This window comes from Vanessa cardui, chromosome 3 (genome assembly GCF_905220365.1).
Source record: "Vanessa cardui chromosome 3, ilVanCard2.1, whole genome shotgun sequence".
Classification (NCBI taxonomy): domain Eukaryota; kingdom Metazoa; phylum Arthropoda; class Insecta; order Lepidoptera; family Nymphalidae; genus Vanessa; species Vanessa cardui.
In genome coordinates, this window is record NC_061125.1 from 2665553 (window position 1) to 2737641 (window position 72089).

Below are 72089 nucleotides of genomic sequence, written 5' to 3' on the forward strand. Positions count from 1 at the left end.
AATGTTCATTTTTTATCTGATCATATTTAAATGTCCTGAAAATCTAGCGCCAAAAACTGGTAAGCGCCATCTAGCGTATACACGCAATAATACAAAGACAAGGCGGTACAAAATAAGTCAGGAGTTGCGTGAAGAACCTTATTGCTTGAAGATTATAGATTTCATACAAAGATGCCTCTTTGGAGCAAATGAAAAGAAACTGCTTGCATAGACCTAATGATTACCATACAACACAATACTTATATCTTGACATGTATTTGATATTGATAGAATCATCTGTCTCGGCAAAAAGATTAATTGAATACTGTAATATAAAAAAAAACAAAGGTAATTTAAATACTAACTCAACCTTATTTTAAAAATAATTACAAAAACTGTGTAGTGTATTATTTGTGAACGTGCATGAAAAGACAGGACATAATAATAAATAAAATTTTAACAAAAAGAAAAACCGACTTCAAACAAAACACTATTTTAAAACAAATGAATATGCACGAAAAAGTAATAAAAATAATTGCGTATTCAACATATTTTTTAGAGTCTTCCTAAGTTAAATGAAATGAAAAATATTAGACTACTTAAAAGTCGATTAACGATTATATCATGTAGTTATAGTTATTGGTATATTTGGAGCCGGTGTCAGCCACGGTGCCCTTGCCCCAACAATCAAAAGAAAGAAGCGATACGAGCCCCTTGATTGATCCAGTATATTATTGTGTAAAAGGTAATTTGTAAAAAACATATTTGTTAAAGTATTCTCGTATTGTTTTTTGATAGATATACTGTAGGGTTTTATTGGCTGACACCGACTCCAAATATAACAATAATTATAACTACATGATATAATCGTTAATCGACTTTTAAGTAGTCTAATATTTTTCATTTCATTTAACTTAGGAAGACTCTAAAAAATATGTTGAATACGCAATTATTTTTATTACTTTTTCGTGCATATTCATTTGTTTTAAAATAGTGTTTTGTTTGAAGTCGGTTTTTCTTTTTGTTAAAATTTTATTTATTTTTTGATTTTAAGTGAAGCTGATGTTGACTAACTAATTTTTTTTAATATGGATAGATTAAGCGTTCCGTTTATATGAGTCAGAAACTACTTCGAGGACAATTTCAAAGGAAACTTGCGAATAAAGCAAAAATAGACTTTCGAAAATGCGGATTTAATACGTCACGCGGCGTGAACTACAAGGATCCCTCGAAAGAGCTGTAATCGAACTCAGCAAAAAAACTTTGAAAAAGACCAACTATATGTCATACATCATATGACATCACATCACATACACAAAATTTGATTAAAGATAGTAAGAAATTCTGCCCCATATCGCACCCTAACTGCGAGCCGTATAGGAGTTCCAACACTACATAGTATAAAACAAAGTCGCTTTCTCTGTCCCTATATCTTTAAATCTACGCAACGGATTTTGATGCGTTTTTTTTTAAAAGATAGTGTGATTCAAGGGGAACTTTTGTGTATATAATACATGAACAATATAGTAAAGAAACACTGATAATTTTAGAAGTTTGCGATGTGATGTCGTATATAAACAAATTCTGTAGTATATTTAGTATCAGTATTGCACCCGTGCGAAGCCGGGGTGGGTAGCTAGTTGATTATAATATTCGACTATGATAATTACATAAACATAACCACATTACGGAAGGTGACTCAAATATCCAAATAACCTATAATTAAAAGATTCGACCGAGTATCACTAACGTGCTCCTCAGAATTGTTCCGTTCCCTTCCGTTCCGTCACTTTGTCATGGATCCTGTGCTCAGAACCTTACCAAACTTTCACCAAATTACCCTTGAAGTATATATTTTATAATAAAAAAAGAATTATCAAAATTGGTTAACGTTATTTTCAGTTATTCACCTATTTGTCGCGCATATACATAACGCAAATTTAAGACTTATGTCGTTTTCACATGGATACCATCATCGGAAAAAAAAAAAAAAAAATGGGACCCCACGGGAAGCACTACCTTTCAAACAAAAAAAAAATTATCAAAATCGGTCCACCCAGTGAAAAGTTATGAGGTAACAAACATAAAAAAAAAAAAAAAAAAAAAAAAAAAAAATACAGACGAATTGATAACCTCCTCCTTTTGGAAGTCGGTTGAAAACATATTAACATATTATTTTGTAGGAGATAATTCAAAATCATTTTTATTGGTACATTTAATTATAGACATTAAAATAATTAAACAAAATGTATGTTAGCAACTTAATATTTTTTTTCTGTTACTCAAGTATGCAGAAGAGAGATAGAAAATAGATAAATTGTGTAAGAAGGAAGAAGATTAGACATTGAGAGACAATCTTAATAATGCAACCCCAACTTCAAAACAATTAAAAAAAGGCGGTCTAGATGGACAATAATATGTACATATATTGTATAGATGTGTGTAATGTATATTAACGATTGTGATCTTTGTATGTGTGTTTTATTTAATAAACCAAGTTGTAAAACGAATACAATAATCATTTCTTTAAATACCTAAATTGTATGAATTATATTAATAGCTTGTGTTATATATTAGTGTAAAATACGACAATGCAATGTTCAAATAACAGTAACTACTAATAAATAGTTACTATTTAATTCGTTTAATAAGATTGATAGTAAATATATGTATATAAATATATGAATGCTGCGGTGCTAACTTCGAATCTCACTGGTAATGTGATTCCAGACTTACGGAGACATGCGTGTCTCCTTGTGTTATAATTATTACAGTCAATATCGCGTGTCTTTATTTAATGTCGTGATCGTGTTCTGTGGTGAGTTTCGAGTTCGTACGTTCGAATAGCTCCACTGCAGTAAATAATGTAACAGTTTTTCCGTTCTAGAATATTTTAATTCTATTGCTGTATCAGCTGGCGATACTCAAGCTGAACTATGCAGAATTTTCGTAATTCGTATGTATTAGACGGAGTATTGTACGGTAAGCTCTGCAATATTTTCCTGAAAAACTTTCATTCTTTTATTTGTGTACAATTTCGAATATATTAATAATAAAAAGAACTGAGATCCTTTACAATGAATTGTTTTTAATTATTAGTTTATATCAGTGTTACGTAATTACTGAGCAACACATATTTTAGTCGTAAAATTTAAACTAACAGCAGTTGCAGTGCTGTGCTATGACACTACGAATGCACAAATGTAATAGGTGGTTTGGCTATTTCGAGCCAACGCTGCAATCGCCAACTAACTAGAAATGTGACACAATTAGGTGTACGTTACAAACTGTAGAATAGGTCCAAAAATAATCAGCCTATATAATATAACGGTCTGGTAAATTAATTCGAGATGGCCAACGTGCTTTTATCACCTATATGAAAAATCGACACAGTTAAAACTCAGTTACATTTTAGATTAAATGAACGTGACTAAGAATGTATGAGAAATTTAAATGGTTCATATACTTAATTATAGTAAATTGTTCGTTCTATGTGCAAGGAGAAAGAAGTTTAGGTAAGTTTTGCATGATTGTTTTACTTGTGTATAGGGATATTATCTTTTCTAAAAAGTTTTAGCTTATTATTAACAATAACACTAAAAAATTATTATTTTTATACAAATAATATTTCTGACGGATATGTTTGTATATATGTAGAAAGAGGTCTTGGATATGTTTGTATCTAGAAAGAGGTCTTGTCCTTGACTTTGGAGTATCTTATATTTTTGTTTTTATTGTTATAATAGTGAGTCTGTATGTTATTTTTCACCAGGTAGCATCATAATTGAAGTTTTAATATATGCAAAGTAATCATGTGCCTTAAACAGTATTAAAAAAATAATAAAAATAAAGATTGTCTGGAAGAAATGGCTTATAAGCCATAAGACCCCCTTTTGCTTGGCCAATTTTGTTTAAAAAAATATATTTTGTGTGCAATAAAGAGTTAAATAATAATAATAAAAATAAAAATTTTAGGTGCAATATTTGACGATGGAAGTTTTTTCTTCGAAGCAGCATTTAACGTTGCCATCGATGCAGTATCTGAGAATGAAGAGAATCCATTTGTTGGCAATGTTATAAAAACTTCACCTGGTGATTTACTTGAAGCTGAAAATGCCATGTGCTCGCTTATGGAGGTTACAACAATATGTGTTACATTTGACTCGAGAGAGGCTAGATGGCCCAGTGGTTAGAACGCGTGCAACTTAACCAATGATTGTGGGTTGAAATCCAGGCACCACTGAATACTCATGTACTTAATTATAATAAAGTACATGAGTTATAATTCATCTCGTGCTCGGCGGTGAATGAAAACGTCATGAGGAAACCTGCATGTCTAATTTCATAGAAATTCAGCCTCATGTGTATTCCACCAACCGCATTGAAACAGCGTGTTGGAATATGTTCCAAACCTTCTCATCAAAAGGGAGAGGAGGCCTTAGCCCAGCGTTGGGTAATTTACAGTTTATTGTTGACCTTAAAAATTCAATTATAATTTTTAAATGTTATTCTTTCTTGTAGAGTTCTACATTTGCGATATTTGGACCTACGACCAGGATAACAGTACAACATATTCAGGGGATTGCAGACTTTGTAGAAATTCCACAAATTATTGTCGAACCGATTGAAACACAAAATCGAAACTGGTCTGCAATTAATTTATACCCTCATTATGTTTCTTATTCGAAGGTAATTGCAAGTAATATACCATGTTTTTCCTTTCGTTTTTTTCTTTAGTATATGATGGCGGACGAGCATATGGGCCACCTGATGGTAAGTGGTCACTATCACCTATAGACAATGAAGCTGTAAGAAATATTGACTATTCCTTACATCGTCAATGTGCCAACAACCTTGGGAACTAAGATTTTATGTCCCTCGTGCCTGTAGTTACACTGGCTCACTCACCCTGCAAACCAGAACACAACAATACTGAGTACTGTTATTTGACGGTAGAATAACTGATGAGTAGGTGATACCTACCCAAACGGGCTTGCACAAAGCCCTACCACCAAGTAAAGTTTTAAATAGCAGTAACATACATTTAATTTCAATAAGAAGAATAAATAATAACTTCAATGAAATTTTAGATATTTGCTGATATAATTCGAATGAAAGGTTGGACAGACTTCACAATTATATACGAAGGTTCTGAACATTTAGCAGTTCTGGATGGTATAGTTACTATACAAGATTTAGATTCAGAGGAAGACATATTAATGACGATAGTACAACTTCCAGATGGTGATGATTACAGGTAAATGAGAACGTTACTAAAATTAACTAAACTGTTGACTTAATTATAGCGAATAAATTTATATATTCTAGATCGCAATTGAAAACAATTAAATCATCTGGTTCCGTTAATTATGTAGTCAGCTGTGGAAAAGATAAATTACCTCAGTTTTTAGAACAAGCTCAACAAGTTGGCATAATGTCTGATGTACACAGCTATATTATTATGGATCCTGATTTTCAAACAATTGACATCAATCCTTATAAACATGGCGGTTCTAATATTACAGGTATTTTATAAACTAAAATATCTCATTTAAAAAAGAAAGCAAATTGTGGATTTACTATTTTTACCTAAAACTTATTTCTGTAACATAAACAAATTAATTAATTATCGAACTAAAAATTTACAGGAATTAGATTTTTCGATCCAAATTTGAAAGACATCGAAAACTTCGTATCTGCTTTGAATGAGAAAGTAAAAGAGCTTTCAGAAGGTAAAATAGAAAATGATATACAAGCAAGTGATCTTAATTTTAAATTGGCTTTAGTTTACGATTCAGTTGTCTTGTATACTTCGGCTATCAAGGCGATGGGTCTGGAGGAAGGCGCAAATTTTACGTGCGACAGCGGCGATACTTGGGCATTCGGTTCCACTATTATTAATCACCTGAGAACTGTAAGCCAAATTTTGTTACATACAATATTTGTTGACAAACAATAAACACTTTTGATCAAAAATAAAAAAAAGTGTTAGAGCTAGTAATATCACATATTTAATAAAGTACCATAAAAAATACGATTTAATGGAAAATATTGCTTGCTCCATTTAATTATTTTGGACATATTTTTTTATATTGGTTACTTTTAGATGGAAGTTGATGGTTTGACAGGAACCATTAAATTTGATGACGACGGTTTCCGTTCTGATATAGAGGTTGATGTGCTTGAGGTCATGGCTCATGGTTTTGAAAAGGTAAATGAGATTGTTGAATGAGAAGGTACAGAAGAATAATTATTGCTTAATATATTTTTTATATTTCAACATCAAGTAATTTATATTTATATAAACAACAGATCGGTACTTGGACTACGGAAGACGGTTTTAGTGAAGCTAGAAAAATAATTCCAGGAGTAGAACAGGAAGGAAGTGAATCTATGAAAGGCAAACACTTCATTGTTCTAACTGCGTTGGTACGTAACACTTAAACAAAAGCTCATATCTAAACGAATTTCCCTTAAAATGTATATATTACAGAGTGCACCCTATGGAATGCTGAGGGAGTCTTCTAAAAAGCTAGAGGGCAACGAACGCTATGAAGGTTTTGGTATAGAAATCATTGAAGAACTGGCAAAGATGAATGAATTCAACTACACATTTGATATCCAAGCCGACGGCGTTTATGGGTCATATGACTCTAAAACTCGCAAATGGACTGGAATGATGGAAAAGATAATGGACGGTGTAAATAACATTCTTTATCTAAATATCTGAAATATAACTTATCCATGTTAATATTTTTAAGTCAGATATGGTAAATAATTGTTATTGCATTAAATTTTTCAACTTTCCTTTTTGATATATTTCATTTTCTTCTCTGTTACAGAGGGCAGATTTTGCAATAACTGATTTGACGATAACAGCAGCGCGTCAAAAAGTGGTAGATTTTACCAGTCCGTTTATGAATTTAGGCATAACTATCTTGTATAAAAAACCAACGAAGCAGCCACCTGACCTTTTCTCTTTCATATCCCCATTTTCATACCAGGTTAGTTATATACATAGACAGAGATTAAGGTTGAAAATGTAGCCTATCTTATAATAATGGCAACCAGTCCCTACTTCGTATGACTGCATTGCTGATACTAAAGATTGTATTTATATACAACTCGCTGACTTTTTTAAATACTTTTTATGGGATATTGTACAAATGCACAAAATAGCATCACAATAATGTACTACAACATTATTTTGATGCTATTTTGTGCATTTCTTTACATACTCACCTCTTGAATCACTCTGTATATAAAAAACTCATCAAAATTTGTTGTATATGTCTTTTCAAGATTTAAGCAATACTACTATGTATTGCTTAAATCACAAAGAGCGGTAAACGAACGGTTTGGTTTTATACTAAGCAGTGATCTTAGCATGTATACTCTTTTCGTTAATAGGTGATTCCAAAAAGGTTTGATTTTTTATGATTTAATAAAATAAATTGATCTTTAAGGTTTGGGGCTGGCTAGCTGGTGCATACGTTGGTGTATCTGTATTACTCTTCATACTTGGACGATTTGCTCCGGAAGAATGGCAGAATCCATATCCTTGTATAGCAGAGCCGGAAACTTTGGATAATCAATTTACATTAGCGAATTCATTTTGGTTCACCCTAGGAAGTGTGCTGACACAAGGATCCGAAATAGCGCCCATGTAATTACTTTTGTCAGTCAATTTAACGACAGGTACAAGGGATATAAAATCTTAGTTCCCAAGTTTGGTGGCGCATTTACGACGTAATTAATGGTTTATGTTTCTTACAGTACCATGTTTATTGGCGTTTGTGACCACTTAACGTCAGGTGGCCTAATTGAAAAGACTGCAATTATCAAAAATTTTTTAAAAGTATATGACACCAAGTCTGACGTTGTAGCTTTGCCGAATTTGCTTACATACTTTTGAAAGAAAGAAGAAGTATAGAAAGTTGTAATATGTTACGTTACCAGGCAACAATATTTCTTTTTTATAAGTTTATACGTTAATAATATGATATATATCACTTCTTTTCAGTGCAGTGTCGACAAGGATGGCAGGCAGTATGTGGTGGTTTTTTACTCTCATTATGGTATCATCATATACAGCTAACCTCGCTGCATTTTTGACCGTTGAGTCGAAGTTCTATGCCATCAAGAGTGTATCCGATCTATCAAACAATCCATATGGCATAACCTATGGGGCAAAGAAAGGAGGCGCTACTTTTAGTTTTTTCAAGGTTACTTATGGGTCTTATTACACATATTATGTGTAGCCGAATCTTTGATTGATATTTTACGAATAATTTTAGGAGTCAGATAACATTCTTTATCAAAAAATGTACCAGTATATGGACGCCCACCCTGAATTGATGACACAAACAAATGAAATCGGACTCGAGAGGTAAGTCACCTTTATAAATTTACATATTTTTTCGAAGAAATGTATTCTTTGACGACCGCTTGGTACGTGGTAGTGGCTATCAACTAGTGGCATTATAACTGCAAATTAAGACGACCCAGGTTCGAATAAAAAGTCATCTTCAAGTTCAGGTTTTCGGTTAACGAATTCTCTGTAACAGCTGATAGTTGGGAAGTCGAATGTGTAACACTTTCGTAACTTGGAAAACATCTTATAGTATTATATTAGGCTTAAGAGAGTTTTCCGGTCGTACCATATTACTGTCCAATAGGACTATGAGGGTAAAGAAATAGAAAATGTACCTCTAGTTACGTACACACGTACACGTAAATATCTAATACGAATATGTCTAGCTTTTGATATTTGCCACTGTGACTGAAATGTTGTCAATATGATTTAATTTACGTTAAAATTTATTTTTTAGAGTTAAATCTGAAGATGAAAACTACGCATTCTTAATGGAGTCCACATCGATCGAGTATATGGTGGAGAGAAACTGCGACGTTGCTCAAGTGGGGGGGCTTTTAGATAGCAAGGGTTATGGCATTGCAATGAAGAAAAGTATGTATAATAATACCAATTTTTTTTTTGAGTTCATTGAACTGTATAAATGTATATTATATAAATTAGTATGTAAATTACTAATTATTTTAGAGATGTGATTCCATTAATCTCATGTACATTTTAACTACTCCACTTTTGTTTTCAGATTCTCCATACAGGCAACCGATGAGCGAATCAATATTGCAGTTACAGGAACAAGGAAAGATCATGAGGATGAAGGATAAGTGGTGGAAGGAAAAAAGAGGGGGTGGCGCTTGTGCGGTAATATGATAAAAATACTTCAATCTTTATGTATGTATTTGGGACAAGATGGCCTCTAGGTTTTGTGATTTTTAATGATCACTGAGTTTTCTTATGATTAATTAAATATTATTTAATGCTCAGAGGTGACACCTGTTTGTCGGACAAAATTGAGGAACTTGTATGATAATTGTCGTATAAATAATCGTATCTATTAATTAATCACTCGATTCGCTGGGCATTAAAGATGAGGCTAGGATTAACAAAAGTAAACAAAAATCTATAGACGAATCATAGCTTTATATTTACTTGATTAAAGCACAAAAAAAGACATCTATGACAATCACTGTTTTCGTGTAAATCAATTATTTTGGTTCCCACGTGACATTGGCGAAATACTCTGTGCCTTTTTGGCACAAATAAAAGCCACAAAAATCCTTTTGGAAAAAACATTTTGAAATGTTATTTTCTATACTTTTAATGTATTTGACTCAACCTAAAATTGCTTAAAGATTGAAGGCGAATAATTAAAACTAAATTAAATTTCCCAGGATGATGACACAAGTAGCGGCGATGCCCAGCCACTGGTATTAGCAAATGTGGGTGGAGTGTTCATTGTACTGGCAGCTGGTTCTGGCTTAGCTATCGTTTGTGCCTTCATTGAAATGACTATCAATGTATGGATGATCTCCCACAAAGTCAAGGTGGGAGAATAATTATTTATTTGTTTCATGAAAACTTCCTTCTTCTATTAAGTATACTTGATTCCTATACATAATTTAGAGGTGCTAGATTTAAAGTCCATTCCATAATAATTAATTGTCGAAGCGATTTCGTAGTTCGCTTTTGTTCAAACTAATCGATTGCCAAGACAATGATGATAATTACTGAGATTGCGTTTTGTGATCGACAATTGTTCGTCAAATTAATAAAATCTTTAAAAAATTTCGAAAAAACTAAATATTCAAACGTCAGTTATGCCTAGTTCCACCGTAGTTCTGATGATGAATATATTTATTTACTGATCGTCAAAAAAATCAGAATTTTTATGAGTTTTCCGATGTTTTTAGGTTTCATTCAGAGATGAATTGATTGCGGAGTTGAAGTTCATATTCAGCTTCAGTGGAGACGTGAAGCCAGTTCGTCATCGAGAGTCAACAGGGAGTGGATCTAAGGGCTCCAAAAAAGACGATGACGATAAGGAAGAAGATGATGTCGAATCTACTAGAGACGATGATAGACATGGTGCCCAAACACCTCATTCTGAGAGATCCAGTCACTCGCATCACACAGCTCACAGTAGACGCCAGAGTAATGCAGTCCAAATGGCGAAAATGCGAAAATACAGCAGGCAATTTTCGAATATGACATAAGGATATTAACAAATCAATACATATGTATATGTTTATTTATTACACTTAGTTCCTTTTAAACATGTAACAATTTTGAAAGACATATAACGAATAAAAGACTTAGTGACTTAACACAACATAAGTTTTATTTACAAAATTCTCCTTTTAGAGACAGTAATACTAAGGTATACTCATGGCAGTATCAGGATGGCAGTATAAGGAAACATCTCTATATTTATGATTTCAGCGACTACCGCTATCGTATACTGCAACTAAAATATAATAGAATGTCAAAGTCATTCCTACTAGACTGATTAGTCCCTGCTATTATAGCTTATTTTAAGTCATTAGATATAAACACAACTCTCAGTATTTTGTTTTAAGTTAAGTTTTAAGTATTTAACCGTGACAGTGGACCGTTTACTATTGTATCAGTTTTTACGTTAAAACCACGAAGGTGTGAAACCGTGAGTAATCCATGATGTAGAAATAGTCTACTCATTGTCTACCTCATTGTTCTAGCGGATTGGTATATAGCCAAAAATCTTGATGATCTAGGTTCAAACCACAGATCAAGGTCGTGAAGTACTTGGTCCAGCTCTAGAAATCTGTCTGGTCGTTTCGGGTTTGCCGTCCTATCGGATTATGACTGTGACGAAACAGAGTGCATCTGCGGACCGAAATTCGCTGGATGATATTAGCATCATCGTAGTCTACATTAAGGTCATAAATATGTATGAATAACAAATCAGAATAGTTGCAGTACGTACAGCGTGGAAATGCGAACAAAATGTTTCTTTTGGCTTAAAATGAACGAGCCCTCTTGTTACCAGTGGTGGCAAGGCTTTTAATGAAGGTTTTTACTCTATTGCTCTAAGATCCAGGCCTTGCAGGTATTGTAAATGCAAATGAAACTATATCATTTGTTTTTGTTTACGGTTTCCTTTTAAGTTATCTCCACACATGTGCAGTTTGTGCGGTTGTGTATATATATTTAATTAGATTACTTTAATGTACTTTCATTTTATTGACATACAGCATCATAATGCAAATTTAATTTTGTAACTTTATTAATATTAATTCTAATATTTTAATTTCATACTGTAAAACGCTTTTCCAACAGGTGTTGACGTTGTTTGTAGTTAAATTCAATTGACAATCACTATAATATTTTTCGGAATATAACTTTAAACTCTAAACAGACTTTTCAAATACACTCATATTTTATTAGTAAAACTATCTCATATTGCTGGCAATTATTAAAAAAAAAAACTTTACAATACGTATATACATATATATGACCTTAATTGATTAATATTTGATGCGTTACGATTATCTATAAAAATTTTTTTTAAAAAAATAGCACCGACTTCAAAGTGATCACTAAAAAAGTAATAAAATAATTTGATTTAAACACGTATCATTGAAATCGGACGATTTTGAGTGAAAAACAAAATGTAGAAATATTTACATACGAATGGTCGATGTCGAAGTCGGTGTTATTTTTTTTTTATAAAATATTTTATTTTACTCTTTTAGTGTTATTTTCTCAAAATAGAGATTAAAAGTCCTTATGTAACAAATGGTTATTTGTTGATTTTTTCAAATAGCGCTGAACCTATTTCAATAAAACTTATATCTGGAGCATGATATACCAAACAATAACATAACAAAAGAAATGTTTAGTGAACCTGTACTTCTCTTCATAAAAGCTACAAAGAGGAGTATAAATCCATATATTAATCTTGAAAAAACTATTTCCTAACTCCTAGTAATTGAGGACTTACACCTTCCATCATCAGCTCAGCAGTGTAATATTATGATTGCCAGAAGCAATTGCCAATATAACTTCAGAAAATATCTAAAACACGGTACATGTGCCTATAAAATATGAGGGTTTCCCTCGATTTCTTCAGGATCACATCATCAGAACCTGTTTTAATTAATATTATATTATATAATTACGCGTCTTCGAGAAATCGGTGAACATACATTTAAAAAAATATATTATACATACAGACGAATTGAGAACCTCTTCCTTTTTTGAAGCCGGTTAAAAAGTCATAAATAAATATCATGTATTTTGTCTGCTGCTGCTGCTGGAGCTGGGATGGCCCAGTGGTTGGAACGCATGCATCTTAACCGATGATTGCGGGTTCAAACCCAGGCAAGCACCACTATATATATGTGCTTAATTTGTGCTTACAATTCATCTCGTGCAAGGCGGTGAAGGAAAACCTCGTGAGGAAACCTGCATGTCTAATTTCATAGCAATTCTGGCACATGTGAATTCCACCAACTCGCATTGAAACAGCATGTTGGAATATGTTCCAAACACTCTCTTTAATGGAAATGGAGGCCTTATCTCAGCAGTGGGAAATGTACAGGCTGTTACTTTACTACTTTTACTTCATCTATTTCGTGATTGTCATTTCTGTTGATGATCCTGTGAATAAATAAAAAATATGTCTACTGTAAGTGAAAACGGGGCGAAAAGAACAAATAACAGGAAAGTTGCAATAAAATTAATAAGCTTTATAAAAGGACACGAGATATAATGTAATAAGTTTGTGGAGCAATTTGTTCTGCTAATGGAAGCTCGGTGAAAGATCGTGGTCGTGGTCACCGAGGTCGGTGTCCATTTCGCGGCGACACTGAAATAATGACCGTATATATCATTCAATACTATGCAGATTTATAGAATGTTACTAAAGAAAGGCTATATCAGCTTACTGATATAAAAAATAATCTAAAATTTACTTATGTAAAAATATATATATATACATTTTTTAATAATGCCCTTTTTAAATCACTTATTTTAATTATCTTAGTATGTATTTTACTATTTATTGTCGAATCAAATCAAAATATACTTTATTCAAGTGGGCTTTTACAAGCACTTTTGAATCTTCACTTAACAATTAAATACCACCGGTTGCGAAAGTAGATTCTACCGAGAAGAACCGGCAAGAAATTCAGTTGTTACTCTTTTTCAGCATTAAAAAATTACCATTGCAGGTAAAAAAATTAAAAATATGAAAATTATGTGGTTTTGTTTGAATAAGAACATGCATTCATAGGTTAAGATTGACGCGTTCTAAACATTGAGCGATTAGCGTGTGAATAAAATAAAATAAAGATTTCTGTCAAAATTTAAACATATCCGAGGTTCTACAAATATTTTAATAGAATTATCTAGAGGTCGGTATATATTGATAATCAGCTCCAAATCATCTCCACAACAGAAGGGTAGGAGTAAATATAATATACAAAGTTATAAAAGCAAATAATTGTACAAAGATATTTTATGTGAGAATAATTAATTAAAAAAAAAACGTTCGTGATCACGCCCATTAATGATAGCATAATATTTTTCTTTTTGCCAATAAATTTATTATATTTATTTCGCTTGTATAAATATAAAGAAAACTATTATTCAGCTTTCTTAAAAAATCATTACGACTTCACAATGACAGCGATTTGTAGTCCCGCCAAAATGGCGCCCATTTTTTCGGTTCTCTAATGTATTTTTAACAGCAATAAATCACATAAAAAGGTAAAATAACAACCGAGGTGGGATAATCAAAGAGTATTTATTTAAAACAGAATTATAATTTAATAATAAATGTTTATCTAGGTTAAGTAACACTTCCTTCAAGGTATATTTATACGTGCAAATAGCCTTTCTACACTTTCATAACAAATTTCCATTAGCTGTAAAGATCAGGAGTATGTATTTCCATTAAAATATATTAGAAACGTATTTTGTTAATTTATACACTGTACGTATATACTTATATAAAGTGAAAGTAAATTTGTCTGTCATTTATATTTTTTTGAAATTTAGAGGCCACCTTTTTAAGCCTAAAATCTATCAACCCTTAAGACGTAAGCAAAGCCGCTGGCAACGGTCTGATTAATGAAAATAGTTTTACATTTTTAAGTGTTTATTATAAAGTTATTTATAGGAATGGATCTAATTTGAAATATACTGTCATGCCATACCGCGAGAACGACTTTACAGATTTCATTCATCTTTTTATTTTATGTTGATATGATATTTTATGTTGATATAAGTATATTATAGTAAAAAAAATATGCAGCAAAAATTTAAGCTCTTTATGACAGATGACAGACATACTTAAAACGGGTTTTGTAATAGTAGCTGTGATCGAAATACGCATTACTATTTTAATGTTATTTATACTTATCATATACTCACTGATATAAAATTTAATAAGTATATAAATATATGAAGGAAGCTAAATACATTAATGCCCCGAAATCAGATCAGATTGTCAGCTAAGGAATTAGTCACCCTCAAAGTCACGGATTAGCTAGTTTAGTTACCAACGTTTTCGTTTTCTATATAAAAAATATTTTTGATAATCATTTCATCATTGATAAAAAAAATTGTAATGAAACAAATCATTGGTTTAGAAATCAAACAAATATTTTATTTGTTAATTTGTGCATTAAGTAGGTATATACAAGCTGTGAATTTATCAAAAAGACATATAGTTAGGGAGGCGAATAGGGGAATTTTCGGTAATACTCGAGCGTAGCAGTTTAAGATATAGGAGATACCTTAGACCTAATAGCCTTGTAAGTATTAGCTCTATATGTAGTGACGCGCGCCTATGATAGACGATCAGATTAGTAAAAAAAAAAACGATAGTCTGAAATACTCGAGCGCGTCAGATTAAGATATTGGGGGTTGATTTTAGTGTTTTAAGACTAAATTTAACTAATCTGACGATACGTCCTTGACGCCGCCGAGTTATAGGGTCGCGAACTTGTAAAAAAAACACGTTAATCCGGCATTCTCGAGCGCGATTTTTATTTTTTTTATTTTGAAAATATAATCTAAAACTTACTAAAAATACAAAATCTGCCGGTTTCCGCATGACCGGAAGTGTGGAGGAGCCATTTCGTCTTCCGAAAAACGCGTTGCGGCATATAAGTCGCAATGAACGATACATTTTGCAAAGAAAAAAGTTTAAATAAACAAAAAAGGTAATTTTATTTTACACAAAAAAGCTCTCTTTACATTTTTGTCCAAAATTAAAACTTTTTGACTTGAAGCATCATAAAAACTCAAACTCCCGGTATTTTGAGTATATCTCGAAAACTGAGAGTGTGTTAAAAAAATCGATATGAAATAACGATGATTAAATTATGTGACTTTTATTATATCACAATTTTTTTTTTCTAATGCTTCTCGACAATTTTCGTGAACTCAGAAAAAGTTACGCGTATCTGTGTACAAAAGTATTATTAAAATGTCAATTTTCATGTATGTATATTATTCAATAGCCTGTTGATCCTTAAATTGTTTTTCGGACGTACCGTAAGCAAAACGAAGTGAAGAATTGAAGCAAAAAAGAGGGAATTAAGAGAAAAGAGGAGAAAGAAAGGAAAAAAAAGAAACCAAAAAACCTTTTTCGGTCAGATTTAGAGAACCCACCAACATTTTTGTCAGATTAAGATAATATGCTTTCAGGATACCGAGATAAACCTCCCTTATGAAAATCTGACGCGCTCGAGTATTTCATAAAAACTTTTTTTTTTGCATTTTCAAAAATTCATCGTAACTTATCGTCACGCCGAAATCGTCAGTTTTTTTAAAGGGAGCTTCCTTGGGGCCTACTTAACACCCCTTCCGAAAATCTGACGCGCTCGAGTAAATTTTTATTTTTTTGCATTTTTGACTACTTTATATGCCTACCCCCACCACGCAAACCGGCAGATTAGTGTACCGTTGTTATCAGAGGAACTTGGGGCATACGTAGTATGAATATCTGACGCGCTCGAGAATGCACAAGTAACTGTTTTTTTTAACATTTTTGAAAAACCGTACACGTTAAACCCACCGCTAAAATGGTTTTTACCATACGAGCTTTTCTATTCGAAATTATTTTATCTTTCGATTTTGATAGGCCTCGACGGCGCCGTTGAATTACGCCATTTAACTACCTCGCCTCCCTAACTAATAGGTACATTTAAATATTTGAATTTAATATGTGACACTTGGCATTGAAGCAAAAACATGTAATCCCTCTCTAATTGTATTCCTCCATTGGTGGAAAGCTGTTTTATTTCTCTGATAGAAAACCACAATTTCGAAAGTCAGAACTATGATCATTTTTATAATTATAAATTGTAAATATTTATATTTTTTTATTAAATAGCTTTGCACGGGACTTCGAACGCGTTTGAATTTAACAAAAACGTTATTGTTGTTTTTAATCCTTATACTACAGCTATCAGTGAAAATTCCACCAAAATTGGTCCAGCCGTTCCAGATATTAGCAGAAACGAACAAAGACATAGACAGACGAACTAAAATTGTAAAAAATGGTCATTTAGTAATATAGCGGTTATTCCAATATTACAAGCAGACTCTTCAATTTTATTATATATATCGATGTATAGAAGATATCTCTGGTAAACAATTATTATTATATTTTGTATGTTTTAAGAATATTCTCTGCGTCGAGCAAACGCTACACTCAGGCCCCCAGAGGAATGCTTCGAAGTATGAGAATGGTGAGTCCTATGCGAATCGCTGGACTTCGCTGAGCGAAGAGATCGCAGTGATGTTATTTCGTCCTTTCCTTCTAAGTCCGCTAGGGCTTCCGCGCTGCCGCTGTCAGTCTTGGGCGGCCGTTTGAGTGGTTTGATGTCTCCGTTGAACTTGAGAGCAAATTTCAACTCTTCTACCAGCTCATACTTGAACGTCGTCTGAAGAAAAAGGTCATAAGAATCTTTTAAAGAACATGATTATTAATACTTTATATATAATAGCAGAACGTCATTTTTGCATTTTTTTTTTAATTTCAATAAATTTTTAAATTTAGAATTCTGTAGGATTCTATATTATAAATTAAATAATAAAAGGAAAACATACGTTATATATACTACAATATTATTAAAGATATTTATTTATTGGATTAATTATGTACGAAGGGTAATTTAAAAAAAAACCAATGAAATGGTTAATATAATTCAAAATCACATATGTAAAGAAAAATATAAATTACGTAACCATCTGGTATATGAAAAGGAAATTTTTCTTCAACTTTAATAAAAAAAATACAAGAAATAAAACGTCAAATCAAATCAAATCAAATCAAAATAAACTTTATTCAAGTAGGCTTTTACAAGCACTTTTGAATCGTCATTTTACAATTAAGTGAAGCTACTTTCCGAACCGGTGGTTCGGAAAGTAGATTTTACCGAGAAGAACCAGCAAGAAACTCAGTAGTTACTCTTTTTTAACATTTAAAAAATACAAAGTCATGTTAATTAAATACAATTATTTAAATTAATATATCCTGCTTGGAAGTCATGTGTCGTTTGGAAACTCATGTCAAAGGTATTAAAAATCCTTGCATATATTTCCAACTTGACTCCGAAATCTCCAACTGTTACTCGTTACTGTGATAACCAAGTGTTAAAAATACACTTGGTTATCACAGTAACGCTGTCAAAAATATTGATCTAAATTAAAATATAAAGTGTAGTCAGTATTAAAACTTACATTATATTTAACAGATCTCTTGAAAACACCCCACAACATATCGAGTGTTGATATTAATATACCAATCAAGCAGCCCACGCCGAGGACTACGAAAGCTCCTAACATGTTCTTCATTCCCAATTGTTTCTGTTCTTCATCTCGTTTCTCCTGAAATTAAAAGAGAATAAGCGAAAAATAATATGTAATGATTTTATTTATTTATTTATTTATTTATTTTTTTTTTTTTATGGCATAGGTGGCTAACGAGCAGGAGGCTCACCTGATGGAAAGTGACTACCACCGCCCATGGACATCTGCAACACCAGGGGGCTTGCAGGTGCGTTGCCGGCCTTTAAGAAAGGAGTACGCTCTTTTCTTGAAGGTTCCCATGTCGTATCGGTTCGGAAAAACCGCCGGCGAAAGCTGGTTCCACAAAGTAGTTGTGCGAGGCAGAAAATGTCTGAGAAATCGCGCTGTTGTGGATTTTCGGACATCAAGGTGGTGCGGGTGAAACTTAGAGTTTTGGCGAGATGTCCGAAGGTGAAATTCAGCAGCCGGGATTAATCCGAACAATTCCTCGGAACATTCCCCGTGAAAAATTCGGTAGAAGATGCAGAGTGATCCAACATCTCTACGCAAAGCCAAAGGATCAAGGAGATCGGAAAGGGCTTGATCGTCGATAACTCGGGCCGCTCTACGTTGAATGCGGTCAAATGGAAGGAGCTGGTACTGGGGAGCACCCGCCCAGAGGTGAGAGCAGTACTCCATGTGAGGCCGAATTTGCGCCTTGTAAAGTTTTAGGCGAGGGGCCGACGTGAAATACTGTCTCGCCTTGCTGAGCACACCCAGCTTTTTTGAAGCCAATTTGGCTTTGCCTTCCAATTGACCGCGGAACTGAACGAGGCTCGAAATATCAACGCCAAGTATTCCGATACTACCTGTAGCGGCTATCGAAATGTTCTCAAATTGTGGAGATACGACAAATGGTATTTTTTTTGCGGTTAACGCGCAAACTTGCGTCTTTTTGGGGTTGAAATGGACTAAATTTAGTCGGCCCCAATTCGAGACTTCGTTTAACGAAGATTCGATTTCAGACACAAGTTTGATCCGGTTCTCTTCGACGTTTTCCCGAGAAATATTAGCGCGGCCGGTGTATAAGGTGTCAACGGTACTGTCGTCTGCATAGCAATGAATATTCCCGATTTGCAACAAATCATTGATATGCAGAAGAAACAGAGTGGGTGATAGGACGCAGCCTTGTGGAACACCAGCATTGACGAATTTTAAGTCAGAGCATGCACCGTCGACAACGACCTTGATGCTCCGATCTGCCAAAAAGCTGGTAATCCAATTGCATAATTTCCCGGGAAGCCCATAGGAAGGAAGCTTCGAAAGAAGCGCTTTGTGCCATACACGATCGAAGGACTTCGCTATGTCCAAGCTGGCTGCTAATGCCTCCCCTTTGCTCTCAACTGCTTCAGCCCACCTGTGAGTAAGGTAAACTAGAAGATCACCGGCTGAGCGACCCCGACGGAAACCGTACTGGCGGTCACTAATCAGCTGATTCTCCTCTAGGAACCGCAGGAGCTGGCAGTTAATAAGGGACTCCATTACCTTGGAGAGCAAGGAGGTGATGGCTATAGGCCTATAATTGGACGGATCTGAGCGGTTCCCTTTTTTAGGGATCGGGTGCACCAAAGCTGTCTTCCATGAGTTCGGGACGACGCCTAATGTGTAGGATTGCCGGAAAAGACGCGTTAAGACCGGTGCCAACTCGGGAGCACATGTCCGTAGCACGATTGGAGGGATGCCATCAGGTCCACTCGACTTATGAATATCCAAGGAAAGAAGTGCTTTGCGAACTGCACTTTGGCGGAATTTAACCTCCGGCATCGTGGTATCACACCGCGGAATTGTCGGTGGAGACTTTCCTTGGTCATCCAGAGTCGAGTTCGACGCGAAGAGAGAGCCTAAAAGATCAGCTTTCTCTTTCGCGGTATGGGCCAATGACTCACCGTCCCTGTGCAGAGAAGGAAACGAAGGCTGACAGAAATTCCCTAAGACAGCCTTAGCGAGAGACCAGAACGCACGGGTTCCTGAAGGGAGGCGTACCAGTCTTTCGCCAATTCTGCCAATGTACTCCGTCTTCGCCCTAGCAATCACGTTTTTGAGGGACCTAGAAGCAGAGTTATATTCCTTTTTGAATGCACTGGTATTTACATCACGAGACGCAGATGCATTAGCCCAGGTTTGATAGCGTTCCCACTTTCGGCGTGATGCCGTTTTGCAGAAGCGACCAAACCAAGGCTGGGACTTGCCACCGATGGGTACTGCAGAGTAAGGAATGAATAGTTCCATACCCTGAAGCACCACATCGGCAACAGAGTCAGCAGCAGCGTTCGGATCATCCGGCGAGAAACAAATCTGCCCCCATGGGTAAGATGCAAAAAAAGACCGCATCCCATCCCAATCTGCTGACTTGTAGTGCCACACTCGGCGGCACCCAACAAAGCGAGGCCTTGAGTACCGCATAACCGGCACTGTACTCCGGACGAGACAGTGGTCCGACGAGCCCAGAGGGGGATCGACGGTAACCTGAAAGCCATCCGGATGCGAAGTCAGCAGAAGGTCCAACAGGGAAGGTGTATGATCCTCCACATCCGGTATTCGCGTTGGCGAGTTGACCAGTTGTGTCAGATCATATGCTAGAGCGAAGTCCAGAACAGATCTACCCGCATGATCGGTGGTGCGTGAGCCGAGCCATTCAGCGTGATGGGCATTAAAGTCGCCCAGAATAATGATCTCTGCGGATGGAATCTGCTGCAGCACGGAATCTGTAGCCAATTGGACGTGCTCAACCAGTCGGTCGGTTTCGGCATTACCACTATGGGACCTATAAAGGCACGCATAGATTCGCGGATGGTCATCGCAGTCTACACGCAGCCAGATAATCGATAGGTCCTGTCCTTCAAGGCTGCCGAGGCGTCGAGAACAGATATCATCTCTGACGTAAACGCATACCCCAGCTCGTGGCACAAAGGAATGTTCCAATTTGTACCCAGGGTACGAAAGAAAAGTCGTATCGGCAGGAGAAGATATCTGGGTCTCGGTTAGAAAGAGCAAGGCCGGCTTCGCCGTTTCCAGATTGTAGTGAACGGCGTTAAGGTTAGAGTTGAGTCCCCTTATGTTGCAGAAGTCCACAGCGAGGGTGGTAGGGGTTGCCTTATGATGCCTGCTCCGCTTGCCTCGAACAGTGGCGAGCGCAAAATTGCCCCCCCCCAGAATTCGGAGGGCAGCCTGGGCATCCCTGCTCAGGTGGTGTATGTCCTGAGCATGGATGCCCAGAGAGGGATTCTCCACCGCTGTCGCTGGTGGTACCCTCCTGGGGTAATTTAACCATATTCTGCACAACCATCCAGTTTTGGGGGGGAGGGGGATTGGGCCTCCGGAACTCTCACTTACCGGGCGAAACGCGGTAGCATAGCTACCACTTTACGCCGATTTTAAGTGAGAGAGTGGTACTTCCCCGGGCGTGCCGGCCCATTCGGCTGTAACCCGAAGGTATACAGCGTGGCACTACCAGTGCCACGCTGTATACCTTCGGGTAAAATGATTTTATACCTACTGCTTATCTAGATAAGGTCTTATTTTGATTGACAATTCGATTTTACATGTGTGAATGCACATAATATTCGAGACGAAAATAACACTTTAAGAGTATGCGTACACACACATAAAATGTTTCTATAATACACTATCGAATGATACGCATACAAAGACATATTATACCTAAAAATAGGAGATTTTCGTTTCCTTCGTCGCGAGAAATACGACGCTACTATAATGTCTATTAATATTTATCATTTAAATACTTTAGAATGTGTTTCAATGAATTAATAATTAATTTCCACTTAATGATTACAACCCTTCTATTTTTATTTATGACACACCTATCTCAAATGATTTCTATTCATTTCAGGAGTAGCAACTTTGGCTTCATATATAAAAATACGTCAATTATGAAAAATAAAAGGAAATTTTTGCAAGACAAGACCAATAGAATATTATAAATCACATTGACAGCTTAAAATCAATTCTAAAATGAGCAAACATTTTTTTTAATCTACATTTTTAGGGTCCATGAACCCTTCACGGATCCCAATACTTTGCATTTGCGTGAACTAATATATGGTTTCATAGACTAATATATGATTCCCATAGACGTATTCTACAAAATATATCACAGACTAATTTATCATCATCCATTTTTATCAGCATTTAAATGGATATTGCAAAGTAATAAATCTTTTTATATGCAGAGAATTGTCATTAAATCCCATCTGCTTTCGACGCATCCAGGGATTAAATCTGTGTAATAAAAATAAATTACCTTCTAAACATGTAGTCACTGGTAGGGGTCTGTGCTTACGTCTGGGTGTTACCACGTAGTCATTACATATGGGACAACGTATGGGTTCCAAAGGCACATCAACGTGAATATGTTTCTTGATAAATGTAATACTTCTAACAGCACCAATGTTTATGGGCGATGATACCATACAGTAGCCTATTTATTCACCTATCAATTTGTAATACTGCCACCATCAATATTATTAGCCAATACCCGATATTCCGATTGTTTTTTTAATATTTTGTATACAATGTTCTGATCCAACTTGTATCTTTTGATCTATGTTAGAAATCTTAGAACATGTTCAAAAACACTATTAATAAAGATGCGTTAATATCACTAATTGGTATATACCCAAGCATAATCGATCTCTTCTCAGAGAAGGTAACACGTCAGGAAATGAGCGTTACACGTGGCACTCCTGAATACTCCTGCAGACGAGTCAAGATCGTTTCCGAGCGTATATATATAATATGGACTTACACTACATTTCCCTCCTCCCATCTTTTCTTTCCACCATAAATCCTTCAGCTTTTTTATCTCACCGCTCTCTTTAAGTTTCAACAAAGCTTCGTCTATGTATTTTTTATAAGGTGACCCTGAAAATAAAAAAGTGAATAAACTGATTATAATTTCATGGGTACGTCACTCTGAGGTCCTGGGTTCGATTCCCGGCCGAGTCGATGTAGATTACCATTAGTTTTCTATGTTGTCTTGGGTCTGGGTGTTTGTGGTACCGTCGTTAATTCTGATTTCCATAACACAAGTGCTTCAGCTACTTACATTGGGATCAGAGTAATGTATGTGATGTTGTCTCATATTTTAAAAAAAAATATTTATTGAGTTTTATAGAAGTATTTTTTCAAGAATGAGTACATAAGAGGAAGTTAAAAAGTGGCATATAGTCAAGAAGTTATATGGCGGCTATAACACGGTCATGTTATGTGGAGAAATGAAGAACTTGTTATGAGGAAGGTCTTGAGCATGATTGTGGATGGAAATAGAGGCAGGAGACGACCAATGAAACGATGGATGGATTGTGTGAAAGATGATATGACTGGAAAGAAAGTTACTTCAGATATGACGTTAGATAGGGAAGTATGGAATATGAAGACATGCTACACCGACCCAAAATAAATTGGGATAAGCCAGGACGATGATATATATAAAAGTATTTGTTGTTACCTTTTTTCATACCAATTCCGTAACTCTTGGAATCAAGCAATCCACCTACTTGGAGTAGATCACAGTGTCTCTGCGTGGTGTATTCAATGGAAGTGGATTCCATGAAAAATGCATATGTCTTTGTCTCTGCCCTGGAGAATAACAAAGTCAAATTGTTACATGCAATATTTAAACCTAACACTAATTAGCTAAGCGAAAATAACTTAAAAATCTATATATGTAATAAAATTGGAGTGTATTTTTGTAATATTAAAATAACCGTGTTTCATTAAATGGATATACGTATGAATGTATTCATGGTACATATACCAAAATGACGTCTTTTTCAATTTTTTTTCGTCTGTCTTTTTGTTTGTTCCGGCTTATCTCTGGGACGGCGGGACGGATTTTGAAGGGACTTTCTATGGCAAATAGCTGATGTCATAATTAAATACTTTTATTATGAAATTAATATAATAATAATAATAACACGCTGCGATGTCCAAATACTGTCCACTATGTTATCGTCGCCGTCACGTAAGGCGCGACCTACCAGTGATTTAATAACACAAAGCTGCCTAATACAGCATTAATAAGTTATAACAACATCGGCGTATTAAACAATCACGTTTTGCTATATTCAAACGAAAAGGAAGTCGCGAGCGCAGCCAGTTGGAAATAAAAATAACCAAGCAGTAAACAAAGAATGCCACATCTGTGTACATTCTACATTGAAATTATACATATAGATTTAAAGTTATTACAAAAATTACTTACAATTTCACTCCAATATCATTATCAGCCACGAGCCAACCATTTTTCTCCATTTTCTCGTACATTTTTTTATACTCAGGAACAGATGAGTTCTAAAAAATTTATGTCAAATAAGAAAGATTTATGTCCGAACTACATACAAAGATAAGGTGGTTACAACTCCTGAATCACAATCGATGATTGTTTGTTAACTTGCTTGTAGAATTTTATGCATTCGGACAGATTGGTCTTGGTATGTATCACCCTCTTATCATATACTATCACCAAGTAGCTATACTCAGTATTGTTGCGTAACGGCTTAAAGGGTGAGTCAGTCAGTGTAACTAAAAAAGACCAACCAAGGCTCCAAATTTGGGAACAAATTTATTGTGCCCTTTATCAGAATAAATTTGTTCCCAAAGTTGGTGTTAACCAACCAATTTTCATTTTAAGATCGTGAGGAAACCTTACAGGGTTGTTTGAAAATCTGCCTCTTTTAACCATTAAGCCGCATTTGTGTAGCGTTTATATTGACCTCAAACAGAGATCAGGCCTTAGACTTAAGATTAGCTTATTTGTTTTATTTTGTGACTTCAAGAAAAAACGATTTACCTATTTTGGTGGTAATAAAATGTTCTTTAGTGTTATTTCCAAGTCACATGTGAGGTAACAATTAAATTATTTACTTATGGGTGTTAGTAATAATATAAATGTAAGTAATAATAATGTAAATGATAAGAAAAATAAAATATACCGGACCCTGAAAAATGATATCGTTGACCCCTTGCTCTTGGCTCCGTAGGAAATAGATTTGTGTTCGTAAAGTTCTTTAACGTTTTCAAACGGCAAAACATTCTTTTCAACGGTAAGAAAGGCTACGAGTGTGCCCACGTAGGAAGCAACCATTACCATCGTGAAGAACCACCATACACTTGTAATTATACGGGGAGCCAATGCGCTGGAAAAATAATTCAATTATCCTGAAATCATTTACTGTGAAAGGCTGTAAAATAACTTTTTTTATATAAATATTGGATGACATCTCATACATTTCTTTGATCCTAATGTAAGTAGCTAAAGCACTTGTATTATGGAAAATTAGAAGTATCAATGGTACCACAAACACCCAGACCCAAGATAACACAGAAAATCTATTTTCTACATCGACTCGGCCGAGAATCGAATCCGGGACCTGTGTGGCGTAACCATGAAAACCGGTGTACACACTACTCGACCACGGAGTTCGTGGAATAACTTAATCGAAAAGAAAGTAATACACATATAATAATTTTTACAGAATATTCTTTATTATCCATATTAAATTGAATAATCTGAAACAAGTTCGAAATGAAGATTCGACTGAACAAAAAACTCAGTATTCACTATCAAGTTTCAAATCAAAAATCAATACTTACATGGGGGCAATTTCAGAACCCTGTTGCATAACGGATCCAATGATAAGCCAGACTGAGTTCGCAAAACTAAACTGATTGCTTAGCTCCTCGGGTTGTTCTATACAAGGGACAGGATTCTGCCATTCCTTATTAGAGATCCGACCAACGAATATCATAATGACTCCTAAGCCAATTTGTACAAACATCATATAATACCACACCTGAAATTATGAAAAAGTTACAAATTTGTTAAATTATATCAAATTAATTTCGATTTTCTCTAATAGTATTTATTTGTGTTCTAAACTATGCCTTTGATCTAATTAGGTCAAATAGGTCAGGTATCTAGCACGACAGGTAAGATCAGACAAATGGTCAACAGGTTTTGTGGGTGACGCACCGGAATGTGACTGAGCCAATATCAGAAAATCTGAAATCAAGTCCAGATTATTTTGCCGAGATTTACATATAATGATATGATATTATTTAGTTGGTGATAACTTTATTAGGTGATCTTTACAAAATGTCTCTGGTAGATTAGAAACGAGAAGACCAATAGGTAATCTTGTAGTTAATCTAAACTATTTCACTTTGAAAGAGGTCTTTCTGAATCTGTGTATCCAAACTAAATATTACATGAAAAAAGTTATGGAACTCATCAATAATAAAAAGAGTCTATAAGTCAAAATCTTTCACAAACTTATCTTTAGAAATTTGAACGATGAATCAGATAAATAGGTCTTTAAACGTAAAAGTTATTGACAAGTCCAAGACGAGAGAAATTGAGCCGAGTTGGCTCAGCATATAGAACATGTAGTCTTAATCGGAGATGGCATTTCTAAGTTTATATTCGCGAGCTTACATGTTCTAAATATCGTACTTCAAAAATAAGAAGATTCTCAAATTAGTGGTTATTTTTGTCAGTTATTGACGAATTTGGTCCCGATTTTTAACATTTATTCATTCATATATTCATACGAAATTAATAAAAACATCCACCCCCTAAGAATGAAAAATTTCGCCTTATATATTTTTTTAAATCACCTTTTTGAAAAAAATATATTACTAGCGTGCATGGATCGGAAATTGACAATAACCACGTACCCAATCATGCAACTCAAAATACAAGGTGACATAAAGTTCTATAACACTGGCTTCCTCCTGTTTACAGATTACTTTTAAAGATCACAGATATGGTTCAAGTACCTTACCTCCTTAGAAAACACGGCCATAAAAGAAAACATTTCAGGTGGCTGTTTACTTGGTTCCTTGTAAAGTATACCAATACCCAAAGTCATGAATGGCGTAGAAAAGTCAATAGCGCTCTGTCTCTCTGCTGTTATGGTAAAGTCACAAATAGCGAAATCGGCTTTCTGTAATAAAAAACTTAATAAATACCAACCTTGTTACATTAAAAAATTAGATATTAGCTAAGAGCTGAGATGGCCCATTGGTTAGAACACGTGCATATTAACCGATGATTGCTGGTTCAAATCCAGGCAAGCACCACTAAATATATATGATTAATTTGTGTTTATAATTCATCTCGTGCTCGGCGGTGAAGGAAAACATCGTGAGGAAACCTGTGTGTCTAATTTCAATGAAATTCTGCCACATGTGCATTCCACCAACCCGCATTGGAACAGCGTGGAACAGGTGGGGATATGTTCCAAACCCTCTCCTTAATGGAAGAGGAGGCCTTATCTTAGCAGTGGGAAATGTACAGGCTGTTACTTTACTTTGCTACTTACTTTACTACATTAAAAAATTATAATATCCGAAAAAATAATTTGTTTCAGACCCTATGCGGATCTTTGAGGCGTTAAGCGGTTAATAATATTGATGGACGCGTATAATACGTACAAAAAATATTATAATCGTCGGTCGGTCGTTCCAAGCTGAGACAATCAATTTTAAAAAGCTCTATAGACTTAATACTCTGTTTTCTGAATTAAATTAATGTGGGATACATTATACATCAAATATGCTCTGTACAAACTGTAAAATAGAAATTCCCGTATCTTTAACTTATTTGGTAGTAAATATTATTTGGTGGTAGGGTTTTATGCAAGCCTGTCTATTTACCGCCCACTCATCAGATATTCTACAACCAAAAACAGTACTCGGTCAATACAACTGTTTGGCGGGTTTTAATTATCATTCACCCGACAGGATATGTAAGGAATAGTTTATTTTTCTTATAACGCTATTATTTATGGGCGACGATGACCAATTATCATCACGTGGGCCATGATCATTTGCTCGTTCTCCTATACATATCAGAAAAAAATCTTAGGGTTTAGTGAATTCCCAATGCTTACGTTTGTAGACATTTAATAAAGTTTTTTTCTTTAGTTTACTACATAGAAAATTTTACTTACTTCATCATTCAACTTTGCTATCATGCCAGTCCATTTATGAGTTGTTGGATTCAAGCCACCGTAGTCATCTTCAAGTTCAAAGTCGTAATTAAAACCCAATATTTCTGCGATTCTCTCTATCAGATCTATTGTGAAGCCTTCATATCTATCATTGCCCTCTAAATGATCCGAGGATTTTTTTTCATATCCATATGGAGCAGTCTGTAACATATATAGTTTTATATAGACAAGGTTCGACAAGCCAAGTGATACCACAGCGTGGCCTACTCAGCCAACGAAACAAATGAAAAATTCGAAATGAGATTACATCGAGGCAATGTTGCCAACATTTTGGGGACATTACACAGCCGTTCTGATTATGATTCGAACGTAAAATGAACCGAGATGAACAAGGTAATTTGAATCGATTCGGTTCTAACCTCAGTCTCTTCACCTCAGCCCACAACAGATCTTTTTATGCGTTCAATACAAATTTATCAAATGAAAGTCCATAATATATGTATGTGTATAAAGGTATATCCTCGAATTAGTTTTGGAGCGGTCAAATGAGTTGAAAGAATCTAGAAGCTAATGTTCAGCCGTAGAAAATTAAGACTTTGTAACTTAAAATTAAATAAGCAAAAGTACGATGACTTAAAGATTAAGATAATATTTTAATAATGATTACCTTAGAAATTAACACTTTAAATGTTTTATTCCTCATAATCGTTTCTGCTGCGATTTCAGCGGCCGTTACGTATGGCCTTGACATGATAAGTTCGTCGTATTTCCATGTACCTATCTGTTATAAAGTTACATGAATACAGTTGAATTCGAAATTTTAAATGTAGAAGTGTATGGACTAATTGACTTACAGTCTGATTACCAGCTGGTGTTAACTCCAATATATCCATCGTAACGTTATTTCTTTGTCCGAAACCATCGAAAATCATGTTTCTAGTTATACCCTCAATTTTGTTCTGAAACCAAAAATTTCTGTAATCAAACTACTTTAAAAAAATGGATAAATATTACGAAATATACTTAGTTATAGATATAAAATATATTAATTAAAATAATACTGGAAAATTTATTCATTAAACTAAAATTGAATATTAATATTTAATGAAATGAAACTTTACTGTTAAAAAAGTATTTATAAAAAAATCACAATGTTCCTATATAATTTCTCTGCGTTGAACGTCATTACTCAATCATCGTAGATTTTAGTGTAATGTTATACATATAGTGAGTAATATCTTTCAAACATTGGGCTATTCGACGTAACAGTATTTTAAAATCGAACTCGTAGTTCTTAAGATTAGGAAATAAAAAGCCAGGCTTAAATAAACACTCCATCTATACTAAAAAATATGACGACATTTTTGTAATCTAACTGAAAGCATAATATAATACGTATACTTGATTGGTTGAATTGCGTTTTAAATTTAGACTTACGACGTAACAAATTCAAATGTCATATTTTTGTCAATGAATGGGCTATATGCAGAAAAAATATCCAAGAAGGCTATCAGAGTAGATATAGCGTTATTAAAATTACTTACCGTTTTCATTACATTAAGCAAAGTGGTTCCGTACGTCCAAGACTCGTAGCTGTCACAACTAAGACTCGTTGGTACCACAGTCACCTTTGTCATTGCTTGGTACAACATCAAAATGGCGTCGTGAATGAGTACAACCTTAGTCTTTAAATTTTCTGGCGCCAAAGACTCCCCTGACTCCTCATTGTAGAATGATATGAATTCGTATAGCTGTTCATTCATTAGTAGATCAACTAACTGAAACCCTGGAAATGTCAAAGGATTTATGCTACTGGGTCAATTTTGGCTTAAATGAAACTGGATTGTTGTTTATATGTGAACGTTTCGTTTCGATTGCGAAAAAGTGACCATTTGTTAGTGGCGCTCAATATTCTTTTCTGAAAATTATGATTAAATGGGGAAAAATAAAATTATAATAAAGATTTCACAAACTTATTTGTCAATGAATATATGATTTGTTTATACATACATAATTTTAATGTTGAAATGTCTTAATTAATAATGCTGAATACACTTATATAATTATCAAGTGTTTAGATATTTAATTAAAACGAATAGAAAATCAATACACAATGTGTTATATCTTAAAGAGATTTGATCAAATGGAGATATTTTACACAACAGCGTTAAATTTCCCACAGAAGATTTAAACGTATTCATTATTTTACACATACAAAAGTATTTATAATTTCCAGTAAATCATTCACAATCATTTGAATGAAAAAAATATATGCGCCACTGTGCGTCTGAATGTAGATTTTACCAAGAAAAAATAGCTATAAACATCATAGTTACCTTCTTCTATAAATTAAACATAAGTACGAGTATATTAATAAAATACAACAGCAATATTATATCTTGCCTAAAAATCAACAAATACTTCCAAATAAATTAGTTTTAAAAAACGCAAATTTTGCATTTAGTAATTTGATTTTATTGGTGTATCTGAGCAATGTCTTAATATGAACGAACGCACGAAATATTTCAAGGGATGGTAATATATAAATGTTACTACGTCAATATTTAAAAATACAGCAATTTAAATTTTGACGTGTTAATAAAAATATGCATTGTATCGGATTACCGGAAATTCGCTATTGATTTTGTATTTGCTTCTGTTCCAAATTCATGTTTGTCTTTTGTTTTATAGTCTGAGATCAATTGTTAGAGTTCAAGAATATTACAAGCCCGAGAATTGCATCAGCCAACTACTCGACACTGAAGAAATTCTAAACATTTTTGATATTTATCTCCTCAATCAATCAGAAGACACGAACTATATCAACTTTAGCTTCAGTCTGTGAGAAAGTTATGGCACGGTCACAATTTTAAATAAAATTCCTATATAATAATTTAAGTAGATGTTTAAATATTTCGCAATAAAATAAATATGAAATGGTATGTTATTTTCATGCGCTATTTAATATTTTTTCATTATTTACAATTAGTGTTGCCCGCGGCATCGTTCGCGTTTTAGAGAATGGTTGTCATGTGTTAGACAAAAAAGTAGCATATGCCTTAGCCTTTCTTGGAGCTCAAGTTTGCTTCAAGCCAAATTTCATCATTTCACTACCAAATCAATGAATTGAATTTGATTCGATTCGATTTCGATTTTTCGGGTGTTTATTGTCATATTTTGAAAAAAGTGCCTATGTCCTTTTTTGTAGTTCAACTTTGCTTCATACCAAATTTGATCAAATTCGATTCATTGGTTTGGTAGTGAAAGAGCTATAGACAGACAAACTTACTTACACATTTATAATATTAGTATAGTATATTTAATAATATGTTATAGCGCGTTGGAATAGTCGGAAATTTATTTGTTCGGAACTATTACGATTATTCAGAAAATAAGTATCGATTCCCATATGTGATGTACATTTTTGTTTGCAGCTTAAGTTCATTACAGGAAGTTTTATTACTAACGCGTGTTCCCGACAGCAAACTTGACCGTTATCCTTTTGTTAAGATACAAAACTTATGTTTTTGTCGATACATTAGTCCATAATTACTTCCTAAAGAAATGTAAGTAATGGTCACCCAAAAAATTGATAACAATTTCAAAGTTAATCCGCCAATCATTCAAAATTTAATTGATAATTTTTTTTATGTAAAAGGTAGTTAGACTGGCATATATACCAACTAATAGTAAATGGTTACCAATGCTCATATAATTCGCCTCCAACCTTTATAATTATGATGTTACGTCCCTAGTACCTGATACCTTGGATCGCACATTCTTCAAACTGGAACACAGCAATACCAATAATTGATTTTGGCGGCAGAATATGGTGATACCCAGAGTATTTTATTGCAGAAGAGGAAGCCCTAACAAGTAAATTTGTTTGATTTGTAGAATAAGTTCCATTTGTTATTTATCTAAAACAATTCCGCACATTTTCCAGTCTTTTTGTCAGTCAATTTCCTTTTCGTTGTTTCGTTTTAGCCAGCCATTGACAAGTTTTAGCAGCATCAATTAAAAAAAATGGAAAATGGAGAAGTAAATACATTTTTAAATGTACCCAAACTCATACATGTCTACCATAACTTTAAAATAATGACTATCCTCTCACGTGTCAAAGAGTCAGATTAGATGTTAAAAATCCCATGAGATTTTTTGTATCCTTGATAGCGTGTATGTAGAATTTGATAATTTAAGAACAAAATCACTTTTATATTTGTTATGCTAGTTAGGACAATAATCTTGAGGCTTTCGAAATAAAATCGAGCAATGAAAATAATATTATTTAGTACTTTCGTATGATCGTGGACCACTTCCTATACTGAAATTTTCAGATATAAAAGTAATATCTATAGAAATCTATTTTTAACGACGCGACGTTTCCGATGTCGAAAGAGAAATGTTCTATTTCTCACGCAAATAAATAGAAAGTCTGTAAATGATAGGAATTGTTGGCATATTTATAGCTATATAATATAATGCCCGAGCCGAGATGACCCAGAGGTTTGCCCGCAAGCATCTTAACCGATGATTGCGGGTTTAAACCCAAGCAAGCCTCTGAATATTCATGTTAAGCACATTTGTGTTTATAATTCATCTCGGCGGATAAGAAATTCTGCCACATGTGCATTCCATCAACCCGCATTGGTACAGCGTGGTGGAATGTGTTCCAAACCTTTTCATCAAAGGGAGAGGCATTAGCCCAGTTGTGGGAAATTTTCAGGCTTTTAATTTAATGTATTATACTAGTTGCTGTTTATTGAATGTGTGTTCCATACCTGTCATGTTAACTCCACCATATCTATACCGATGTAAGTCCAGTGTAAACAAATCTGGTGACACGAAGACATATGAGTGTTCGTCCGCCATTAGGCCGACATGCTGTGCGTGTCTCAGGATCTGTTCCAAGTGACCCGATGGACAGTCTACGACGAAGTTTGTGTGACCACTTTTCTTCGTATTTATTAACACTTCCCTAAAATACATTGGTTATGATTATGACACTAAAAATCATCGGTGTGTACAACAGAGGTATAGTCTCAATTCCCGTACTATAATATTCCGATGGGCTATAGGATATCCCGGAAAGATAAATGGTGTAACAACGCCTTTACGTGTTTGCTAAGGCTTAGGATTATGGCTATGGTAGTACGACGAACATTATATCTCTTGACTAATATTAACAAATTATTGAACGGAATAATGTTTCTGACGAATCCGTGTTTCAAATTGGGATCTTAATTTGAAGCCGAAAATAATTGACTTACTCGTTAATTTGTAATAAGTCAGGTACCTCCTTTGTGAAATTACATAAAGTGAATGGCAGATATATTTCGAATTGTTCGTAATATATTTCAAAAAAATTTGAAATTAGAATATAATTTTTTTTTAGAATACCATGTAATATTTTTTTAACATACCAATGTATGCAGCATTCGAATTTTAAATCCTTTATTAAAATTTATTTACGACAACTGAAGAACAACTTTGATAAAGGCTTAAAAATAATGCAATACCTTATTTAAAATTAAACAGTTAATATTAACGAAATGCTTTGTAGTTTTGTATCTAATCTTATTAAATTAGAGTTTGACGAGTCAATTTTCAAAGGAACTGAAGAATAATGGAGGAAATTGGCAACGGCGTCAAATTACATTTCGTATTTCAAGCGATACTTGTAGATAGTATACCTGTAGTCTTTGCCGCTTAGTTCCCGCACCGTTACGGTAACTCTTTCGGTAGGATGACCCATCTTCATCAAACTTTGAACCTGCGACAAGCTATATCCCTTAACGTACAATAACGTGAAGTTCAACCACTCCTTTTTCAATATTAATTGTTCTAAAACCTGAAATTATAACAAAACAAATTTATGGCGTGGAGTTAGTGACATTCATTGGTCAACAACAAAACAAAAACAACAGCCTGTAAATTCCCACTGCTTGGCTAAAGGCCTCCTCTCCCTTTGAGGAGAAGGTTTGGAACATATTCCACCACGCTGTTCCAATGCGGGTTGGTGGAATTCACATGCGGTAGAATTTGTATGAAATTTGTCACATGCAGGTTTCCTCATGATGTTTTCCTTCATCGCTGAGCACGAGATGAATTATAAAGAAAAATGAAGCACATGAAACAGCGGTGCTTGCCTGGGTTTGAACCCGCAATCATCGGTTAAGATGCACGCGTTCTAATCACTGGGCCATCTCGACTCATTCATTGGTCATGTAAATAATATCTTTGACACCATATTTATTAGAGGTTTATTTATGAAATCATCAGAAAATGCTCCTACTTAGAGTTTTTTTAAAGAATATTATGCCAATAACTTTTTATAGGACCGGCCCTACGATTAAACACGGGACCTCTGGATAAGCAACTTCGTATAGTACTTGTTGAAATCCGGGCGGGTTATTATGTATTCAGTATACTTTCAAGTAGGTATTCTATATGTATATAATTGCATTTAACTAACATAATTCTGTATCTTTTAATGTTAAAAAAATGTGTTTTTGTTTGTTCTTCTCGGCAGAACTTGCATTCCGAACCGGTGGTAACTTCGCTTAATATAGTTTTTTAATTGACGACTCGAATGTGTTTACAACAACCATCTTAAATAAAGTATATTTTGATTTATATAGCCGCTAGACCGACGAATGTCAATCATATCCATTTGTTGCCAAATATTGTTTATTTGGCTTTTCCCTGTTTTTTTTATGGAATAGGTTGGCGGACGAGCATATGTACCACCTGATGGTAAGCTGTCACCATCACCCATAGACAATGAAGCTGTATGAAATATTAACCATTCCTTACATCGTCAATGCGCTACCAACCTTGGGAACTAAGATGCTATATCCCTTGTGCCTGTAGTTACACTGGCTCACTCACTCAAATCAGTACACAACAATACTGCGTACTGTTGTTTAGCGGTAGAATATCTGATGAGTGGGTGGTACGTACCCAGGGGGGATTGCACAGAGCCCTACCACCAATTAAAGTAATGGTTGGAATAAGAGTATATGCCATATTCGTACGTACCATATTAAAGGCTACTGGGCTCGGATATAGGTTGATGAGCGACCAGTTCTTCACATATAAGTCATTGTGCTGAATATTAATAAGCGGAAGCTCCAAGATATCACATATTCCCTGTAAGTGTTCCGTCGCTTTGCCGCCTAATCCATCAATGATTCCAACAACGCCCTTCTGTAAATAACAAACCAGATGTGATTTATATTTTTGCATATTTTCCAAATGTATCCACTATTTCTACGTAATTTTCTATCCAAAATGTTTAATAGTACTTAATATGGTACTAAAGAGACGCCAATTTTTATTATCATAAAAGTTTCCAATTCTCGTTTTTGGTAAGAGTCACCAAGATTTGGAACGACCTGCCTGCATCTGTTTTTCCTGATAAGTCGAACTCCGGAGCCTTTGAGAGTAGAGTGTACAGATTTCTTTTGGATGAGCGTGTACCATCTTCGTCTTTATCTACACTTACCATCAGGTGAGATGGAAGAAAAACGCCTATTCTATTAAAATATGAATAAAAAAAAAGTTACGCTCTTCAATGTTTCTTTGTTGTACTTGGTTTCTCTTGTTCATATGTAAGTTTTCTCAAATTGATTTACACCAAAGCAGGAAATAATACCGATTTAAATCAGATCTGTGCTTAACACTAAACATCGTAGATGTCATTGTATTTCATAAGTGTGTGCAACAAAGGTATAGTCTCAATACTCGTATTATAATGTTCCAATGGGCTATATGATATTTCGAAAGATAAAAGGTATACCAACGACATTACGTGTTTTCTAAGGCTCTAGGCTAATGCTAACAATTATTGGAGTATAAACTAAATAGTTCTTGCCTAGGCTAAAAACCGATATTCTGTTAAGATTGTTTTCCACAGACTTTAGTATTCAATAATACATTTTAATCAAGTTAAGAATTAAACGAGATGTTTATTTAAAAGATACAATAAATGGAATAGCAAAACGTGTCTTACTTCAGCTAGATCGCAGACGTGACCAGTTATCTCAAGGATGTCTCCTCGTTTGCTGACCTCTTTTATGAGAGCAGTAAAGTTAAATAATTTTGCACTCACAGTCATGGCGACTTTTAGATCTTCATCGCTACTGTAAAAAATTCCACCTGAAAAATAATTCAGTGTTTAGAACAGAACGCAAAGAAAAATAGTTATAACTGAAATTTTATAAAGTAATTGTAATTGACTCATAAGTTTTTAGATATGTATGGATACTAATTATATGATTTGAAATGTTGAAAAATCACACATACACTGTATCACGTCCATGAGCAGTATATAGTCATCGAAAAAAACAAAAGTTCGCTTAATACGAATAACAAAATATCAATAATTGTAGAGAAATGTTCCGAATTTGAATTTCATTGAATGTTTACTGACGGAATGTTAATTGAATGACTTATTTACGGAGCAAAATATCAATTATATGATATTTTTTTTAGTACCACATTATATATAACCGAACAATTTATTGAATCAAAACAATTGGCTAAAAACATTTAATAATAATATATAATAACTTCAAAGTTTTTTCGTAAATTTCGTGCAGAAACAAATAAAATAAAAAGCTGTGTCTTTGTTTTTTATTATTAGTTTAGTGACTAATAATTAATATAATACCTTTGACTGTTTTCTTGTGACATCTATTCAGTTAAAAAGTGATTAATATTGGTACCATGTACTTACCCACATTTGGTTGATTCGATAAAGCACATTGTGCTATTATCAACACCGTGAATAAAACTTTAAAATCAATCATTTTATTTTCATATATAAAACACAACAACTTTATCACAACACCAAAGAGGTTTCACGTACATTTTAAACCTCTTTACAGCGAGCAATTATTACTGTAATTAATTCGTTGAGAAGCGTTTGATTCACACAATTAACGTTCAAATCGTATACAGAATACTCGTAATGTGTTTAGATTTTGGGATAACGCGACACGTGAAGTCAGAAATAATCTCGACACTATATTTAGGACAAGTTTTCCCGCAAACGACATACTTCACTCGGATGCCGTCTGCTCGGTTTAAAATGTCATTTACTGTGATCGCTTCTTATGAACTTAATATGCATCTAGTTATATTTTTAAAGTATAAAATGAAGTACTAATAATTGTTAGTGTCAATTAATATATTATTGATTGATTTTTAAACTCTAAAGTTTAATAAAACAGACTTATCAACATGGTTAATATTCTCTTATTGAGGAAAAGGTTTGGAGATTTCATTGATTTCATTGGACACATATGTGTCAGAATTTTATCTTACGTGCAAATACTCCACGATTCCATCACCAATGAATGAATAATAAATACAAATTCAGCACACGGAACCACATAATTTTAATTCACAATTCCAACTATTCTTCAAATGTATTTCTGGAATGTTATTATACATTTACAAAATCAAGTGGGCGCTTCAGGGCTTAAACTGCCGAAACTATAAAAAATGAATCAAATTAATATCCCGACTAAATGTCTGCCTTGAAAAACCTACGATGTCTATTCATTATTGTGTAGCGGAATTAAAAAAGGCTTTAAAATAAATTTAGACATTCTTAGTTCAGCTGAAATCGTGTGCATATAACGAGTAAATCTGAACTAATTATATTTATTAGTTTTAAATTAAATGAACTCGGCTGTAGTGCTTTGAGTGGGCCCGTCGGGCCCGTCTGGGTGGGTGCCACATACTCATCAGATATTCCACCACCAAATAGTAGTCCTACTCAGTGTAACTACAGCCACAATAGACATAACATCTTAATTCCCAAGATTGTTGGTGCATAGGAAATGTAACGGTCATAATTTATTACAGCGCCATTGTATATGTGGTGGTGACTTTTGAATTTACTTATTTTATATATAACAGACAACATATTATAAAGAATAAAGTGTATACGATGAAAAATAAGTATGTACGAAATAATTTAGCACTCATTATAGTCATAATATTCTCTGTCAGAAATCTTGGAGTAGTTTTGATATGAAATATACACCTACCCACCATTTTGATATGTAATAAATTAATGAAAACTTTGGATGTCAATTAAATAAGTCTGATTGTAATTATACATATTTAAGCACTAAATTTAAGCGAAATAAAAAATTACGATTAAAAAAATATGTTAAAAGTTTTAACTTTAAAAGACGAGACTTTTTATAAGTATGAACAAAATAAATAGGTAGGATGTATAATCTAAATGCTATATAATAAATGATTCTTTGCTGGTAATTATAAAATGTTTTGTTTATAAATGTAAGGTTTATCTCCAGGAATAGTTACACTATATTTTATAATAGCGACCCAGCCTTCGCGCAGCAGTGAGTTTAATTTTTACCAACCACAAGAGTACAAAGCCGACTAAACAACATTTAACAACGAATTGAAGCGTTGTCATTGGTCAAGAGCTAAAGTAGTGTATTCAATATAGATTAATAAGATTTGAGTTAAATAGCGTTTTGAACGTTGACGAACGTATATACAACATATAGTGCAATAGTGTTGTATTATAATTATAAATCAAAATCTAAATAAATTTATTCAAGTGAGCTTTTACAAGCACTTTTGAATCGACATTTAACAATTAAGTGAAGCTACCACCGGTTCGGAAAGTAGATTCTACCGAGAAGAACCGGCAAGAAACTCAGTAGTTATTCTTTTTCAACATTTAAAAAATACTATTATATTAATTAGATACATTTATATATGTATGTAATGTATCTTGCCTGCGAGTCAACAGGTATTAATTCCACGCTTTTTTATCATCTATAAAATCTTGTATTGAATAAATAAATATATAAATAAATAAAGACGACGATAAAGAAGATAACTCATTCCTTCTTTCATCGGAATATATTATATGTATATTTACAACACAAAATTATTTATTTGGTGTATAGTATAAATATGAATGAAAATTCCTTAGAGAAACATAGATCGAAATGTGTTCACGGTTTATAGAATCAAATTTGTATAATTTTAACATCCAAGGTTAAAATTTATTGTTACAGTTATCACCAGCTGTTCGCTGCGAACGATTTTTATCGTTGCACACAATTTTGAAACGGATATTTAGTATTCATTCGAATTAAATAGTGTAAAAGACAATTTAAAACTACATTAAACACTCGAGTTAATTAACGTATTTATCTATTAAAGGATTAAAAATTATTTATTATTTTTATGTTATAGGGGGCAATCGAGCAGGAGGCTGACCTAATGGAAAGTCATAATCATTGCCTATGGACATCTGCAACACCATGGGACTTGCAGATACGTTGCTGATCTTTAAGGAAGGAGTACGCCCTATTCATGAAGGTCCCTAAGTTGTATCAGTTCGAGAAAACTGCCGGCAAAAGCTGGTTCCACGGAGTGGTTGTGCGAAGCAGAAAATGTCTGAAAAATGTCGCGCATTTCGGATTTTCGGACATAAAGGTATACTTTGTATAAATATCTAGTACGTCGTTTTAATATATGTATTATTAATGTTCGCAAAAAAAATAGCACCATAAAATATTCTGCAAAATACTTGTTAATTATATTGAATCCGGAACCGAAAGTGATATGCATTCTAAGTTTTCGATACGAATATAGTGAGAGTGATATAAAAGTAAATATTGCAAATAATTGGTATGCGAGCGAGTGGACACGCATTGAATAAAAGTACGTGCTTCACGCAATTAAGGTCACCCACAGACTAGCGACTTTATAATTAAAAAAAGACCTATAATAATTCCCCTCGCATTTTATTACTTCATTGGAACTGTCAATACAGATGCATTTTGAAAACACTCGCTCTCACTCCAGGGATGATAATCGGACACGAAGGCCAGTTTCATGTTCTAAGGCACAGGAATGTACCACCTGGTAGTATAACCTCCTTGCTTTAAGCTGCTACTGATTACTCGACTAACACTATACAGAATATCAATAGATTCCACAGATCACAGATTTCAATAATTTGACATTCAACTGATGTGAGTAGTTTTATTGTCTTGGAAAATCTTGGATTTGAAACCAGGACTGGGCAGCTAGCAGACCTAAATCATAATGCATTCTTCTCCTTAATTGGAACAAAAAATTATGACTTAATAAATAGTATATGATACCGTATTATATATTTATTCCATTTAAATGACTTCATTGACAAATATTGAATTTTCGATTTTGAAATTTATTCGTTCTAAAGCAAAATATAACGTATGTTACTATAAATACATGTTAATTAAACATCATGTAATGAATTCGAGTACTGAAATCTACATGAAAAAGTTTCTACCCAATTCGCTTATGGCTTTAGAATGCATACGGCAAAATAAAATAAAAAACGTACCTTATTTTATATTAATATATTTATTTGACTTGTAATTTAAATGATTCTAGCCTTTATGTTAATATTTATCATATGACAGTGACCAAATATCAATCCGGTCTGTCACAGATCTGGTCAGGGTGGGATTGATATATTTATTTTCAAAGTGATGAAATAAATAATTGACCTGTGTTTGAACTCTATTTGTGGGGTGTAGCAGAATTTTGGTTAACAGAGCTATGCGAAAGCCAAACGAAAAACAAGCGTGAAATGCTATAAAGCTGTAAGCAAACATTAACTTTAGTTATTATTATAGCACTTAAATAGAACGTAATTTTTTTTATAATCAAAACATTTTTGCTTGATTATTAAATACTCGTTACACATATTAATTAGGATATCCGTATTGTTACGGTTTATGGCTATCACTTCCGAACTTTATTTTGTCGTGAAATACGATTCAAAATTATATAATTTACTTTCTTCGTTAGATCTTAGACCTCGGAAACGTTTTCGCCACGTTAAACTATACCGCTATTATTCACCATAGTTAGTCTTATCATCGACTAAATATATATTATTTTTTATTTAAAATCGAATAATTATTTTCTGGCAATATTGCGTTCAAACTAAATAAAAATTTTCAGCTTTATGTTATTATCTAAAATACAACAATTTCTTAACCTTATATAGATGTACATCTCTACAAAGTATAAAACAAAGTCGATAATCTTCCACTGGCACGCTTAGATATGTTAAACATTGCAACGGATTTTAATACGGTTTACAGCAACAAAGAGAACAAATCAAGAGAAAGACTTACCTGTATTTTACATGCATATGAAATCAAATCAAATCAAAATAGACTTTATTCAATTGGGCTTTTACAAGCACTTTTGAATCGTCAATTAACAATTAAGTGAAGCTACCACCTGTTCGGAAAGTAGATTCTACCGAGAAGAACCGGCAAGAAACTCAGTAGATACTCTTTTTCAAAATTTAAAAAATACAATCATATCAGTTAAATAAAATTATATACATATGTATGTATGTAATGTGTCCTGCCTGGAAGTCAACAGGTATAAATTAAACGCTTTTTATCATCTACAAAATCTTGTATCGAATAATATGCCTTTTTACCAATGTATTTTTTACAAACGATTTGAATTTACGAAACGGCAAAGTTAAAAATGTCTGTGGAATTTTATTATAGAATCGGATACCGCGCCCTAAGAAAGATTTATTTACATATTACATTAAAGCCGAAAAAATCAAGTATATTTCATGTTTTATTTGGTCTTCCATCCAAAAGTTGTAGCGAAGTCAAGTAAAGTCGCTAGTAGTTAATAAAATTAAATGAAAACAAATAAAGTTATTAAAAGTATTCCTACTCGTATACGTTTACTCGACTTTAGTGAGGCAATAACGTATTGCGTTTACGTCCGCCCTAAATAGACTGCAAATGGAAATTTACAATAGCCGAATTGATGAAACGCTATAAAATGTTTACGAGCGAGGTTTCGAAAGTTCGCCGGAGTAAGGACTGCTATTGGAGTTGGCATATTTACAAGGGAGATTAATAACACATCCACAAATTAGGTTTCTACATACTTGGCATGGATTACCAGCAATAAGAAAAATCTTGTTATAAATTAAACGAACGACACATATTGCGAATGATGCTATATGTGAACTACTGCTCTAGAAAACTAGATAGCCGGTATAGCTCAACGGTTGAGAGGTATGTATAAGAGGCAAACAAGCACGATGGAAACTGTAAACCACCACCAATGGACATCTGCAACACCAGGGTGCTTCTAGGTGCGTTGCTGGCCTTTAAAAAAGGAGTACGCTCTTTTCTTGAAGGTTCAGAAAGGGAATCTTAGCGGAATATTGCATGTTCAAAATTCTGGTATCAAACAGAAATTCTTGATATATAGATGACTAAGCCAGTTTAGGAACAGATTCAATTGATGTAACAATTTAGTTCCGCAGGTCAGTGGTATTTTCGAATATAAGTGGTTAAAAATCGTTAAATGGCTCATTTGGCCGTTCGCCTACCAATATATTGATGCTAGATGATGGAAGAAAACGTCATGTGGAAGATGTGAGTTTTTACGTAATATATATAGCTTATATATACAGCCTAAAACTAGTTATGTAAAGTCAGGCCATTTCCACGTATTACATGATGAGTGAAGAGTCTTAGCATAAAAGCTTATCTGGCAAGCTGAGGTTTATGCCTGGGCAGACTCTTTACGCGGCGCAAAATAGACGAATCGTTGCTATCACTACCGGGCGCGTTCATGGACGATTTTATGTATCCTTAAAAAGTTTGCGCGTAACAGCGCATACGCTCGTACTAGCGCGACCCGACGCGTTATTTTTTGCACCTCTATCTGTTTTGTTTTATTCGAGACACACTGTACCTAATTGTCCTTAATAGCGACACACATGGCTTCACAATGGCACAATACTGATACTATATAATCTACAGAATTTATTTATTTACGACATCACATTAGTAATTTCTATTATTATCAGTATTTCTTTACTTTATTGTCCATGTATTATATACCATTTGTATATTTACCTTACTCTCAAATCCATTAAAAATAATTGCATTAAATTCCATTGCGTAAATTTAAAGATCGAAGCATACATGTAGATAGGGACAGACAGCGCAAAGCGACTTTGTTTTATACTATGTAATGATAAATTCCTTAAATGAAAAAGTATCTTATTTCTCCGTTCGCAACAGATTATCTACCGTGTGTATTTTTTTATATTCTTTAACGAGTTTAAGTAGAGTAATTGAGTTGCTTTTCAGTGTGTAACATTAATGTTCGCGTATTAAGGTCAAGCCACTCGAGACCGCCGGGGACCGTTCAATTTTATTTTACACGAACACCTTCCGAGAGGTAAAAGCATCGTTAGTACTAAGATGTAGCTATTATTGTCATTTTGTATAAAGAATCTTGATGCAATTTATCTGTTTACCGGTTCTGGCACTTTATACAGTTTGAGAAAATTTTAGATATTTAAATGGAAGTTTTTGGAATCGGCATTTAAGAACTAATACAACTCAACAACAACAACAGCCTGTAAATTCCCACTGCTGGGCTAAAGGCCTCCTCTCCCTTTGAGGAGAAGGTTTGAAACATATTCCACCACGCTGTTCCAATGCGGGTTGGTGGAATACACATGTGCAAGAATTTCTATGAAATTTGTCACATGTAGGTTTCCTCACGATGTTTTCCTTCACCGCTGAGCACAAGATGAATTATAAAGACAAATTAAGCACATGAAACAGCGGTGCTTGCCTGGGTTTGAACCCGCAATCATCGGTTAAGATGCACGCGTTCTAACCACTGGGCCATCTCGACTGCATAGCAAATTTCATTTAATTCGGTTCAGCGGTTTGATCGTGAAAGAGCAGGCAGACAGCCACACAGAGTTAATTTCAAATGTATAATATTAATATAAATATTCGAATATATTACAGAAAAATGTATGTGTATCACAGTAAAAATATAAATATACTTTCTAACCGGTGACACAAACTCTATTTTCAAAATGGTTTTCTTTAATTTACTGGACCAAAATATCAATTATTTTTGTCCAGTAGATTACAATAACGCGTTGAAATATAAGGACATAAATAAAAAATACAAATGCACTCCATTTTTTTATGGAATAGCTTGGCGGACAAGCGTATGGGCCACCTGATGGTAAGTGGTCACCATCACCCTGATGTAAGAAATATTAACTATTCTTTACATCGTCAATGAGCCACCAACCTAGGGAACTAAGATGTAGCCCTTGTGCCTGTAGTTACACTGGCTCACTCACCCTTCAAACCGGAACACAACGTTACTGAGTACTGTTATTTGGCGGTAGAATAACCGATGAGTGGGTCGTACCTACCCAGACGGGCTTGCACAAAGCCCTACCACCAAGTGTGCTCAAATCATATGTGTAGTATACTCAAATTAAATTAGATTTATAGCTAACCCATCGTTAACTTCTGTGTATAAAGGCAGTATTTGATGAGGAAGAATATTTGAATGTAAATCATCAACTTAATTAAACGCCGCAATGAATGGACTATGTTAATTACGGCTGAAATAATCCCGCGAGTGATCTCATCTCGCTGTCTGACATATTCAACACTTCAATCTAACACATAATTCCACGTGAAGCTAAATATGAAAGGAAATGCTTATTAATATATTTAAAAATAGGCAATACAGAAACTCAAGCGTTAAAATGGTCGGACATTTAGTCAGAATAATATTCTGTTAATCAATCGAGAAATTTAGTTTATTTTATTATATAAAAATAATGGGACATGTGACAGCATTTCATTGAAATTATACACATGCAGGTTACCTCACGATGTTTTCGTGTGTCTCTGTGCAATAGATGAATTATAAGCAAAACAATGTACATGAAAATTCATCTTGGTAGATTCTTTTTGCTTCACTTAATTGTAAAATGACGATTCAAAAGTGCTTGTAAAAGCCTACTAGAATAAAGTTTATTTTGATTTTGATTTTGAGTGGTGCTTGCCTGAGGTTGAACCCATAATCATCAGTTGAGGCACACGTTCTAACCATTGGGCAAGTTCTATCAAATCGAACCAAAATATTATTTATGTATGTATGTAACCTCATAAAGGCTAATTGGATCGTCATGCAACATTGTAGAATTAAAAGTATAGCTACCACAGGGTCGGAAAATAGATTCTACCGAGAAGAACCGGCAAGAATGTCAGTAGTTACTTTCCTCAATTTTAATTATATGAGTACATCAATAATAATACAACAAATACAGAAACCACGCTTTTCATCATTAATTTCATTTTGTATATGTACTTTTACTACTTAATTTAAAAATGTGTTTTTAATTTGAGATTTAAATATTTTAAATAGACCAAGTTAAAAATAGGTACGTTATTTTATCATGGAAACGCATACTCTGCCCCAGGAAGGACGTATTAACTTTGCGAAGTCGGAAACTAGGTGTTATTAGTTTACCTTTCCTCCTCGTATCAATACCCTGTACTAATTGAACAATAACATATAAATAAAAAAAAAAAAATGTTTTATGTTATCTCTTCTTATTGTTAATAGATCAGTTATTGTACACCACTAACAACCTTCGTAAAATATTGTTCGAAACGTCATTTTTCGTCAATTTGTAATTATAATTAATAAAATTCCGCAGACATTTTTAACTTTGCCGTTTCGTAAATTCAAATCGTTTGTATAAAATACATTGGTAGAAAAAGCATATTATTCGATACAAGACTTTGTAGATGATAAGAAAGCGTGGAATTAATACCTGTTGACTTCCAGGCAGGATACATTACATACATATATAATTGTATTTAACTAATATGATTGTATTTTTTAAATGTTGAAAAAGAGTAACTACTGAATTTCTTGCCGGTGCTCGGTAGAATCTACTTCCCGAACCGGTGGTAACTTTGGTTAATTGTTAAATGACGATTCAAAAGTGCTTGTAAAATCCCACTTCAATAAAGTTTATATTGATTTTGAATACCCTGGACTTTTCAAGTGCTGGAAATATTATATCGCAGGATTTCGATGCTAAATACTGTTTACTTGGCTTGTGCTTCTTGTGGTCGTAACAGTTGCGACTGAGTGACTGTCTATCTGTGATCTGTCTTAATAATTCATCTTGTGTAAGCGATGAAAATATCGCTAGGAAAATTGCATTTGTTGGCTAAATAGTTGCCATTTGTATTCTTAGCTCCAGCTAAAGCACAGCAATTCTAAGACTTCGCTTACAGATGAGAAGGTATTTCTAGCAGTAAGACGTCTTATGTGTATACAACACTTCTGATGCTAACAGATTTCACGCTTGTCATTGGCTTTTAAATGTAATTTCTCCTGTTTTTTTGTTTATTATTTGAAGAAGCAGACGAACAAAGAGGACTTATTTATGGTCTACTTTCACCTATGAATACTGCAAAAATCATATTAAAGAAATAGGCATATTCGCGTTCAGCTCATACCGGTGAAGTTTTAGTCACAGAGTAAAAAAACAGAGTACATTTCATTTTAAAAATATTTTTAAAGAAACCTTACCTCATTAGAGCTGCACTGCAGATTCCGCCCACGCAGCCGCTCGTTAATCCTTGATGTTATTGAAGATTCCATGAAGGTTGAATAAATACAGAGAAATGTTACGAAATATCAACATTAATTATGTATACATAATTAAAAATATTATAACAATAAATAGATCGCCTCAGTCTAATGACCAAAAAAACCGAAGTCCTGGATACAATCCCAGGTCGGGCACATAAAAGGGAGTGTCTGGTAATTGGGTAATTGGAAGTGTGTACCTCGTGACTCGGAATACAAATAAATCAGTTCGTCACCAGAACGATTTCCGGCTGTGTATATTTGTCCCATCGGATTTTGGATTTATTCTGGGCACTAAGCACAGGTTTATATAAGCGAGGTCCATATACTCGCTCCACTTCATGTGAGTGTGAAATATTAAAATCTAATTATTCATATGATTTATATTTTAGCGAACATTCCAAAAGAATTTTAACTATATTGAATGAATGAATGAATTATACTTTATTGCACACCACCAACAAAAACAAAAAAAGAAAGTAACACAAAATTAATAACATACAATGATGTTTTAGTAAACAGATATGTCATTAACGCGCAAAAAGTGAAGACTAGAAAACGTCCTAATTGGGACGTTTGCCTTAGTCGTTTTCATCATAATTATGCTAGTAATACGTTATAATACATCATAATTATGTAGTAATACGTTTTGCGTAATTGAAACATCTAGTTATCCCTTTTACATATTCTTTTTATCAAGCTATCCCTTTTTCTTGTAACGAAATTAAAAATAAACGGTCCCCGGCGCGGCACACTTTTTTCTGATGTTTAGTATGGGTATGACATATCTGTTTATTAGAATATCATAGATAACATACAAAAACGTAAGATAGAATAATAATAAAAAAAAAAAACAGATTAAAAGTGTTGTACAACGGAGGGACTTATTCGGCTATTATTCTGAACTTACTGAAAGGCTTATTCTGAACGATACTAAAATATTTTTGTAGTACCTAATTTTCTTAAAGTGTCTTTCTATACATAATAATTTACATAAGAATACAAAACAACAGAAACCTCTATTGGGTTGATCTTCATATTTTTTGTCTGTAATAATTCAGATTATTTACAAAGCTATGGGTTAACAATAATCATAAAAAAAACCATTTAAACCATCATAAACATCAACATCAAAAGTGGGAGGTAAAATATTTAATATTATGAAAGAATATTGAGAAAAAAAATATTATAGCATCTAATTTCCGTTTCCGCAGTCAATTTATCCTTCATTAGGCAATGTGTACGTTTATATAAGCTACCTCAATTTTTTTTAGCTTTGCCAATTTATATATTTCAAATAAAAAAATAGACGTTTTACTCAATAAAGGAGGATTATGTACACGATAAAAAGTGAGGAATTTGTATTAAATGATTTTCATGCAGAATAATTAATAATTCAATTATTGTATTTCATAATCCATTGCACTAATTGTCGGAAAAGACCAACTATAGAATTTCTTTCCGGTTCTTCTCGGTAGAAAGTACATTCTGAAGGGTCAGTACTGATACTTTTCAAAAGTCTTCTCAAGAGCCTATTTGAATAAAGCATACAACAACAACAACAACAGCCTGTAAATACCCACTGCTGGGCTAAAGGCCTCCTCTCCCTTTGAGGAGAAGTTTTGGAACATATTCCACCACGCTGTTCCAATGCGGGTTGGTGGAATACACATGTGGCAGAATTTCTATGAAATTTGTCACATGCAGGTTTCCTCACGATGTTTTCCTTCACCGCTAAGCACGAGATGAATTATAAAGACGAATTAGGATAAAGCATATTTTGATTTTATTAAAAGATAAATAAAAATTTATTACAATACCTGTATATTACTTTCTTATCGGTATCAAAGAAAAATATATCAAGAGATCTTCCTCAATAATGGAATTTATACCATTCAGTCAAAACATTTCCAAGAAATCACTGAGCATAACGTACATGCCCAGACTAAATAAACAATCGCGTCAAAAATAAAACTGCCTACTATTACAAAACTAAAGGAAACATCATCGAACACATAAGCCATCTTTTTGATCGTCGGTTAAAAAGTACAGTACAAGTAAATACAGTACAGCCGAGATGGCCCAGTGGTTAGAATGCGTGCATCTTAACCGATGACTATGGGTTCATGAAAGTGTGGAGTTAATACCTGTTGACTTTCAGGCAGGATATATTAATTTAAATAATTGTATTAACTAACATGACTGTATTTTTTTTTAAATGTTGAAATAGAGTAACTACTGAGTTTCTTGTCGGTTCTTCTCGGTAGAATCTACTTTCCGAACCGGTGGTAGCTTCACATAATTGTAAAAAATGACGAACCAAAAGTGCCTATAAAAGCCTACTTGAATAAAGTTAATTTTGATTTGGATTTTTTTTTTATTTTGAAACCCAGCCTAGCAGCACTGAATATACATGTGGTTAATTCATGTTTATAATTAATCTCGTGTTCGGCTGTGAGGAAAACATGGTGAGAAAATCTTTATGTGTCTAATTTCATAAATTTCTAAAATTCTGCCACATGTGTATTCGACCAACCGCATTGGAAAAGAGAGGTGGAATATGTTTCAAACCTTCTACTCAAAGAGAGAGAGGAGGCCTTAGCCTAGCAGTGAGAAATTTACAGGCTTATGTTGTTAAGGTTGTAAAAAATTCAGCTTTTCAATTTCAAATAAAACCAGTAAATATTTTTACAATTCTATTTATAAAAACGAACGAAAGTTTTTAAACGAAATTTTCATAACTCATGACATTGCAAGTTTTTTGATTGACAGCACTTTCTATGTTTTATATCACAAGTGACAGATAGCATATTTTGCTAACATCAAAATAATGTAATAGTAAAACTTTTAGTGTTGCTACAAAACAAAAATTCAGCGTTTCTATATCACGAATATAGCGCTTTCTCAACACGTTATCATTTTACGAACCTGTAGAATTTATTTAGTATTGATAAATCAATTGTATCTTAAATATATTATAATGTATTGGAAAATAGAAATTTGTAAGCAAATCTATATACATCGATTCTTGATAGAGTCGGTGACCCTTGCGTAATAAAAGCGAAATAAATCTCTCCCATAAATAGTTTATATTTATTAACCTCCTAAAATTTCTACTTACATACTCGATTTTATTATGCATCTGCTCCCGGTTATGAAAGGATTAACTGAGGTAATATAAAAAAGTCTCATTCAAATTAAGGCGAGAATATTTTTACTAGTTTACGATTATTTGGGCAAGTAAAAGTTTGTTTACGTGAAGGGAAACCTATTTAAGAATGAAATTATTGTTTACTTGGTAGATGAGTTTTATTAATTTATGAAAGGGTTTTATGCAAAACCATCTGAGTAGGTATCACCCATTCATCAAATTCTACCGTTTAGTAACATTGTATTGGCATTTTTGTGCAGCCAGCATAACCACTGGCACCAGGGACATAAAATCCTACACTTATCATCAGTATCAACAGTACCATCGTTATTGCAATATTTATATGTTTGATGATGGCTCTGAACTCAATGGATAGGTACGCTCTCATTATATATTCCAACACCAATAAGTCTTGGTGAAGTAAGGAATGGTAAATATTTCTTACAGCGCTAACGTATATGGGCGATATGCATTCGTCTACTATATATATCTACTATACCTACTATAGCTCAACTGTGCGACCGCCATCCTACTTAATAAAAAAAAAGTTCTGTCGCATTTATAATCCACAAGTATAAGAACAGGTACGTGAAGTTATAAACTAATTTTCAATAGCAATATTACAAAATATGTTGTGTTTTTTTTTTTGTGTTACACATTGTTACAGGTTACAAAATAAATATTAGGGTTAAATATGACATTAATATGTAATCGGCCTGTATTCAGCGAGCAGAACGATAATTGTAAAAAATGTTACGTTTCATTATTTAATTTAAATCAAAATTTAAGTAATGTGTATGATGATGTTGTATTACTACGGTTTATTAGAAGACCACAATGTTTGTGTCCGCAGTGACATCATTTTTATTATTCATTAATCTGTGATAATATTCATTGAATTTTAAAGAAATCAACTGCTAAATAATCTTCATATTTCACGTAAAACCTCATCACATTAATTAAATTACAAAAAGTATTTATTAATTTATAAATGGAATAAATTAAAAAAAAACTCAATTATTGGTCCACATTAGTCTAGACATCATCGTGAGCTCTTAATTCTTTTGTTCTTTAAATCTACAGAAATAAATTAACAACGATATCATTGTAAAACGCACTTCAAGAGGGATGAGTAAACAAACGCTTTGATCCTCTCACCGAATGCACGTTTGGCAGACGGTAATCTGACGATAACCCATCGATCTTATACAAACATTGTCTAGTCAAACAAACGTGACTCTGAAAAGTTTTTTATAACTTCGAGGTAAACACCTTTTATTAAATGGATTGGAAGCGAATATCGGTTTTTCTACACTAACGGTAACACTGCTTATTAAACTTTTACTTTGTTTAATAAATTACTTAATTTTATCGCTTTAAGCATTGATGGATTGGGATTTTGATGAATCATCCCTAAACTAATATCTCACGCGACCCTTGCAGTACGGTTTAAACATTAAAAAAATCCTTTCATTTTGTAATATAATTAATTAAGATATTATATTATAATTATATTCATAGCGTAAGTTGATTTTTATCCCGATAATTATGGGACGATAGCTGCACATAAAATATCTGTTATGGTTATAGTTCTTATTTTAAAGAGCTTCAGCTTTAGATGTGCAGAAAATCAAAAAGGACACTTGATTGCAATTAACAAAGAATTAATTTTAAAGAGCGGGAAAAATTTACTGTCTAGGTAGAGAGCTGCGCTAGGGCTGTATAAAAATGTAAAACTTGCAATCAGACGTTATTAGTTAAAAATAAAATGAAAACAAAACCTGTCATAGATTTCGAAATTTGTAAAAATCTGTCGATTAAACGGGATTTTCTGTGTGCGACCCACTAGTTTTTTTTAATTATCTTTCAATTCAAGTTGTTTTATCAAATTACTTTTTTATTCCATTTGCTGTCGAAACGCTTGGCCCTTGGAGTAGTGGTGCAAAAAGCTTCATCAAAAGTATAACACCTCCCCTGTCACCTGTCCTGTCACCTCCACTGTTGACAGGAGCCCTCCTGTCACCAGTGGAGGCAATCGTTCGTTTTTTGCCCAGAGGATCGGAATTGTGATTCAACGGGGAAATGCTGCTGGCAAGAAGCCACCATTCTACGCCATTGTAATTAATACTCTGATGTTTGTAGAAAAAAAAGCTGTCAAGAAATAAAACTGTAATGCCAACAAAATGACATATTAAGAGGACGATTGTTGCAATTCGGAGACAATACACATGTGGTAGTTTTATGAATACAAATTAAGAACATAAAAATTCAGAGGTAGGTAGAAAACACACACACACACATACATCTTTAATAAGCATAACCCATTCCTTAAACTTTCAATGTGCCAACAATGGATATATAAGAGGTTATCATTTTATAGTTCTATGCTGGATTTGTGACTGTAATAACACTGATTGACTCATCTTGCAAAGAGTAATAGAAAATATTAAGATTGTTCGAATAATAAATTTGTTCCAATAACCATACTATTACATATGGCAATCTATTAGATTTAGAAATATAGTATCACTCGCTAATTTCCGACGGCTGTAATAAAACCTTTACTAGTATCGCATAGGATTTGTGCTTAGTTAATACGTAGTCGGTCCCAAAGTTCTGTCATATATGAAAATAGTGATAAAAAGAAAAGTACCAATCCGTTTTTTATAAATTATATATTATATGAAAGAACATTTAATAAGGAATTATATTAACTTAAAATTATTCAAAATGACCGCCCTTATTTTTAATACAGGCCTTTAGTCGCCGCGGCCAGTCGTCTATCGCAGCACGCACCATATTCATGTCTATTTCAGCGACTGCTTTTATTATAGCTGACTTTAGATTGTCCAAATTTTTATGGGGCTTAGCACACACCTTCCTCTCTAAGACTTGCTAAATTTTATAGTCCAGAGGATTAAGGTCCGGACTGGAGGAAGGCCAATCTTCATGTCTTATGAAGTCGATGTTTTGACGCTCGAACCAGGCTTGAGTGGTCTTGGCTTTATGTGCAGGTGCAGAATCTTGCTGGAACACAAAGTGATGTCCTGAAAATAACGTGTTGGGCAGGTCTTTGACATGCTGATCCAAAACCGTCTCTTGGTACACTTTTGCACTGGTTTTGACCCCTTTTTCGCAAAAATGAACCTCAGTTGGTCCGTAGTAGGAGACTCCTAACCAGACCATCACTGAAGATGGATGATGCCCATGTTGCACCCGCGGAACTCTTTTTGCTGCTTCTTCAGAGCTCCCAGCATACACTCTATCATTCTGTTTATTGTACTTTTCTTCTATATCGAAATTTTTTTCGTCCGTAAAGAGTATATCACGATGTCGATTTTTCACGTACCGTTTCAACAACACCCGGGATCTTTTGAGTCTTATTGCTTTTAGACGAGCATTAAGTAGGTGTCCACTCTTTTTTTTGTAAGCTCGCAACTTAAGGTCTTCGTTTAACACCTTTTTGATAGTTTTTCTACTGACCCCCATCTGCAATGCCATCAGCTTCTGTTTTCGGACAGGATTCCTTCGTATGCGTGCCTTGATTGCTTTGATCACTGCTGGTGTCCTTGCGGAGCGTGGCCGGCCAGTTCTTTTCTTATCCTCAACACTTGAAACTTCATTGTACCTATTTATAGTACGATACACAAACCTAAGCGATATTTTTAAATTTTTGAGCAACTTGAAAATGGTATTCGGCGAGTGCCCACAGCGGTGCAACGCTAAAACTGCTATTCGGTTTTCTTTCACGGTCCACTCCGTCGTGAAAAATCGCGGCAAATGATAACTTTTTGTTTTTTAATAATTGACAAACATTCAAAAATGGAATGCAATTAAACTTTTTTTAAATCGTCTTCGAACTTGGAAAATAATGTGCCAGTGACAGAACTTTGGGACCAACTACGTATATGTTCTCAAACATACAAGTAATTTTCATTAAAATCGGTTGGATAGAATTGAAGTTAATGTGTTGTAACGCCATCTAGTGGCGAGTTACAATAAGTATGGGTTAGTGAGCAACCCAAGACAATAGGTACGGTGTTATTATGTATAGGATGTCATAATTAATTATTAAATATTATAATATACATACATCTATACATATAATAAAATTGGAGTGTCAGTTTGTAATATTCGAGTATTCGCTTTGTTCTAAATGCATGTATTTGTACTGTGTATGCTATACACAGTACAAATACAAAAAAACATTTTTTTAACATTTATTCTGTATGTTTGTTCCGGTTTATCTCTGGAATAACTAGGCCAATTTTGACAGGACTTTCAGTGGCAGATAGCTGTCGTAACAAAGAGTATTTCAGCCTACTTTTATTATCAAATTTGTATTAAATTGTCGCATGAAGTTGGAATACATCATCACATATAATTATTATAATCAACTGGAATTACATATACACTATGAGTCTCTTGATTTGGTGATAGGATTATTTACAAGCCTGTCTAGAGAGGTATCACAACTTCATCTTAATATATTCTACCTTCAAACAAAAATTATTATAAGTTGTTAGTTAATCTGTAAGTGTTTTGGTTTAAATACTGAGTGAGGTCAAATAGATAGAATGGCTTAAACGATATTCAAAAATCAAAATCAAAATAAACCTTATTCAAGTGGGCTTTTACAAGCACTTTTGAATCGTCATTTAACAATTAAGTGAAGCTACCACCGGTTCGGAAAGTAGATTCTACCAAGAAGAACCAGCAAGAAACTCAGTAGTTACTCTTTTTCAACATTTAAAAAATACAATCGTATTAGTTAATACAATTGCGATATTAGGAATGGTTAAAAAAGTTATGGTGCTGATTGATATCTATGGGCAGTATGACCACTGTATGACCTTCAGGAGACCCGTTTCCCTAACTATTATACAACAAATCTTTGAAAGAACACTTGTGGAAATGTTTATGGTAAAAGATCAAAAGGACATATACCATCTTACACATGCACAGCTTTACATGTATATTCTAGAAGTTTAATTTTATGTCGTAAGCAGATATCAGACAGACACTTTATAATCTATTACGAGGTTTATGATTTAGTTTGCGAGACGCGTCATACCACTTAAAATGCTGTTAAATTTTCGACTATCTCAAAACTACTTGGTACATAAAATTATGATAATCAATACCTATACAAGTTACATTTCGTCTAAGTTCATTTCGTTTTACGCCTTTTAATAATAACCATATTTCCAGCGTTAGAGATTAAAATTTCAATCAACTATTGATCATAGAGAGAGCCGAGATGGCCAAGTGGTTAGAACGCGTGCATCTTAACCGATGATTGCAAGTTTAAGTCCGGGCAAGTTTTTTTTCTTTTTTTATGTGATAGGTGGCAAACGATCAGGAGGCTCACCCAATGGAAAGTGACTACCATGGTGTTAGTGTTTGGACATCTGCATCACCAGGGGGCTAGCAGGTCGTTGCCGGCCTTTGAGGAAGGAGCACGCTCTTTTCTTGAAGGTTTTTCATGTCGTAACGGTTCGGAAAAACCGCTAGCGAAAGCTGGTTCCACAAAGTGGTTGTGCGAGGCAGGATATGTTTAAGAAATTTCCTATTTATATAATTTCCATGTATCTAAAAATCACCTCGTGCTCGACGGTGAAGGAAAACAACACGAGGAAACTTGCGTGTGTCTTACAATATCAAGTTCAAACCTGAGGTGTTCCATAAAATATTAATAACCCTTTATTTAAAAAAAAAAAACAATTTGGATTGAGAAGACTTTATATTTTTTTTTCTGAAAGGCCTATCCCACAATTTAGATTCTGAAAACTTATGTTTTTTTGGTAAAAGGCCTATCTTCAGAAAGGTTCACTGTTTCGAAAAGGCTACAGAACCTTGTCTGTTTTATATTGGTGGACAATTGAGGGAGAATTACAGTGAACAAATTTTTTATGAACACAATTTAAGTCCATTAAAATTCAATGTTACTCAATCTAGACATACAGACATAATATATGTATTTTTTTTATAAAATATCTGACTTTTCCAACGAAAATCAAAACGATAAATCTATGTAGTTATCACATTTTTTGTTGATATTCAGACGCAAATCATTTCACAGTCTACATCATGTGTCGAGTTCGCACGTCAGGCGAGGCGTGCAATTTCAACAATAAGATCGAAAAACCTTCGACGAGCGTTGAATTATTCAAGAAAAATTGAAAGTGAAGTGGTAGTAGAACAAATTGCGGACGATATCGGTGTCGAGACACTCCTCGAATTATTATTAAATTTTGTCAACGGTACATGATATCATAACTTCAATTCTTTTTATATGTAACAGTATTTTAGAATGTACAGTGTGTAACTTAATGTGAACTCATACATATTAATAATCATTAAATTATTATCATTACATGGTATTTTGAGCTGAAATGGCCCAGTGGTTAGAACGCGTGCATCTTAATCGATGATTGCGGGTTCAAACCCAAGCACGCAACGCTATAAATATGTGCTTAATTTGTGTTTATAATTCATCTCGTGCTCGGCGGTGAAGGAAAACATCGTGAGGAAACCTGCATGTGTCTAATTTCATCGAAATTCTGCAACATGTGCATTCCACCAACCCGCATTGGAACAGCGTGGTGGAATATGTTCCAAACCCTCTCCTTAATGGAAGAGGAGGCCTTATCTCAGCAGTGGGAAAATTACAGGCTGTTACTTTACTTTTACTGTACTACTTTACTTTACGTGGTATAAAACAAAGTCATTTTCCGCTGTCTGTACGCAATTGATTTTGACGCGGTTTTTTTTTAATAAATAGAGTAATTCAAGAGGAAGGATTTTGTATATAATACTTATAAAATATAGCAAAGCAACAACAAAAAATCTGTAGTATATTTAGAATCAGAATTGCATCCGTACGAAGCCGGGGCGGGTCGCTAGTTTAAAATAAAATAATTTAATGTTCATAGAATAGTACAAATATTAAATTTAATTGCTAAAATAATCGCTCGAAAAAAAAGATTGTTTAGGAAAAATGTCGTAACGGTCATTTTAATAAAAGAAAATAAAGGGCTTATTATAAAATCGTTTCATCCTTTTGGTTCTGATCAGGATTTGTTTGAAATTGAGAAGAGAACCGTTTGAATCTCGTAAAATTTTATCGTATAGTAAGTGTTGCTATAATGTTATCGGCCTCTCCTTATGATAACTTTAAAGGAACAGTTTTTACGTAGCCATATAATAGTAATCAGAGCTTACTGATTTTCCTTCAAGTTTGAATTCGATTTATTTTTTATAAGATATTATTTAATAAAATCAAAATCAAAATAAAAAAAAAAATCTCTCCGAGAATCGTTATAGCATAATTTCAATGTGAATTGGAAGTAAATAATGTAGGTAGGCTTTCGGTCTACATTCGAGCACAATGACAGGTAATTGGCGTATCAGTAACATCGGCAGTATCAATGGTCGAGTATAATTACATTTTGAATGCGGGAAAATGAACTATAGGAGCTCCATAGTGAAATTTACCATTATTGGTTTTTATATGATTATGAGCGAGGCTTTCGCATGTTTATGACCTCGGTGTGATATAAATACTTGTTAATATAGTGATAGGTAGTTTAAGTTATTGTATACGATGTTGTATTTGAGATAAATGAAGAATGTATATACATATTATGGCACCTAGTACACACTCGATAATATATTATAATATATATTTATATATATATATATATATATATATATATATATATATATATATATATATATAGGTACATATATAATTTAATAGTTTATATTTTATTTATAATATAAGTATAGATTATATACCCCTAATAGCTTAGAGCGGTAGATCTAGCTATTTTTATGTAACCTAACTAAGATTACATGAATATAAAAAATATTAGTTGTCATAATTTTACAGAACTGTATAGAAATAAAACTTAATATGCTAATTAAAATAATTAATACATTAAGCTAATTAATTATAGTCATTGTTACATTTTAATATGACTTTTCAGCTCCTTGCCATACACTGCTGGAAGTATGCCACATAGAAGGCCTGGCCATCCCGATCTTTCTCACCTTGCCTCATTTATTAAGTGTGGTTCTCAATCGGTAATAAAGGCAATTTGAGACACCTAAGTTTCTTTAATATGATTACAATCATTACATTTACAGTCAAAATCAATGGTATAAACATCCATACTATATTGTGGCTCTTTAGTAACAGTTTCTTTAACCAAATCATAGTCATTGTATTCAGCGAATATCAAGTTAGCAAGTATGAATCGTTTATCACTGATCTGACACTAGCTTAATTATATCAAGTGGACGGCGCTTGATGTAATTTAGCTAGACACGAAACTGTCGTGACACGTTACGCTGATTAAGCGGAACGGCTTAATTCCGCTTAAACGGTATGTTAGAAAGCCTTCATGAAAAATAATTAAGCGAAATTAAAGTTACGAGCGAGATTTAAATATTCGAAGTGTAATTTTAAAAGTTTCTAACCAAAAAAATGTCTATCAAGCGGACACTTTATATTACATGAGAGAAAAGTAAATGATCCAAGGGTTGGGGAAAGGATTTCTATCAAAATTCCTTGGTTTGGTGGATCAATTAATGACAATTACATCCAAAACATGCAAGTTACCTGACAATGTTTTCCTTCAACACAATTATTTATATAAAACTAGCTATAACGGATTTGAATCGCGTATATTAATTATTTTTAACATCCCGACGTTTCGAGCACTTTACAGCGTTCGTGGTCACGGGATGAATACACGTGTGGCAGAATTTCTATGAAATTTGTCACATGCAGGTTTCCTCACGATGTTTTCCTTCACAACTGAGCACGAGATTAATTATAAAGACAAATTAAGCACATGAATCAGCGGTGCTTGCCTGGGTTTGAACCCGCAATCATCGGTTAAGATGCACGCGTTCTGGGCCATCTCACTCCAACGCAATTCGGTTTTTATAAACTTATCTCTTGGTGGTAGAAACCACATACTCTCTAGATATTCTACCATCAAACAATAATATTCACCGTATTTGTTTCATTGTTCGAATGGTGTAAAAATCAGTGAGTACAGGCAGAAAAGACGTAACATTTTTGGCGCATTCGCGAAGTAACTAATATTTAATATTTATTACAAGTGTCCACTTACCATCAGGTGTTTACAACCATGAAAGGTCAACTCGTACTTTTTATATAATTCTGTTGCTGACTTCTAACTAACAAAATTCTTCAACATGTTTTTTTTTATGAAATAGGTTGGCGGATGAGCATATGGACCACCTGATGGTAAGTGGTCACCATCACCCATAGACAATGAAGCTGTAAGAAATATTAACTATTCCTTACATCGTCAATACACCACCAACCTTGGGAACTAAGATGCTATGTCCCTTGTGCGTGTAGTTACACTGGCTCACTCACCCTTCAAACCGGAACACAACAATACTGCGTACTGTTGTTTAGCGGTAGAAAATCTGATGACTGGGTGGTACCTATCCAGGCGAGCTTGCACAAAGCCCTACCACCAAGTAAAGTCGATATTAATAAAATAATGTTTATATTGCTTTTAAGTTATGAAGTGCTTAAATCATATCGAACGTTTGTAGAAAGTGACTCAGACAAGCAAACTGTTTCGATTAGATTGTGCGATAAATCGTCAATTGTATTCTATTTGATATTAACATAAACGTGCGTACTAAAATATCCTTTAAGTATTTCTGAGAACAGCGGAGTTTCTCGAATTCCGAAGCAACGAATTCCTTTGTAAACCGACGACAAGCTACACCGATATATCATTTGTCACACAGCCATGCATAACAATGTATGACTTTTTCAGACGTTGCCACATGAAGAATTCTTATCATTTTTATAATGCCCCGTTCATATGTTAAATAAATCGCATATTTTATGAGATACAACACAATTCAAGTCAAATTGTTTTAGTTGATGTGACAGTTTCTTTGTTTTATCTGCGAAAGAAAAACGTTTAATTTTATTTTGAGTTGAATTTAACATTTGTTATAAATTAGATAAGATAGAATTTTTTTTTTTTGAAAAATTAATAAAGTTTAACATTGATAATACAATAAATACATTTACGTATATGGAGTATGTATGTAGCGTTGACAAAAAAATTTTTTTTTTTTTTGTTGTTTTTATTGTTTTCAAAGGATAATATTAATTAATTAAAATTCCTTTGTATCCAATTGTCTTAATCTACGATGCAACGAGCTTGTTTCGTCGCTGAATACAGCTACGAAATTGTTAACATAGAGGAAAACTTTAAGGAACTAACAATTGCATACGAGTTCACAATTACAGTAACATTATTTGCGTAATGTTACTTACATTGTTATAGTGTAGGCAATTTACATTGCAATCACACAATTTCAAAATATTCTTCAGTTAACAACAACAACAACGACAGCTTGTAAATTCCCACTGCTGGGCTAAACGCCTCCTCTCCCTTTCATGAGAAGGTTTGGAACATATTCCACCACGCTGTTCCAATGCGGGTTGGTGGAATACACATGTGGCAGAATTTCTATGATATTTGTCACATGCAGGTTTCCTCGCGATGTTTTCCTTCACCGCTGAGCACGAGATGAATTATAAAGACAAATTAAACACATGAATCAGCGGCGCCTGCCTGGGTTTGAACCCGCAATTATCTGTTAAGATGCACGCGTTCTAACCACTGGGCCATCTCGATTCTTCAGTTAAGAAAGCTTTATTAATAACTCTTTTTTAATTGTATGATTGTTGCGCGAAAACTGACTGACGTGGTCACCTTTCAGAAATAGAAAAAAAAGAAGCATCCATCTTGGTTATGACATGGTGGTAAACGTTTCAACAATCGAATTCCCTGTTTGTATAGAAAATCTCGATATTTATGCCAAATTTTATACACATGGTGCTATGTATAAAAATTTTCACTAACTACCAGATCGAATGAATACCTCGCAAGTATTATCCTTAGAAAAGAAAGGTGGATAGATCCATCGGTGGTACTATATCTATTTTATGCTTATGGTACAATAAAAATATGTTAGAATTAATAATTATATATTTTACTATTTAACTATTCTAATACAACAGCTACTTCATTGATCGGTTCGTCTGACATCAGAAAATTGATGCTATAATTTTCTAGTTTGCTCCCTACGTAAGGAAGCTATTTGAATATAAATTTACAAAGCCTCTACTACATAGAGGTCATTACACTCTGAAAATAAACTTATATAAGTACTATTTTGATATAACTTTTGTTTTTCTTTTATTAATAATGAGTATATTGTGTGCCTCGATGACGTCAGAATGATTGTAGATAAAGGATTTGACTCATTGGCGTCACATTTTTAATACACAGTATAGTTAGTTTATGGGTTGAAACCATTGCAACCGCCGATGTTATTGCTGGCTAAATTTCATCCGACTATTATAATAAGGCCTTCAATTAATAGCCTAGCCATTATACTAAACAGCTTGCTTTAAGAGCTGAGATGGTTTCGGGTTCAAACCCGGGCAAGCACCACTATATACATATATATACATATGCTTAATTTGTGTTTATAATTCATCTCGTGCTCGGCGGTGAAGGAAAACATCGTGAGGAAACCTGCATGTGCCTAATTTCGTCGAAATTCTGCCACATATGCATTCCACCAACCAGCATTGGAACAGCGTGGTGGAATATGTTCCAAAACCCTCTCCGTAATGGGGAGAAGGTTACTGTTACTTTACTTTGCATTTACTTTAGTTGGTCCAAAATGAATATCATTCTTACGTATGATGATGAATTGAATATTACATATTATGTACATGTAAGTTCTGAGCATAATTATTTGATTTAATATTTAATATAGTTTTATTTTAGTATATTTTCTTAGTATAATTAATCTTTTAGTGTATTTGTATATGACGTATCAGTCTTTCCCAGCTTGTTTTTTCAATGTATATGACGAAGCAGTCTTTCCCAGATTGTTTTAAAAAATCATGATTGTCAGGGCTCTGTCCATCCTGGGAGTTATAAAATTATATGCAGGAAATATTCTTCTCTCATTTACTCCAAACTGAGGAGGTCCGATTACTCCGACGGCTCGAACAAGCCTATCGATATCGGCTCGGCGGGCGCTCGGCATTTTATAACAAAATTGGGTGGGTAACTATTCAATCAATATAACACCTATTTATGGACGCTAAAATATTTCAGAGTAATTTAACATCTCAAAATTCACTAAACATTATTAATTTAATGATCAAACAATTTTCAATTATAAAAACAATCCTTTTTGACACTTGATTTTCTTAAATACGTGTTTTCCCGCCGACATATATAATTGTGAGTTTGATTTCCAAATGGACATCGTTGGTCAAAAAAGGCTAGGCTGGTAATCGAAAGGCTAATTATGTCAGACCACGTGATTCTTAACCAAAGATTGTGGTTTAAAGCTCACGTTAGCATCGGTAAATTAATGTACCTTCTTAATAATTGTTTATTATTCATCATGTTCTTGTGATGCAGGGATTTATGAGATAACTCGCATATGACGAATTAAATTACGCCAAATTTGTATACTCTGGCCTTTACTCGTTCATGAAACATTAACAAGCTTCTCTATCTTATTATAATGTGCTAAGGAACATTTATTTATATGATATTATTAAAGATATATTTAATTTCTGAATTTATTGAACGTTTATTACTTGTAGACTTCCAGGCAGGATATATAAATTTAAATAATTGTATTAACTAACATGACTGTATTTTTTTTAAATGTTGTAAAAGAGTAACTACTGAGTTTCTTGCCGGTTCGTCTCGGTAGAATCTACTTTCCGAACCAATGCTAGCTTCACTTAATTCTTAAATGACGATTCAAAAGTGCTTGTAAAAGCCCATTTGAATAAAGTTTATTTTGATTTTGATTTTTGATTGGTATGCGAAGCCGGCGCGGGTCGCTAGTAATGTATAAAATGGACTGACATCATTGAAGTGAATACTGTTTTAATCTGTCATGTCAATTACGCAAATCCTGCCACGTAAACTCTGTAATACAAAGTTTATATCCAAAACAATCGTCGAATGTGCGTCAGTATTTATTATTTAATATATATTATCAAGATGTAGTACTGATCAAGAATAACCAACGATTGTGGACAGTTTTTATGCTGTACTCGAATTCGGATAAATTATTTAAATTATTAGTTAACTTAAGGCAGTTTAATTAAAATAAGATATTATTATTAATATATATATATTATATAATTTGTCAATTAATTAATTTTTTTGAAGTTTTTATTTTATCTATCGTGATGTGACAGTCTATAATATTGCATATGTATATACAAATCAATTTGTTTCTCGGGATATAATATAATTATTGAAAATTTTTATTCTACGCGATCTTGTACACGTAGTAATACTTCCAATTAATGCTTGGTTCAAAAAGTCAAAACCTGCAAACAATTTTATTCCACCGATGTGATGTTTAATATCGTTAAATCTTCCTCAAAAATTGACATATTAAATTTAATATTATCAAAATAGAATCAGATATTAACGCGTTTAAATAAAACGTCGAATAATTAAAGTACAATGGTCTGCTACTTTAATCATTATAAGTGTTGTGATGGAAGACTTCAATAAACGATAGTACAACCGTGTAAAATATAGTATTTTCTCTATCCTCTCACTAAATGATGACACCAAGACACCAACGTGCTTCAAGAAACACAAAAGTACACATATAACACTATCGACTGCCTCCATCCAGACTACTGCTGTCAAAAACATATGTATTTATTTTTCCGTTCCAAATTCAAAACTGTTAACATTTAAAACATGATTTGCCTACGAGCCTATTAGACGAACCGACAAATGATTTTTTATTATATCGACAAACGTTTGATTTCATTTCTGTTTTGTGTTTTTTAACTAAGTGAATTATAACTCGCCGTAATTATGCGAAGGCGTAAATGGCTCGTTATTTATTGTATTAGCGCGCGTCACTACATTTTGCTTATGCAAATTAAATCAATTTTAAGCTTTGTGTTAATCCTTTAATAATTGTATTGTTTTAGATTTTTTTATTTTACTTATAGGATATTGTTAGAAGTTACCACCACCTATATGCATGTATATTGCCCTACACATGTAAAATAGGAATTTACGATAACTATATAGTCATCGTATATCCCTTTATACCCTAATGCAACTATTATAAGCATTAAAATGACGCCAATGATGAAAAAATAATATTGCCGTTGAATAACATAATAATAAACAAAAACATATTAATTGTAAATTATTATTATAATATAATGGTCTAAGAATCGTTCTATTTCACTCCCTAAGATTGCCTGCTAGCGTTTTGAAGGGCTTAAAAAAGGCTAAAAATAATAGTTATCCCAAATCCCATAATAATAAGTTTTTCTGAGGAAAAAGTCTTACGTCTTCCGATGCTATCACCATCGGTCTGAAATAGTGGAAAAGTCCACTGACGGTATACAATACATAAAAAAATTTAATTATATTAAACTATAAATCGCATGCACAATTAAGGATATATTTGATTTTTTTATTTAATAATAATGTTTCTGGACAATCACGTACGCACGTTATAATAGTGTGATAAATATCTAGATGATGTAAGGGGGCGCAAACTACACCTTAGTGCCCCAAGCCAACCTCACCTGCCCGTGGTGCATCCTGCCGACCAGCAAACGAGGCTCTGGCGACCGACTGATGGCGGTATAACCATAAACATAATAGGCGTAGCTAAATACCACAGGCCGGTGACGGGCAGCAGCGTCACCGGTGCGAGAAGCTACGCCCTGCGATCGCCAACCCGCCTGCCCAGCGTGGCGATTATGGGCACAACCTCCACATACAGCACACACGCAAGCCACGGCCCCCAGTTCCCGGCAGCACCGCTATTCCTCGTCATGGTGGCGACGATGGTAACGGCGGGACGGGGGGTGCTAAGAATCACCGGGCTACGGGAGGCCACCACAACCGACTGACCCTTGCGACGTACAACGGACGCACGCTACGGCTTGACTCGCATCTAGCGCAACTTGAGGTAGAACTTGGGAAAATTAGGTGGCACATATTAGGGCTATGTGAAGTCCGTAGAGAGGGAGAGGACACCGTAACCCTCGAATCAGGCCACCTAATGTACTTCCGAGAGGGTGACCAACAATCCCAAGGTGGCGTTGGGTTTCTGGTAAATAAGTCCCTAGTTGACAACGTGGTGGAAATCTCCAGTGTGTCGAACAGGGTAGCGTACCTCATTATAAAGCTCACCGAGAGGTACAGCCTCAAGGTGGTGCAAGCGTACGCACCGACCTCGACACACTCGGACGATGAAGTGGAAGAATTATTCGATGACATATCGAGGGCCCTCCACTTCACCACGAAAACCCACTACAACGTTGTCATGGGGGACTTCAACGCTAAAGTGGGAGTACAGAACTGCAGCGAATCGGTAGTAGGACCCCATGGACTTGGAAGCAGGAATCATAGGGGGCAAATGCTTGTCAACTTCCTCGAACGGGAGGGGCTCTTCTTGATGAACTCCTTCTTCAAGAAGCAGCCGCAAAGGAAGTGGACGTGGCAAAGCCCCGACACTATGACGAAAAACGAGATCGACTTCATAATGACGGACAAGAGGCATATATTCAGAGACGTCTCAGTGATTAACAGGTTCAATACCGGTAGTGATCACCGACTCCTCCGAGGCTCTCTGAATATCAATTTTAAGGCCGAGCGCGCCCGTCTGATGAAGTCCACGCTCCGACCAAAGCTGCTCCAAACCATTGCGGGATCTGAAACATTCCAGTCAATCCTGGAGAACCGATTCGCTGCCGTGGAAACCACAACGGACGTAAACCAGAACCTCGAAAATGTAGTTCGAATTCTCAGGGAAGAAGGCACGAGATATTGTGGCATGCAGCGTAAGGGCAGGAAGTCGAACCTTTCGGAAGAGACTTTGGGGCTCATGAAGAAACGACGTGAAAACCCACCTGTCACTTCGTCAGAGAAACGGCAATTAAACCAAGAGATCAGCAGGCGCGTACGACACGACCTCCGGTGCTCCAATACTCTTGTAATAAAAAGAGCTATTGAGCAGAATCGGGGGTCTAAGGTGTTCGTACAATCTCTTGGAAGGAGCCACCTGACGAAGTTGACCACAGCAAGTGGAGAAGTCGTTTCTTCTAAGCCGGCAGTACTTTCGGAAGTAGAGGACTTCTACGGCCGGTTATACGCATCGCATGCATCTCGACCTGATCCCGAAAATGAGGATCCTAGAGCTACATTAACACGCCATTTCTCCGAAGACCTGCCTGAAGTCAGTATTGGCGAAATCGAGACTGCTCTTGGACAGCTTAAAAATGGAAAAGCCCCTGGAGAGGACGGCGTTACCACAGAGCTATTAAAAGCGGGAGGTAAACCGGTACTTAGGGAACTTCAGACGCTTTTTAACTCTGTCCTCTTCGAAGGGAGAACTCCGGAGGCGTGGAGTAGGAGTGTGGTCGTCCTGTTCTTCAAAAAGGGAGACAAAACCCTGCTGAAGAACTATCGTCCCATATCCCTACTGAGCCATGTCTATAAGCTGTTTTCAAGAGTGATCACGAACCGTCTTGCGCGAAGATTCGACGAATTCCAACCCCCGGAGAAGGCCGGGTTTCGGACCGGATACGGCACCATAGACCACATCCATACAGTGCGGCAGATTATACAGAAGTCCCATGAGTATAATCGGCCCCTGTGTCTTGCATTCGTGGACTATGAGAAGGCCTTTGACTCGGTTGAAATCTGGGCTGTTCTGGAGTCCCTGCAGCGTTGCCAAGTTGATTGGCGATACATCCAAGTGATGAGATGTCTCTACGAAGCTGCCACCATGTCCGTCCGAGTACAAAATCAGCAAACAAATCCCATACCATTGCATCGAGGAGTGAGACAAGGGGACGTTATTTCCCCCAAATTGTTCACTAATGCAATGGAGGATATGTTCAAGACGCTGAACTGGAAAGGACGTGGCATTAACATCAATGGCGAATACATCTCTCACTTGAGATTCGCAGACGACATCGTCATCGTGGCAGAAACGCTGCAGGACCTACAACAAATGCTGAACGAGCTGGCTGATTCTTCTATGCGTATCGGCCTACGGATGAACTTGGATAAAACCAAGGTCATGTTCAATGAACATGTTCTACCGGAACCGACTACGATACACGGTACCGTTCTCGAAGTTGTTCAAAAATATGTCTACCTCGGGCAGACTCTGCGATTAGGTAGAAACAACCTTGAGGACGAGGTGAATAGAAGAATTCAGCTGGGTTGGGCAGCGTTTGGGAAGTTACGTCGAATCCTAACATCGTCGATCCCACAGTGCCTTAAGACGAAAGTCTTCAATCAGTGCGTCCTACCCGTCATGACATACGGAGCCGAAACGTGGACACTCACGACAAGGCTGGTCCACCAACTTAAAGTCGCTCAGCGTGCTATGGAAAGGGCTATGCTCGGCGTTTCTTTGAGGGATCGCATCAGAAATGAGGTTATCCGTCAAAGAACCAAAGTCATCGACATAGCCCACCGGATTAGTAAGCTGAAGTGGCAGTGGGCTGGTCATATTTGTCGTAGAACCGACAACCGTTGGGGAAAACGTGTTCTAGAGTGGAGACCGCGTCTCGGCAAACGTAGTGTAGGACGTCCTCAGGCACGGTGGAGTGACGATATACGCAAGGCGGCAGGCAGGAGCTGGATGCGAGTAGCCGGAGAAAGACCACAGTGGCGTGCACTGGGAGAGGCCTATGTCCAACAGTGGACAAAAATAGGCTGTTGATGATGAATGATGAAACTATAAATAGAATAAAAATTTTGTGTCTGTGCACATACAACGTTACGTTTTTACAATTTTTTTTATGTCTGTCTGCCTGTCGGCATGTTCCGTCTAATCTCTAGAACGACTGGACCGATTTTGACAGGAAGTTCAGTAGCAAATAGCTGACGTAACAAGCACTAATTTAGGCTACTTTCATTTTAGACTTATAAATACAATTAAAAATTAAACTTAATTCAAGTGCTCACGAAATCGTGGACACAGGTAGTATAATAATATAATTGTTTAATGTCTCCGAAAATATACAACAGCGCGATTTATAAACTAGTTTTTACTGTGAATCTAATGAAATTATAATATAGAAAGTTATAGGCTTCCCTCACACCTACAATGTTCTGTTGGCTGAGAATATTAAAAATATAAAATCCTACACCAGTATGAAACATATACAGTATACACACCATTGAATATCGAAGCTGTGAAGTCCACGTCCGTAGTTACTGGTATTACAGGCACGGTTTATTGGCAAAGCCTTGATATTAAAACTTTCCTAGTGATTTAATAAACGCACGGAATTTTGTCATGAATTCTTCACGTATTCCAGTAACAACAGTAATTTTGGTTACCTAACCTTTTCCTCTTCTACACGTTTTAAACGATTTTTTGTACTGAGTTTCTATAGAGTTTTTCTTGGTTGAATCTACTTAAGAGATTCAACCAAGATTAAATAAATAAATAAATAAATAAATAAATAAATAAACCAAGAAAAACTCTATAGAAACTCAGTATTTAATCGTTTTCGCAAAAGTGTATCAATTAGATACAATTAAAAATCCTTTTTTTATAATATTAGGATGAAAAGTGAGATTTTATTTATGGCATTTCAAATAATTATTCTTAATATATAGACCCCTCTTTCTTAGTGTGCTTTTTGAACAAGAGCCCTGGGCCCCACGAACAATAGGGGCCCCCGTAGATTAAATCAAAAGATCTGCATGTTTTCAAAATTATTCACTTTTCCTATGCATCCAGAACGTATAAAGATGTTAATATATCAGTAACTAGGTATTTCAACAAAGCATATTTTGCAAATTGAAGACCAATGAAGTATTTCTGTCCTGAAAAAAAGTATTCTGAAAAGTCATAGGGGCCCTATTATCCTAATATGCCCAGGGCCTCCAATAGGTCAAAGAGGGCCCTGAATATACACTAGCATTCCTCATAGAGAGTATGAACAGTTTCATATTCGATCGTACAATTTAAACCCTTTCAAAGGGACCCAAGCAGATGTTATAAATGACTGTAAATTCTACTTTAGTAGCAGTTTCAAATAATCAAAGATATTGCCAAGGATTATACAGATTTTTCGGCTGAGATAAAATTGCAGACCAATATTTTACATTGATCTCAATTTGCAGTAACCGCTGTCAGTTATATATCATTCAAATTGGTCTAGATAATATATTTACTTGGTGACTTCGACAAGGTAGAGCTTAATGCGTTTTTTTCTTAGACTAATTTTATACAATACATCTGCTGTACTTCAATGGGATTGAAAGTTAGTAATTTAGTGTTATTTTCAAAACATACATTATCTTAGAAGGAATAGAAAAAGGAGACTAAGATGCTATGTCCCTTGTACCTGTAGTTACACTGGCTCACTCGCATTTCAAACCGGAACACAACAATACTGCGTACTTTTGTTTAGCGGTAGAATATCTGATGAGTGGGTGGTACCTACCCAGGCGGGCTTGCACAAAGCCCTACCACCAAGAAATGTTTGTATTGATAATAACTTCTGTTTCTGAAATTGCAAACTTATCAATACATACAAATAACTTTATCAAGAAGTAATAGCATTAAAACGACAGCAAGTAGCCGCAGTTAAAAAAGCTTATTATAATTTTATTAATCACTACTTATTTCCATATTAATTAATGAAGATAATTAATAATGATAACGCATTATACTCGTATTGCGTGCTTTAACAAACATTTTCAATTAACCCGACCGTAACGTCGTTGACAAGTAAATTATGGTCAGTGTACTTAAACCATTTCAATAAAATTTTAAATTAACCGGATCGTATAACGGTATAAGTGTGTACAATGTTCGTTTTAAGTGTTAATTTTGTATTTATTCAAATTTAACTTTCGAATTTATTTAATTACTAGCAACCCGCCCGGCTGCAATACTGATTTTAAATATACTACAGATTTTTTCTCGTTTCTTTACTATATTGTTCACGTATTATTTACAAAAATCTACCTCTCGAAACACTCTATCTATTTAAAAAAAATCGCGTCCAAATCCGTTGCGTCTTTTGAAAGATCTAAGCATACATAAGAACACACAGCGGTAAGCGTTTTATACTATGTACTGATTATCTGTAATATTGAAATTATATTTTGCAGAATGTTTCGTGAATTATAATTATAATGAATTATAATTCACGAAACGTTCGATTATATATACGATTTATTCATTAATTTATTTTTTTTTATTTTCAAATTATTAATATCTTAATCTAAACTCACTCACTCACTCACGAGATCTCAATCTGTCGAAAATTTTTGAACTGTGAACACACTATTTACATGTAAAAGTACAAATTGAAAAAAAAAACTAAATACCCAAACTGCCCAAAGTGTATGTATGTATGTATATTAATAAATAATATTAAATAAAATCACTTAAAAATGTTTTTAAATGAACATTATAGCAATATTCAGATAGCATATTTAATTGTCCCAAACAGGGGTCGGCTTATGCTCCATACTATATCTTAAATTTCCATTCATCCCTACGGTTTTAGATTCGCTCATATTAAGCCGTTACCCTCAATTGATCAGATTATTCAGGGGTTTAGGGGCAAGCTTTATATCCAACATCCCTACATCCTAGCAATTTAGGGGAATCAACTATTTTTTATTTCGAATCATTGCTATTGAGCTACATTTAATCCGTAGGTGCGAATAGCGCATAAAATTGGATTTCGCTGTGGGAGAAATCGTGTTGAATACTCTGTTTTATTTCCAAGTCCAGTATTGATTTGAAAAATGTACAATGTTTACTCCAAGATTCCGCCCTCTGAGATCAGGACGCCTACGTACAGAGCGCTACTTTGAAGAGCATTTGAGCTGCGGAGGCGAAATGCAGTCGGAAATAAAAAATAAACACCTACATTATCACGGTGATGGACATATTATTTAAATGCATATTACCAGTTAAATAGGCGAGTTTTTTATCTAGAAGTAAACGAGCAATAGGCTCACCGGATGGAAAGTTAATACCACTGCCCATGGGCATCTGCAACACCGGGAGACTTCATACTTAGAATACGCAAACCTTATTCGAAGATTGGGCATTTATGCTTAAGAAAACATTTTCATGAACTTAATTTGTGTATATAAATAATATCGTGGTCAGAGATAAAAAATTGAATTTCAGCTATGTAGGAGACATTTACTTTTAAATTCTATTGGTTTAATGAGATATTTTTGTAGTGGGATTAGCGCTAATGAAGATTTTATTAAACCTACTAAAAAATCTATTAAAACTTTTACCTTGACTGACAATTCTTCTAAATAAATATAATCTGTAGTATAATGTAAGCATCACCATCAACATTCACACTCCCTTGTAAGATATTTAATACCAACAGTGATATGCTATTTTAACACGTATATAATATACAAGGCGTGTGAAAATAGCGTAACACTAAGACATTTTGATATGTTTAAATACATTTAAGACTTACGCCCTTGAGATCTGTATGCTTATGTGAAAATACAACTAAACTTAGTTTATAAATCCTTCATTCGACAAGAGCTCCTCCCACCATAACTTGCTTTGTGTATAAGGCTAGATATTGCGCTAGGTGGATTTTGAATGCTTCAAGAGTGTTTTCTAAAACGCGTGGGTAGTTTATTATAAAATTGCTACCCGTCCCGACTGTGTATGGGCGGTATAAGAATTTTATTTATTTTTTAAAAAAGGATTTCGTTGGAACTCGATCGCTTCCAAGGGACCCAAGCAGATGTTATAAATGACTGTAAATTCTACTTTAGTAGCAGTTTCAAATAATCAAAGATATTGCCAAGGATTATACAGATTTTTCGGCTGAGATAAAATTGCAGACCAATATTTTACATTGATCTCAATTTGCAGTAACCGCTGTCAGTTATATATCATTCAAATTGGTCTAGATAATATATTTACTTGGTGACTTCGACAAGGTAGAGCTTAATGCGTTTTTTTCTTAGACTAATTTTATACAATACATCTGCTGTACTTCAATGGGATTGAAAGTTAGTAATTTAGTGTTATTTTCAAAACATACATTATCTTAGAAGGAATAGAAAAAGGAGACTAAGAT

At 34.3% G+C, this 72089-nt stretch overlaps 2 protein-coding genes across 2 annotated transcripts; one reads left to right on the forward strand and one right to left on the reverse strand.

The window, feature by feature from the left end:
- Positions 1–3222: 3222 nt before the first annotated feature.
- On the forward strand, positions 3223–10639 carry LOC124543936 (glutamate receptor ionotropic, kainate 2-like). Its single transcript, XM_047122266.1, has 17 exons — positions 3223–3494; positions 3955–4115; positions 4501–4668; positions 5070–5236; positions 5308–5504; positions 5628–5893; positions 6086–6190; positions 6292–6408; positions 6473–6679; positions 6822–6983; positions 7446–7645; positions 8003–8204; positions 8277–8368; positions 8811–8947; positions 9096–9211; positions 9742–9894; positions 10261–10639. The coding sequence occupies exons 1-17, from the start codon at positions 3416–3418 to the stop codon at positions 10561–10563; spliced, it is 2832 nt and encodes a 943-aa protein (XP_046978222.1). The 5' UTR covers positions 3223–3415; the 3' UTR covers positions 10564–10639.
- A 6316-nt stretch (positions 10640–16955) lies between these two features.
- Positions 16956–37153, reverse strand: LOC124543644 (glutamate receptor ionotropic, kainate 3-like). The gene is made up of 17 exons (XM_047121904.1): positions 36908–37153; positions 36182–36327; positions 35209–35376; positions 33861–34018; positions 32949–33145; positions 29712–29953; positions 29022–29126; positions 28835–28948; positions 28168–28368; positions 26998–27159; positions 25808–26007; positions 25152–25350; positions 24417–24505; positions 23661–23791; positions 22959–23074; positions 18086–18232; positions 16956–17286 (listed from the first exon to the last, which is right to left on the reverse strand). Exons 1-17 carry the CDS (start codon positions 36978–36980, stop codon positions 17020–17022), a joined length of 2715 nt encoding a protein of 904 aa, XP_046977860.1. The 5' UTR covers positions 36981–37153; the 3' UTR covers positions 16956–17019.
- Positions 37154–72089: the final 34936 nt, after the last annotated feature.

Bases quoted from the DNA above. Each gene is read 5' to 3' on its own strand.
- LOC124543936 (XM_047122266.1), top strand. From the start codon at position 3,416: ATGTATGAGAAATTTAAATGGTTCATATACTTAATTATAGTAAATTGT. The intron at 5,505-5,627 runs GTATTTTATAAA...AAAAATTTACAG, and splicing joins TGGCGGTTCTAATATTACAG to GAATTAGATTTTTCGATCCA. The intron at 8,369-8,810 runs GTAAGTCACCTT...TTTATTTTTTAG, and splicing joins AATGAAATCGGACTCGAGAG to AGTTAAATCTGAAGATGAAA.
- LOC124543644 (XM_047121904.1), bottom strand. From the start codon at position 36,980: ATGATTGATTTTAAAGTTTTATTCACGGTGTTGATAATAGCACAATGT. The intron at 24,506-25,151 runs GTCCGGTATATT...TAAATTTTTTAG, and splicing joins CAACGATATCATTTTTCAGG to AACTCATCTGTTCCTGAGTA. The intron at 23,792-24,416 runs GTAAGTAATTTT...GTTATTCTCCAG, and splicing joins AATGATATTGGAGTGAAATT to GGCAGAGACAAAGACATATG.